This window comes from Zingiber officinale, chromosome 1A (genome assembly GCF_018446385.1).
Source record: "Zingiber officinale cultivar Zhangliang chromosome 1A, Zo_v1.1, whole genome shotgun sequence".
NCBI lineage: Eukaryota > Viridiplantae > Streptophyta > Magnoliopsida > Zingiberales > Zingiberaceae > Zingiber > Zingiber officinale.
Genome location: NC_055987.1, coordinates 179,047,516 through 179,119,604, shown reverse-complemented (window position 1 = coordinate 179,119,604; position 72,089 = coordinate 179,047,516). Strand labels below are relative to the sequence as shown.

At 38.7% G+C, this 72,089-nt stretch overlaps 1 protein-coding gene, 1 long non-coding RNA gene and 1 pseudogene across 2 annotated transcripts; 1 reads left to right on the top strand and 2 right to left on the bottom strand.

Moving 5' to 3' along the window:
- Window positions 1-32,720: 32,720 nt before the first annotated feature.
- LOC122038527 lies at window positions 32,721-35,136 on the bottom strand. Its single transcript, XR_006127883.1, has 2 exons — window positions 34,768-35,136; window positions 32,721-32,930 (listed from the first exon to the last, which is right to left on the bottom strand). It is a non-coding gene; the product is annotated as an uncharacterized LOC122038527 (long non-coding RNA).
- Window positions 35,137-52,436: 17,300 nt separating this feature from the next.
- LOC122007364 lies at window positions 52,437-52,970 on the top strand (annotated as a pseudogene).
- Window positions 52,971-53,950: 980 nt separating this feature from the next.
- Window positions 53,951-54,504, bottom strand: LOC122007350 (flavanone 3-dioxygenase 2-like). The gene is made up of 2 exons (XM_042563212.1): window positions 54,270-54,504; window positions 53,951-54,202 (listed from the first exon to the last, which is right to left on the bottom strand). The coding sequence occupies exons 1-2, from the start codon at window positions 54,462-54,464 to the stop codon at window positions 53,951-53,953; spliced, it is 447 nt and encodes a 148-aa protein (XP_042419146.1). The 5' UTR covers window positions 54,465-54,504.
- Window positions 54,505-72,089: the final 17,585 nt, after the last annotated feature.

The following is a 72,089-nucleotide window of genomic DNA, read 5'->3' as shown; positions in this document are numbered from 1 at the left end:
GTCGCCTGAGGAGGAAGCCGCGAGCGTGCGTCGATGACAGAGGTCTCCGATCAAGAAGGGGAAACCTAGCCCTAGTCTTGACCCTTCCTCTTCATCACCGGCTTGGATTTACCGAGCCGTGCCACCCGATCGCCGGCGTGAAAGGGGCAGTTAGGGCTCCGAAGGTAAGCGACTAAATCCTTCCCTTGATTTGTCCTCCGACTTGTGCCCTAGCACAGTCTCTTTCTGGTTGTTGCCGATCTTGGAGGTTAGGGCTCTATTTCGGGGTTGATCTTCCTTGTTGGATTCGTGATCGTCTTCCAGTTCTGGGCTAGGAGAAAGCATCGGATTTCTGTGGATTGTCCTTGTGGCCGATCATTGCGTTCTCCTTGGTGATTCGATTGAATCCATTGAGGTGAGGTTCTGTCCTATTCTGTGGTGTTGATTCTTGATTGCTTTGAGATGCTTATTGCATCATATCAGTAGGAAGAATTGAATCCAGTGAGGACCTGCTCTGTGGATTTCAATTTGAGTGTTGTGGATTGCTCTTTGATCCAGCAACATCTTGTTTCAACAGCAACTTGAGCAAAGCAGTGAGGTTCTGTTGCTGTGGTGTTGGAAGTGGGATCGTGAGGTGATCCCTAACAGCAACCTTTGATCCAACAGTCAATAGGTGCTGTGAATCCAGGTATGTGAAGGGATGTTGATACTTGATGTAAATGCATGGAATTGGGTTTATGTGTAGGTTTAATTAGAGGTTGTAGTAGATGTGATTGTATCTAATCAAATGGATAAACCCTAATCAGTTGTTAGATTAGTTTAGGAAGGATAATGGTGACGTGATTAGGGTTTTGCCCTAATTTAGTTTTTAAAATTTTATTTAGCTATTTCATTTGAATTTAGCTAAATAAAACATATATGTTGTTTGATTGACACAGGACTCTGATTCGAGACAGGCGTCTCGACCTTGGATTGCTTGATCGTACCTTCTATTTGAGGCGAGTACCCTTTGACTTATCTTTTGATACTGTCTTATGATATGTATAGTTTATATATAGTTACTAGTGATAGGTGGTAGATTTATTTCTTCCCTGGTCTTAGCTTAGTTGATACCTATCACATGCTTCTACTGTTAGATGCCTTACATTAGTCTGGTTTACTTTTATCTCTTACCATGTGTATATGTGTTCGTGGTTATGATTACTTATAGTGCTTATCTACCCATGATTAGATACTGGAGATACTTGTTATATATTGTTGGATTCATGTTGTTTATATCTCTGTTATATATCTGCGTTTACCTTTTTGGCACCTACGTATATGGAGGGGGATACGTTCAGGTATGACATTCTGTAGCCGCATGCACCATACCGCATGATTGCATGCTGGGCGATGGACGACTCCATTATTGTTGAGCTCGTCGGCCGGCTACATGAGGGCCTGCACACAACGTGTCTACTGCATGGGTAGTGGCACAGCACTCAGGGTGTGTATGGCAGGTTGCTCGGTGGTGCACCGCCGGGGTGCTCATGGGTAGCACGATACAGCGGGGTTGCAGCCGGGATCCCTCCCCGTCATCGCGTACCGGGAGTTGAGAGCATTGCGCTCCCTCACTATGTTTGAGGTAGGAGGATAGGTGTACTCCGACAGCATCCCGTCCACTCGGTCACTCTTCAGGGGTAGTGACGACAGAGTGCACGGTGTCACAGCTGCGGTCTCACCATTGTGTGTGAGATACAGACTGGCGTCAGGGGTGACCATGTCATATTGCATCATATACACAGATTGCATTTATTGTGATTGTTGCATATTGGATGATGCACTTGGGTGACTGCATATGATTGACATGCATACAGGATACATGCGTATTTGTTCTGACTATCTTTATCTGTGTATGTCCATAGTCATTCGCCCAAGCCTCGCAGGTGAGTACAGTTTATTTCAGTTATGCATTTCTTATTATTCTTGCTGTAAACTGTATTACATGCTTCTGGTTACTCATTACTGTTTATTCAGCTATGCATACCTGTTATATTGTTAGGAGACTGTACTGTAGGTTCTATGGTTTAGGAGACTGTACCTTAGGATATTACTGATAGTTATATGTTGCTGTATATATCTATTAGATTACCTGTTGAGTTCTTTGAACTCACCCCGTTGTTACTATTTTTCAGGTTGAGGCCGTCAGGAGAAATTCCAGTCGCTAGCCCCTTTATCGCGAGGATTTGCCTGTTGTCGGGATCTGTTTTGTTTTTGCATCTTATATACTTGTGATGTGGGTTTTGTATTGTGGACTTTATGACGCACATTGGGTTTACTACTTTTGTTTTCCGCTGTGAATATTTCATTACTTCGTGGATTTTCGTTTCTTCGTTGTAGTGGAGTAGGATGTGTACGTATATCTTCGTTGATTTCTATATCATCTTTTCTTTATATAACTGCGTGGATTGTTCATATTATATCTGTGTAGAAATATTGAATATAACTACGTGGATTGTTTTACTATTTGTCTGTATTGTTCTGGCCGAGTGTGGCCGAGGTATTGATATATGTATACTGAGCTTCATATTGTCACCCGTACAGGGGAGATGCTGCCGAAATTTCTTCGGACAGGGACTACCTGGGGCGTGACAACAGCTGACCCTAAATTCTTGAATTTTAGTTTGGTGAACTTCAATCGATCTCCAATCATGTATTTGGAGCATCCACTATGCAACATCCATTGGTCCAAATCATTATATTCCTACACATAAAGAATTTGATTTGAATCTAATTTTGACAGATTATAAGATAGATTGATTGAATTCAACCCCTTAATTTTTCATCTCACCATGTATAAGTTGTGAATCATATTATACCTATGGGTAATCATGAGATGGTTAATTAAATTTAATTTTAGTTTAATTTGATTTAGATTTAATTTGGGTTTGATTTTATTTAGATTTAATTTGGGTTTGATTTGATTTAGGTTTGATTTGATTTGATTAGTTTTAATTTAATTTGATTTGATTTGATTAGTTTTATTTTAATTTGATTTGATTAGTTTTGATTTGATTTGATTTGATTAGTTTTAATTTAATTGTACTAATTTAACTTAACTCCAACTCACCCTTTTCAAGATTATTAATCAGGGAACCTTATGGGTTTTGTGAATTGGTTATTTTAATATTTAATTTAGATTAAAATCTAATGATTGTTTTATATTTGAGTTAGACTAAGATTTAACAGTTAGTCAATTAAATATTTATTTCAATAATTGGCTTTTAAACTGTGATGAGGTACTAGGTTTTCTTGGATATTGGAACAACAACTACTTCTAGACAAAGTCTTTTAAAGAAATTAAATATTTAATGTAACAACCCAAATTTCCTCATTTCGAGCCCTAATAGTAATTAAAAATATTTAGAAATGCTTTAGAAATATTCTAGAGATTTTTAGAAATTTTTAGAGTATTTTTATGTAATTTTCGGAATTCGTTTGGTATTTTTACCAAAAGAAACAAATTGTAAAAATAAAAAGGTTGAGCCGAGGTTCGAACCGGAGGCCTCCGGTTAAGCAAAGCCTTAAGTTGTCTCAGCTGACCAGGAACCCAGCAGGGTTGTGCTGATAAAATAGATAGCGAAATTAATTTAAGTAGTAGTTGATAACAGAAATGTTTAGGTATTAAAAGGGATAAGTTAAGAGAAGAACTTAGGGTTATTTCCGTGACTTAAACTCTTCCTCTCTTCTCCCGACGGCGCGCTGTTCTCTGTTGGGCGAAAACCAAAGAGAAGCTAGGGCTTCTCTCCGGCGATCGGCCTAGGGTGATCTCCGAGGGGTTTCTCCACCATCGCGATCACCTTGTCGAGGAGAACAAGTGGATGTGAAGAAGTTGCCGAGAGCTTGAGTTTCTCCGAAGCCCTAGAATTTCTTCTCGGTTGTGAGTCCAAGAACCAAGGTAAGTTGCTTTCTCACCTACGGTAGGAGTAGTTTCGGACCTTGTTTCTTTTTGATTTCGAAGCATGCTGTAAAGGTTGGTGTTTTGTAGCTTGCTACCGTGAATCTCAAAGAAAGGAAATAGATTTGTTTGTTTAGCATGTGGTTGTTTCTTCAGGCTTTGAATTTAGTATTTCAGTTTTTGAATTAGATTTGTTGTTTGTGACCTTGATGAGCATGATTGATTCATATGAAATCAAGCAATCTTCGATTTTTCTTGTTGCCGTGGCACTGAGCATGAAGAACAATTATGGTTTTAGGTTTCCAGTAGCAATTTTCCTTACTAGTTGCATGTTGGTTTCTTTTGCTTCCTTGCCATGGTACTGCAGATAGCTTCAACAGGATTTGGTTTCTATTATTCTGTAAAAGTATGAGCTTTGAACAGGTTTACATAGATTTTAAGTTTCGGCAGGTTTTAGTTTTGATTGTGCTATGCTTTTGACATGAACGGCCTTAGTTTGGGAGTAATCAGTAGACCTTTTTGGTTACTAGGTTTTTCCCTTGCAGTTTTAGATCTTCTATCCGAGCACTGTAGTCTTGGATTTTATTCAAGCATTTTATTTTTTAAATTTGTTTAAGCGCTGCATGTTTTAGATTTTATTCAAGCATTGCAATTTTAGATTTGTTTCAACACTGCAGATTCAGTTTTGTATGAAGCATTTTTTTTATTAGAGGTATAAATAAGTAACAAGTATTTTACTTGAAGAAGCTAGTACCCGACTTCTGAGGTTGTTGTTAAACAAATCCAGGTGGCTAATTTCGAGGTCTTGGCCCTGGTAAGACCAAGGTCTTTACCCTCGTAGGACTGGTGGTTCGTTACCACAGTTTCTATTAGGGAGCGCGCAATGGTACTAAGCCTGGGCCCAAGAAATTATTATTTTGAAGTATAATAGTTAAGTTTTGGAAACAAATGAAATAAGCTTTACATGGGTTAAAATCAGTAAGTTTGATTTTCTTTTATGATAACATGTTGTTTAGAATTTTTCTTACTGTTATTTGCTATTAGATGAGCAGCTTTACATGTTTAGCCTTTCAGTATGTTTTGTTTCCTTTATTATTAGATGAGCATGAGTAGTAATTCTTTTAAAGCATTCAGTTTCTAGACTCTTTCTTGTACACATGCATATTCGAGTTTTGTGAGTTAGATAGCGCTTACTAAGCATTCTCTTATAGTTGCATTTCCTCTTACTGCAGATAAAGGGAAAGGAAAGGTACGGTGAAGGAAGGCGACAAGGAGGTGTGGATGGATGTGTAATGTCTGGACTATGGAAGCCTTGGGATTTTGCTTAAGAATTCATTAAGATTTTGTATTCAGACTGTTGGGATTATTCTTTCATGTTGCTGGATTTGTTCATTGAATATTTTAAGTTTTAGAATTCTTCCTTTTATTTGCTATGCATATTAGTTCCGCTATCTGAGTTGTATTATTGTTGCATGCATGTTCAGATTAATATATAGTTTTAGCATGTTCAGATTAATATATCTAGTTTTAGTTGAGAACAAATAATTGAGTAGAATGTATTAGATGAGTTATTTATGTTTCTTGCTGTTACTTATTACATGTTTTGAGTTTTAAAGAGTTATAAGTATAACTATCAACATGTGAGCAACACTAGTTAAGAAAAGTTAATAGTACAGTAACGTCCCACCCTCACAGACTAGTAGAGAGTGGAGGGTGGGGTGTTACAAGTTGGTATCAGAGCAGTCCCATTCTCCAGCATCACTCACACATCAGCATCAGTCTTGCCGTCTTCAAGTAAGAAAGTACTTAAATTCCTTTTAGTATGCCTTTCATTTTTGCAATAAAGAGAAATCTTTAGAAGTATTTGTTTAGATGTGCTTAAGCTAGATAAAAGTTCTTGTTTGTCTTTTTATGTTTTATATATAAGTCAAGAGAGTATAGAGACAATTTCAGGTTTTCTCTCTCTACATGACTAGATGTCAAGAAGAGGATGTCCCCGTACCGCTCGTACTGAGGACCAAGCACAGGGGAACGAAGAGCCCAGAGCAACTAAACCAAATCTCTCTGAAGTTGTTGCTCAACTCCAGAGACAAGTGGCAGAGCAGCAACAAGTGATCGTCAATCTGATGGCTAATCGGCAGCCAGTCCCTCCCACTCCCCCAACTATCAATGTGGAGACCCCAGTGGTGACTGAAGTTCCACCAGCTGCCCTGGAAGTCGCCACAGCACCTAAAAGACAAGAAGCATATCTGATACAGTGGCTGAAACTGAAGCCAGAAAGCTTCTCAGGCACGACTAAGCCCTGGGATGCTCAGGCTTGGTTCAAGATACTGGAGAGCACAATGGAGCTTCTTGACTAGCCAGAAGTCGAGAAGGTCAAGTGTGCCTCTTTCTACCTATCTGGAGATGCCCGTATGTGGTGGGAAAGAGTGAAGAGTAAGAGGGCAGCAACCAGATGAGCTGGGCTAACTTCGAGACAGAGTTTTACAAAGAATTCTTCCGTCAACGGATCACCAATAAACATTATGAGGAGTTTATAGAATTCAGACAGGGTGACCTGCCAGTAGAAGAAGAAGTCAAGAGATTCAACAGACTAGCTCATCTCTGCCCAGAGCTAGTAAGTACAGAGAAAGAACGAGTCTGATTGATGCTCCGGATGCTGAGGCCAGAAATAGCACTTAACGTGAGTAGTGTAACTCACCGACCACAAACTAGTGAAGAGCTGGTCAACAGGACAATAGTCGCTGAGCACTATCTGAATAGCATCAAGGCACAACAAACGTAACTCAAGCCGGTCAAAATAGAGGACATGACAGCAAGGAGTCAGAAACCCCAGGCAAGCAAGCAGAACTAGAAGGGCAAAGATTGTTAGTTAGAGCCCTAGAGCCAATCATTTGATGATTGTATTATAGACTTGTTGTATCATATTCTTATATAAATAAAGGCATTTGTTTTGGTTATTATACTTACTTGTATTGGTGCCAAATAAACTAAGTATAATAGCGTCCTTGAGTAGAAGGTTCTCACCTATATCAATCGATTAATTGAACCGATAGTGAGATATAGGGAACACTACTCTTAATCATTCCTACTCGAGTATTAACATTCTGGGACAATGTTAATGCAATAAGACTAGCATGTAGGTCAACTCGATGACTTGATCTCACAAGTCATGGATATAGAGATATCAAGTTGACACATGGGTATGCATTGGAGAATGTATACTGAATGACCCGCCATGAGAAAGTATCATGGATCGTTATATGAGTGTCATATACTTTCTCATGTGGTTATTAGTATGACTACTAGTCCTTAGACCTGAAGTCTCCATGGATCCCTACATAAGGAGTTATGTACTTTGGTTTCGTCAAACGTCACCCGTAACTGGGTGGACTATAAAGGCGATTACTGGGTATGTAACGAATTATGCAGAGGGATGTGAGTGATGTAGATGAGATCTATCCCTCCTATATGATGGGAGTGGCATCGATATTCTTGATAGAGTGAGACCACGAAGTGCATGGTCATGCCCAAATGAGTCAATATGAGATATTGAGCTCATTTGATTTAGTGAGTCTACTTGGAGTTCAAGATTTAGATTGATTAGAGGATGACACGGTCTATGCCTCACATTGATCAATCTAGATGTCTAGGATAGAAGGACACTTGTCATTGATGAGATGAATCTGTCACATCCGCTAATCAAATTATACAAATATATTATTCACTGAACCCCTTAAGTTCGCAATAATGTTGTAGTAACGAGCCCAGGATCGATCCGAGGAACCAACGGTAGAATGTAATTTAGGATTGTCTTTTATTCCTATTTTTTGGGGTTTTTGATATAAAAATGGAGTTAGGGGTTTAAGCTTTAAATCTAAATCTAACAGAGGAAAAACACAGCAATTAAGAAATTAATCTAAAGCAAGAGTGAAACATAACTATGTGCCAATGAACAAATCATTACGCATTGTCACACTACGTTGTGATAAATCCATCAAGACACATCAAACTAAGGATGAAATTACGAGACTCAAATAAATCTGATCTAAAGCAAGATGTAAACCTAATTTAGCACTTAAACACTAAACAATTAACCAAGCACAAATAAAACTTAAACTAAGCTTCAACAAGGAAAGAAATGCTAACTACTTGCATAAAATTATAACGAACATTAAAAGAAATCTGTCTAAGCTATAAAACAGTAAGAAAAAGAACTAAAATGAAATAAAATGGTAAACCAATCCATTCTCACAATCAATTCCATAAGTTTCACACTCAAGCCGTCACACAAGAGTGCCAAAGTCGAAACCACCCAACTTTGGACCTCAATGGATCGTCTCAGCTGCGTATCAGCTCAAGGAAGGTTCAACAACACCGACGGACCACCCCCGACGAGCTGAAACAACCCTAAACCCAAGAAAATGCTGAAAATCTGGAAATCTGCCATCCTTGACCTCTGAATCTGGAATGGGAGCTATGGATTGCGAATTGTGGTCGGATGAAGCTCAACAACGCCGAAGGACCACCGCCTAGCGTTTCTGATGGGAATCGGAGCTCAGATTTGGAAGAACACCTCCAAATATGAGGTGAACAGAGGTATCGAAGAAATTGAGATTGCGCCGGAGGGAACACCCAAATCGGTTCCAGAGAATCGGGATGAAGCTGCTGGGACGTCCTTCACCGAGGTTGAAGCTCGGGAGAATGATTGGAGAAGAGAAAGGGGCCAAAATCCGAAGAAAACCGTGCCGGGACGAAGCTACTGTGCGTGGAGGAATCGACGAAGAAGAAAGGGAACTGTAGCTTCTGTTTTAAATCTGATCCAGATTTGAACGGACGGCTAGGAGCAATTTGGAGCTAAATCAATGGTAAAAGCTTGCCCAAAATCCTATCCGAAGGTACTGATCTTGATCTAGAGTCTGGATCTACCCTCCCTTAGGTCGGATGGATCAGATCATCACTGGATGGCCCAGATCTGCCGATCTTCAATGAACGATCCAGATTAATCCGGATGGATCAATGGCTGGATGAACTCAGATCTGGATCAAAACTTCTGGATCTTCATCAATGGCTTAGATCTGCTCCCCATTAGGTTGGATCGGCCAGATCTTCAACGGATGGTCCAGAACTGTCCTATTCTTGATGAACGGCCATAATACTCCAAAGCTTGATCTTCTTGTTTGAACTCCGATTCGAGCCCAATTTCGGTCCAAATCGATCCAAATCCAAGATCCTTTGATGCCTACAAAATAAGAATCAAATATTAGCATCAAATAACACAAAAATAAAGTAATTTGCAATTAAGTCCAAAAATACACACAATGCACAAAATGTGATGTAACCATGATTTAAACTATGAAACCAACATCAAAACCATGCATAAATGAATCAAAATAATGCAGTAAAATCATGATTATCAAATCCCCCACACTTAGTCTTCAACGTCCCGTGCAAGTAAAGAAAACTCAAAATCATCTCCATAGAAAATTCCCTAACAATACCTAGAAGATAGTAAAAAGAATTTAACTAAGACCATCTAAAGATCACAAATAATCATGAATACAATTCAAACAATAATCAGTAGGTATGGTAGTTTCAATCCAATTGAAAAATTAAGCAAGTTGCAATCTCACAAGGGATTTACCTATTCTAGCTCTCACACTTAAACATGTGTATAAGTGGAGCTCACTCAATGCAACTCACAACATTTCACTACCATAAGCTTGCTTATTTTCTAATTCTCCACCACTATAAACATAGCATACATGAATAAAAAGGAATTTATCATGAAGAATTTAAAATGGAGCAATAAGAACAATTTAAGTGAATGAAGTGGCAAAGGAAAAGGCTTAAATGAAGAAAATGAGAGAATGAGAGTATTGGAGGAATATACTTGATGAGTTGACCATTTTGATGTGAAAAGAGATGAATACCATTTGTTTTTATCAATTCAAAAGACAAAGCTAACCTCCCCTTCAATTTAATAACCAACATAGAGTCTTGATACATTGTCTCCCTTTTGACACTCTCTTGAATGTGCCAATTTTCAAAAAAATTTCTTTCACTGTTTTTCCACTTCAATTTCAGCAATTTGAAACAAAAACAAACTCAAATCACCTTATAGAAAATAGCTCCCTCCCCCACACTTAAAATTTGGCCGTCTCGGACAATAAAACACCACATGTATCCAATGTCTTGATATTCTTTAGCCACTGTTTTCTCCTTTAATTTGCAAGTTTTTGACAATTCAACTAGGCTCAGTTGCGAGCACTCCACTTTGCACCCAAAAATCATTTTCAGAACTAGCACTAAATTCTGCATTTCTGGTTTTACTGGACTGGTACTATTCAGAATTCAAATGACCAAGCAATTTGATTCAAAACATCAATTCCAATAAGAGCTCAGATCATTACAACAAAGTAGTTCAACAATCAAATTCATTCGGAACTAAACATCTTGACAATTTCTACACTGTAGTTTCAGAAACCAACTCACTGGAGTATTATGCTCTGGACAATAGCAGGCTTGCTAGATTCCCAACTTATCAACAGCTTCAACAGCAAATTCCAAGTTGACTCATCAATTTCAGTATGTCAATTTGCTAATTTGTTTCTCCAGCAGCAACAAGGTAAAGAACAGAATTTCAGAAACTCAGCTTTCTGGATTTCCATTTCAGAAATCAGATTATCAATCACTTGCTGTCACTTGTTTCCTAAACCCTTTGAGAGGAGCATCAATTGAGTTTTTTATTGCTAGCAAACTTCTTTCCAGATTCTGGTTCACAATTTCAACAATTCAACTTCTGCACTTGAATCTTTGTGCTCTGGTTTCTTCATACAAATCATTGCACATGATTGCAGAAACTAATTACACAACTAGCAACTGTAATGCAGCTGGCCAAATCAGTAATTTCAACAATCTGCAGTTCCTGTAAACTTAAGAAACTGATTTAAGTTTCAGATTTAAAGCAATGACAAACTCTTCACAAATGCACCAAATCAGTAACTCCTAACAGTTACAAAATTCCAACTCCTTAAACCTCCACAATTCAGAAATAAGAATTCCTTTCTGCATTCAATTTCAGCATTTCAAATTCTGTGTTCTGCACTTCTGTTTCCTGCACTTTCTGCATTTCATAACTGAGTTGAGGAAGACAATCACTATACATCTATTCCATTCAGATTCTTAATGATCAATAACTTGTTACAAGCATTTCATAATCAGCACACAATCTTAACCTCTTCTCTTGCAATTACACAAAATTTCAGCTCCAATTTTAACTTTCTCATGCTGCAATACAGTCCAAAAACCATAGCTGCAGATTTGGTTCGTTTCCAGTTTTGTTTTCCTGTTAAGTATCAAACATGAAAACCCTGGAGAAGAAAGTTATCCATTTATCACCACTCAAATAATAGCTGTTTTTCAAAATTTTCCAGGAACTAGTAGCCCTTGAATCACAATCTGCTGTGGCAATTATTTCCTGCAAAACATGACCTGGATTCTATTTCAATTCTTTTCATTCTTATAAATCAGAAACTAAGCTTAAAATAGGCATCCAGTCCAAGAGATTGCACACTAGTGAACACCAAAAGCAGTCTCAAACAATTCAGTTTCCAGATTCCAGTTCAAACATTAACAATTTTCAGTTTCTGAATTTCAGAACTTAGATGTGCAGATTTTCAGATTTTCAACTATTGAAACTTGAATACCATTCATGAATGAGGAATAAAGGTTTTCATTTGCAGCATTTACTGATCAGAGGGTTACAAGAAGAACTTGGCACACAATTGATACTTCAATTTCAGGATCCCTTGTTTCTGCAACCTTCCATTCTCTGCAGATTTATGTTTCTGCAGCAAAGATCTCCTTTCGTTTTCAATTGATCTTCAGCCAGACTTAACCACATCTTCCTACAATGGCACACAAATTCAGCTCTGAAATGTAGCTGGCTAATTTCCAGGAATGCTGCAGATTTTTTTTTTCTTTTCTCTGTTTTCTGCAGCAACTATTTCTGTAGATTTCTGCAAGTTTCTAATTTTTCAGCCTTCCAACTCACTATTTTGAGTATCAAGTACCACCCTTCCCATTCTTCATTTCCTAGCTTCTGCATCCACTTTGTTCACCAAAATTCCAGCCCAAACAGTTACCAACGTAAACCCCATCACAGCATCAGCAAGAAAAATGCACAAGAAGAATGTAGTGTGGTGTTGCATCTTCCTCTTGCTACTGCTTCATTTCATGTTATACCTCTAGCTTTTAACTATTTCCCACTGCTCATATCTAATTCTACACATCTTAGCATAATCTTCCAATTCCAGTTTTTATTCTTAACTTGGAAAGAAGTTTCTCCATTTCATTGGCTTCCTTCTTTTGTTTCAACTTTTCACTACCACCTTCTATTCAAACAGTACAAGATCAAAACCGAAAACAGAACTAAGGCTGGATCTGAACCTTAGTTTCAGAATTTTGAATTCAAGGAAATCTTGGCTGGCTTCATGAAAAGTTACTTGGAAGTGGACACCTTTTAGCACTACACTAATAGCAATTGAATTCACCCGTATTCCTGATCAGAAGATGGGTTGAAAAGTTGACAACATTGCACTACTGCCCTTATCAATTCCTGAAATCAGCTTTGTGTATGGCTGTTGTCACTGCCCTCCTTGCTTATGAATGAACTCAAGCTCTGGAAATTTGTAAGCACTGTAAAAGTCAAAGGTAAAGTTATAACAATAGGTCTGGGAGCAAAAGAGACCCACAATATGGAGATTGATACAAAATTGGCACTTAGCACAGATTTTCTAGACAACAACAACAACTCTCAAAGGAAGTCTGATTTTTGGTCTCCTCCTGTATCAGATCATATATGTCTAGCTTTCCTTGAACTTTTCATTGCCTAGAGAATTTCGGTTGCAGCAATTCAGAAGTAGAATAAAATTCAGCAACTTCCTGCTTATAAATTCAGTTTATAGATATCAGATTGCTACTGTAGGAAATTAAAAATCAGATTCTTGTTGTTTTTAGGTGGCAGCGGTTCTAGCTCATTCAAATTCAATTCCCAATTTGGCACAGAAATGCCAAATTCATCATTTTGCAGCATTCTGCATTTCTGCATTCTGCACTGTTTCCATTTTAGATCTCACTTAAGAATTCGGCTTACAATGGTCATGCAACAATTTTCCTTTCTGCAGAATTCAGCACCATAATTAATTCATCTTGCATGTTGCATCTTCTCATTTTCTTCTTCATGATTCTAATGTATATTTTTCAATCGGTTTATCCATTGGCTGATATTGGTACAGAACAACCAAAGCTTGGCACTAAACTTTGAACATCTGACTCATAAAAATTCCAGCAAGTTCAAAATTCTAGTACTCAATCTCCTATCACCCAAATGTTTCAGATTAAAGCAAACAAGTTGTTTCTGATTTCAAATTCAACAGCAGATTTGTTCCTTTTCCTGTTAGAAAATCAGAATTCCCTTGATTGAGAAGTTTTGAAACTGAATTCTGGTTTTCCAGATTCCAGTTCCAGCAATTGGACAATTTCATAATATAAGTTCCATTGACTTTGCATGCATCCATTTATCTACACATTACATGGTAATCCTTGCTCACGAAATTCAACAACAATCAGTAACACAGCTGAGAAATTCCAGGTTCTACATCTTTCTCTATTACTACAGGTTTCAATTGAATTCATAACTAATTTGAAGGCCACAACTAATGCAGATTTTGCGAATTTGATTTGGGCACTGTTTGTGCCAATTTCAATTTGTAGAATGACAACTTCTTTGTACAGCTTTCTGAAATTAATGCAGAATTTAAGTTTACACAATCAATTTTGACACTGAATTATCTGGCATTCCAATTCAAAGTGTTGATGATCATAAACAACATTAAGAGTTGGCACAAGAAATCTGTCCTAACAATTTTTGTAACTGAACTTTCAAATCAGCTGGTATTTGTTTCAAACAACCATCCCAAGCCACAAGTAATTGTCTCTTCAAGTTCTCTAAACAAACGAAGAACAATTTCCACAATTTCAAATTTCTATTCAATTCCAGCAACCTCTGAAATCTGCATCATTGAGAAATTCCTACTCAACAGCTCAAATTTCTTTTCATGTTCATAGCTACTCCACACCAACTGAGAATGAAGTGGATTTCAATAAATGCAGAATTACAGCAATAAATTTGAATTTCTGGACTGAATTTCAGAATCCACTTCTGGAAAATCTCAATGAAAATTCTGTCGTAAAAGCTTTCCAACAAAAATGACTCTTGAATTGATTTCCCATTTCAAAATTTCCAATCAATTTAAAGTATGGAATCTCCATGAATTCAACATATGCTTCTTAAATCTTAACACAATTGCAAACCCTCCCCCACACTTGAACTTTTATCCATCTCGGTCAAGCTAACTCATCAAGCAATTAATCCAAAACTATCAACGAAATAGAGCAAGCAAAGGTAATCAAAGGTTAAAATGCTAGATGAGAATGTTTCAAGAAAATTGTGGAGAAAGAAATTAGAATTTATGATGAAACAAGAATGACAAACATCCTTCCTTTTCATGCATACATATGTTATTGTGATTTTAAAAAGAAACAAAGCAAGTTCTAGAGTTCAATTGCTATGAGTACATGCCACACAAAAGATATAATAGTGATTAGGCTTAAAGTGGTCCTCTCGTATTTTTTTATACAATCAAGCTCAATCAATCAAAATTGGAATCCACTACCATTTTAACCAATATCATGTAAGAAAAGCATCCAATCATGCCAAGTGACCTAAAATTGATGATCAAATTTAAGAAGCTTTTACCATCTTAAAAATATCACTAAAAAATTCATAGAGACTTTTATTCAAATGACATGCTATGTATACCAAACTAAATGCAAAGTATAGAAATAAAATTGCAAAATGTATAAACAAAGTGCAAATGCAAAGTATGAAACTAAAATGCAAATGAAAAGTATTAAACTAAAGACACGTATAAAGAATTTATTAAACTCAAAGCTTGAATTAAAATGCAAGAGCAAGCAAAATTGGAACTAACTCCCCTTTAATTCCCGGTGGTTGAAGAAGATTTAGAAAAAGAAGCCACCCCGAAAGTGGAGTAATCAAAGTCCCACTCAAATTCTTTTTATTCATCCTTTTTCCTTTCACCATTCTTTCTGGAGGTCTTAATCGGTTCAGTTTTAGCACCCACTCCGGGAGCTTGTGTTCTCCTACAACATCAATAAAAGAAAATACCTCCCACACGCATGTGGGGTAAAAAGAAAATAGAAGAATATTAGTGTAGGTAAAATATATATCAAGAATTGCATCACAACTAATAAAATCAACAATTGGTATCTCAATAAAATTCTCTGAAAAATTACATAAAATACTCACCTTGTCATCTTGAGAGGTACCTGGAGTGGTGTTTGTTACCTCTTTCTCCTCAAATAAATGCTCAAACTCCAGTTCTGGTAAATGTACATCTTTATGTAGTGATTCCTGGGTGCTTGGCTCCATAGCACAAGTCCCTATACTTACATCTTCAATTCTTGGTGATTCTTGAGGTAATGCTTCCAATAAGCATTCCCCTACACTTAAATCATCTTCAAAAACAATACCTTCATCATTCACAACATCTAGAGCAACACTATTAGTAGAATCAAAAATTTTAACAACTACACCATCACAACAACAAAAAGTACTTAAAGAATCTAGTGAAGTAGTAGATGCAGTGTCAGGCCTGACAAGATCTCCACAATCCACCTCTTCACTGGCTCTTTGTGCTTGTAACTGATTAATAGATATGCTATCTGATCTAACTGACTCTGTATATTCTGTATCCTTACAAATTGTTGCTCATGATGCTCTCTCATTTGTTGCATAACTTCATTGCATTTCCACATTGATTCTTCAATTTGTTCTTGTGCATCCTCATACTAATATTCAAGCGCATAAATCTCAGTCTGAGGTTGATAATAATAACTCTGACTCCAATTTCCAAAATTCTAATAATATGGATCCATGGTAAAAAGAATTTCCTGTTCTTACACTGAAAAATAGCAAATAAATTCAGAAGACTCAGGAACAAATAAAATCAAACACATGGATATATAATCATGAAAGCATTCAAAACAATCCTAAAAATTACTAAACACTGCATATAACGTGTTCCCCGGCAATGGCGCCAAAATTTGATGAGACGAATATCTGTCACATCCGCTAATCAAATTGTACAAATGTATTATTCACTGAACCCCTTAATTTCGCAATAATGTTGTAGTAACGAGCCCAGGATCGATCTGAGGAACCAACGGTAGAATGTAATTTAGGATTGTCTTTTATTCCTATTTTTTGGGGTTTTCGATATAAAAATGGAGTTGGGGGTTTAAGCTTTAAATCTAAATCTAACAGAGGAAAAACACAGCAATTAAGAAATTAATCTAAAGCAAGAGTGAAACATAACTATGTGCCAATGAACAAATCATTACGCATTGTCACACTACGTTGTGATAAATCCATCAACACACATCAAACTAAGGATGAAATTACGAGACTCAAATAAATCTGATCTAAAGCAAGATGTAAACCTAATTTAGCACTTAAACACTAAACAATTAACCAAGCACAAATAAAACTTAAACTAAGCTTCAATAAGGAAAGAAATGCTAACTACTTGCATAAAAATATAACGAACATTAAAAGAAATCTGTCTAAGCTATAAAACAGTAAGAAAAAGAACTAAAATGAAATAAAATGGTAAACCAATCCATTCTCACAATCAATTCCACAAGTTTCACACTAAAGCCGTCACACAAGAGTGCCAAAGTTGAAACCACCCAACTTTGGACCTCAATGGATCGTCTCAGTTGCGTATCAGCTCAAGGAAGGTTCAACAACACCGACGGACCACCCCCGACGAGCTGAAACAACCCTAAACCCAAGAAAATGTTGAAAATCTGGAAATCTGCCATCCTTGACCTCTGAATCTGGAATGGGAGCTATGGATTGCGAATTGTGGTCGAATGAAGCTCAACAACGACGGAGGACCATCGCCTAGCGTTTCTGATGGGAATCGGAGCTCAGATTTGGAAGAACACCTCCAAATCAGAGGTGAACAGAGGTATCGAAGAAATGGAGATTGCGCCGGAGGGAACACCTAAATCGATTCCAGAGAATCGGGACGAAGCTACTGTGCGTGTAGGAATCGACGAAGAAGAAAGGGAACTGTAGCTTCTGTTTTAAATCTGATCCAGATTTGAACGGACGGCTAGGAGCAATTTGGAGCTAAATCAACGGTAAAAGCTTGCCCAAAATCCTATCCGAAGGTACTGAGCTTGATCTAGAGTCTGGATCTACCCTCCCTTAGGTCGGATAGATCAGATCATTACTGGATGGCCCAGATCTGCCGATCTTCAATGAACGGTCCAGATTAATCCGGATGGATCAATGGCTGGATGAACTCAGATCTGGATCAAAACTTCTGGATCTTCATCAATGGCTTAGATCTACTCCCCATTAGGTTGGATCGGCCAGATCTTCAACGGATGGTCCAGAACTGTCCTATTCTTGATGAACGGCCTTAATGCTCCAAAGCTTGATCTTCTTGTTTGAACTCCGATTCGAGCCCAATTTCGGTCCAAATCGATCCAAATCCAAGATCCTTTGATGCCTACAAAATAAGAATCAAATATTAGCATCAAATAACACAAAAATAAAGTAATTTGCAATTAAGTCCAAAAATACACACAATGCACAAAATGTGATGTAACCATGATTTAAACTATGAAACCAACATCAAAACCATGCATAAATGAATCAAAATAATGCAGTAAAATCATGGTTATCAGTCATATATTGTGAGAAGTCACAATTAGTAGTCATAAGGTGATGTTGGATCTCAACATTCTTGTAACATTGGGTAGTAATGATGTGTTGCTAGATACCGCTCATTACTTATGCTCCTAAATGGGTTTTAGGGCATTGCCAACGTTACAAGAACCTATTGGGTCACACACTAAGGAAATTAGATGGAGATTAGGTTCATATGATGAACCAAGAGGATTAGATTCATTTGATGAATCAAATTGGATTAAGAATAATCCTAATTGAGTTGGACTCAAGTTCATTCATGTGTTCAATGAGTCTAATTTAGATTATGACTCATTGAATCAATTTAATTAAATGAATTAGATTCATTATATTAAATTGGCTTGAATTAAATGGTTGGATTAGATCAACCATGAGAGAGATTAAGTCAAGTTTGACTTGACTTGGGAGGAAGATGAAGAGTCAAGTTTGACTTGACTTTATGCCACCTCATTGGTGAGTTGGCATTGAGTGGGCCAATGATGATGCTCCACATCATCATGGTTGCTTAAGTGGGATGTCACCTCATGGGAGTTACCAAGAGTTGTGACTCTTGGCATTCCATGGGAGTTACACATGCTCTTAATGTGGCCGGCCACATGAATGGGATGAATAAGTTTCATTTTGTGAATTATTCTCATTCATTCCATCATCTTCTTCCTTGCTCCATTTTCTTCTCTCCCTCTCCTCATCTTGCCGAACCTAACTAAGGTGCTAGCACACTTTAGTTTGGTGATCTCCTTCTTGTGTTCGTGTGGATACTTCTAGAGGGTTGTCTACTTTGACAACCTTGAGATCCGGCACCATTGGGCGAGCGGGATTCGTGTAGGGCGCGCATCAAGGGTATATTCTTTGTTTCCCTTTGTAGATCTACTGTACATCAAGGTTTAGAAACTCGTACTCGTATTTTATTTTATTTTTCTTTGCACGGATCCGGTGGCTGGGGCTTTCGGGGTTTTCGCGGCTCGAAAAACCTAACAGTGGTATCAGAGCCACGTGCAAAGACTTGTACGAGTTTATTTTTGATTTTTATGAAAAATATAGCTTCTGTGATTTTCTGTAAATTTAGGTTTTTTATAGTTTTTATGGGTAATTTTCTCGTAGAAGCGAAGCACAAGTGTTTCGGCACTTGTAGGCTTGCGCTACCGGGAAGATTTTTCCAAAACGGCTTGGTTTCACCCCAAATCCTTTTGGGACAGCGGGCTAAGGCGCTGTAGGATCGCTAAGGAACCCTCGCTATGGTTAGATCGCGGGTAGGGGCGCTTCCCCTGGCCCCGCAAGGGGATTCGTTCCGCGATTGCGCCCGAAAACCGCTAAACGAGACCACCGGGAATTTTTACTCGTAAAAATTATAAAAATTGGTATTAAAATTGCAGAAAATTATAGAAAATACATAATTTAGAATTATGTATAATTTGTGATAGTCATGGCCCAAAAGACCCAATTGGATTGGAATAAATGTGTTGTAATTCATAATACGGCCTGCGTGCCGTGATGTGATGTGCGTGTTGTATTTTATTTTTTTTCGCGACCTGCACGTCGTGCCTTTCTCTTTTATTCTTGTTGTAAATTAGTTTAGACTCGAATGTAACTCGAGTTTCAAAATTGTAATGTACAAAATTGGAACTGTGGAAGGTCCACACGAGACGGAGTTACGAGGAGGGCGCGAGCAACACAAGGTGGTCAAAGGGAGAAGCTTGAGAAGTTGTTGACCTTAGGTTGACCATCCGATCTTCTCATTGGCTTGAGAAGATCGTAGTAGGGCCATGACTAAATTACAAATTAATTTAATTAATTGCTTGTGTATATGTGATGCATGATTAAGTAATTAATTAGTGTCTAACGATTAGATTAGATCTAAGTCGTACACATGATGCACCCCACGATTAGATTAGATCTATATCAAGTATATGATACGCATCATCGTTTAGATTAGATCTAAATCAACGTCAACTCTAATGCCTACCATGCCGTGATACCTATCACTACCTCGATCACATGTGTTGTTGAATCTGCCAAAGTAGAGCAACACATATTATCTTGGTAGGGTACGGAGGGACAATCTTGGTCCCGCTTATCAACGCATGGGCGAATACAAACTCAATTAGATTGAGTATTCCTAGTTAACTCGGTTGGATCGAGTATAACTATAGGCATTCTTCCAATGGTTGGAAAGATAGGACATAAATCATATTTATATTAATTCTTGGGCGTATTAGCCAAAGCTAACTCAAGTTTTAATATAACTGCGGATAATGATCTATAAACAAGAGTTGCATAGAGATGTAATTGGTAAATCGTTACCTACCGATCATACTAAGTCTTGGGCGTATTAGCCAAAGCTAACTCAAGGGTTAGTATGATGCGGATCTTGTCCCACATGAATTATAGAATTCAGTGGGAGCATCATTTAGTTAAAGGCCTAATTAAATGATTTAAAGAATATGATATTTATTTTCTGTATTTTTCTGTTGTAGAATTGCCATGACGTCGAATACGAACACCTTCTCTCTGCGATCTGTCCTTGAGAAGGACAAGCTCAACGGAGCAAATTTCCTGGACTGGTACAGGAACTTGAGAATAGTTCTCACCCAAGAACGTAAACTGTACGTTCTGGAGCAGCCCATTCCGGAGGCACCTCCTGCCACTGCCACGCGAGTTGACCAAGATGCTTATAAGAAGCATCAAGAAGACGCATTAGATGTATCTTGTCTCATGCTCGCGAGCATGAACTCTGAGCTTCAGAAGCAACATTAGTTAATGACTGCTTACGATATGGTTAAACATCTTCGTCAACTGTATCAAGGACAAGCATGGTACGAGAGATTTGAGATCTCTAAAGCACTATTTCAATGCAAAATGCAAGCTGGGACTCCTGTAGGTCCACATGTGCTCAAGATGCTTGGGTACATAGAGAACCTACAGAGATTGGGATTCCCATTTGATCAAGAGCTGACCACTGACTTGATTTTGCACTCCTTGCCCGAAAGTTATAGTCAACTGCGTTCATTTGGTAAGGGAAATTCCCAAGACAAAGGCAAAGGCAAGGCATTGAAGCATAAAGGAGGGGTCGCCAAGGATGCTACCTGCTTCCACTGCGGTCAGACCGGGGACTGGAAGAGGAACTGCAAGGTGTACCTGGAAGATCTTAAGAAGAAGCGAAGTGAGACTTCCACTTCAGGTATATATGTTATAGAAGTCAATATATCTATTTCTTCATCATGGGTATTAGATACCGGATGTGCATCTCACATTTGTACTAATGTGCAGGCGCTGAGAAATAGCAGGGCATTGGCGAAGGGCGAGGTGGACCTACACGTAGATAATGGAGCACGGGTTGCTGTTGTTGCTGTAGGGACTTATCATCTTTCTCTGCCCTCTGGGCTTGTATTAGAATTAGATGAATGTTGTTATGTGCCTGCATTAACTAAGAACATAATTTCTGTTTCTTGTTTGGACAAGAAAGGTTTCTCTTTTATTATAAAGGACAAATGTTGTTCTGTTTATTTAAAAGATATGTTCTATTATAGTGCACCTCTGATGAACGGACTCTACATTCTAGACCTTGAAAGTCATATCTATAACATAAATACCAAGAGGTTCAAGTCAAATGACCTGAACCAAACCTATCTCTGGCACTGTCGCTTAGGTCATATAAATGACAAGCGCTTATCCCAGCTCCATAAGGATGGTTTGCTGGACTCATTTGATTTTGAATCTTATGAGACGTGCGAGTCATGCCTACTAGGCAAGATGACCAAGACTCCCTTTAGTGGGCACAGCGAAAGAGCGACTGATTTGTTAGGACTCATACATAGTGATGTATGTGGCCCTTTCAATGTCGCTGCTAGAGGCGGTTATAGGTACTTCATCACATTTACTGATAACTTCAGTAGATATGGTTATGTGTACTTGATGACACATAAGTCAGAATCCTTTGAAAAGTTCAAAGAATTCAAGAATGAAGTACAGAACCAGCTTCGCAAGAGTATTAAGGTACTTCGATCAGATCGAGGTGGAGAATACCTTAGCCATGAGTTTCGTGACTACCTAGCTGAGTGTGGGATTCTATCCCAACTCACTCCTCCTGGAACACCACAGTGGAATGGTGTATCCGAAAGGAGGAATCGTACCCTATTAGATATGGTACGATCTATGATGAGTCACACAGATCTTCCGACATACCTTTGGGGCTATGCTCTAGACACGGCAATTTTTAGACTCAACCGAGTTCCATCCAAGGTCGTAGTAAAGACACCATATAGGATATGGACTGGGAGAGATGCCCAGGTGTCTTTCATGAGGATTTAGGGTTGTGAGGCTTACGTTCGACGTCAAGTCTCAGACAAGTTAGGACCCAAATCCGACAAGTGCTACTTTATTGGATATCCCAAGGAAACTAAGGGATATTATTTCTACATTCCCAGTCAGCACAAGGTAGTTGTAGCAAAGACTGGGGTCTTTCTAGAAAGGGACTTTGTTTCTAAAAAGACTAGTGGGAGCACGTACGATCTTGAAGAAGTTCAAGATGTGAACAATAGCACTGAAGCCTCGATGGAAGTTGAACTGGAACCACAAAGTGTTGTGGATGAGGTTGTTCCACAAAGAGTTGAGGAACAACAATCAGTTCAAGTAGACATACCTCTTCGCAGGTCTGATAGGATACGTCATCAGCCTGAGAGATACTCATTTCTCTTGTCTGATCATGATGACGTTGTGCTCATAGATGATGAGCCTACCACCTATCAGGAAGCTGTGATGAGATCATATTCCGAGAAATGGTTAGAGGCCATGAGATCCGAAATGGAATCCATGTACACCAACCAAGTATGGACTTTGGTTGATCCACCTGAAGGGGTAAAACCCATTGGATGTAAGTGGGTCTTTAAGAGAAAGACTGACATGGATGGACTTATCTATAAGGGTCGCTTGGTAGCTAAAGGTTTCAAGCAGATTCATGGTATTGACTATGATGAAACCTTTTCTCCAGTAGCGATGTTTAAGTCCATTCGGATCATGCTTGCTATTGCAACATTCCATGACTATGAGATATGGCAGATGGATGTCAAAACCGCATTTCTGAATGGAAACCTGCTCGAGGATGTGTACATGACACAACCTGAGGGTTTTGTACATCCACAGCATACTAGCAGAGTATGCAAGCTGCATAGGTCCATTTATGGACTAAAGCAAGCTTCTCAGAGCTGGAATCTTCGATTCGATGATGCAATCAAACAGTTTGGTTTCATCAAGAACGAAGATGAGCCTTGTGTCTACAAGAAGGTTGTAGGGGATATAGTTGTCTTCCTCATATTGTATGTGGATGACATACTATTAATTGGGAATGACATCCCTATGCTTCAGTCTGTCAAGACCTGGCTAAGGAGTTGCTTCTCAATGAAAGACTTAGGTGAGGCATCCCGCATTCTAGGGATACAGATCTATAGAGATAGATCTAAGAGATTGTTTGTCCTAAGTCAGAGTACATATATTGACAAGGTACTCCTTCGGTTTGCCATGCAGAACTCCAAGAAGGAATTTCTGCCGATGTCACATGGCGTAAGTCTTTCGAAGACTCAAGGTCCCTCTTCTAGAGAGGAGAGAGACCGCATGGATCAGATCCCTTATGCCTCAGCCATAGGATCTATCATGTATGCCATGCTATGTACTCGACCTGATGTCTCGTATACTTTGAGCATGATGAGCAGATACCAGTCAGATCCAGGTGAAAGTCACTGGATAGCGGTCAAGAATATTCTTAAGTACTTAAGAAGGACTAAAGAATATTTCTTGATATATGGAGGCAATGATGAGCTAGCTGTAAAAGGTTACAGTGATGCCAGCTTCCAGACCGATCAGGATGATTATCAATCGCAGTCAGGGTTTGTATTTTACATTAATGGTGGTGCTGTGAGCTAGAAGAGTTCAAACAGACACGATGTCGATTCTACGACGAGGTGAGTACATTCTCGCATCGGAGGCGTGAAAGGAGGCAGTTTGGATCCGCAAGTTCATCACTGAACTTGGGGTGGTTCCTAGTATCGCTGACCCTATTGAACTCTATTGTGACAACAATGGAGCTATAGCACAGGCGAAGGAACCTCACTCACACCAGCAGACCAAACACATACTACGGCGCTTCCATCTCATTCGAGAGATTATCGAGAGAGGAGATGTGAAGATATGCAGAGTACCTACAGAGGCTAACATTGTAGATCCCTTGACCAAGGCTTTGGCACAGAGGAAGCATGATGGTCACACTAGGTCATTGGGGCTTAGAGCCTACACTGATTGACACTAGTGCTAGTGGGAGATTATTAGTTAGAGCCCTAGAGCCAATCATTTGATGATTGTATTACGGACTTGTTGTATCATATTCTTATATAAATAAAGACATTTGTTTTGGTTATTATACTTACTTGTATTGGTGCCAAAAAAACTAAGTATAATAGCGTCCTTAAGTAGAAGGTTCTCGCCTATATCAATCGGTTAGTTGAATCGATAGTGAGATGATATAGGGAACACTACTCTTAATCATTCCTAGTCGAGTATTAACATTCAGGGTCAATGTTAATGCGATAAGACTAGCATGTAGGTCAACTCAATGACTTGATCTCACAAGTCATGGATATAGAGATATCAAGTTGACACATGGGTATGCATTGGAGAATGTATACTGAATGACCCTCCATGAGAAAGTATCATGGATCGTTATATGAGTGTCATATACTTTCTCATGTGGCTATTAGTATGACTACTAGTCCTTAGACCTGAAGTCACCATGGATCCCTACATAAGAAGTTATGTACTTTGGTTTCGTCAAACGTCACCCGTAACTGGGTGGACTATAAAGGCGATTACTGGGTATGTAACGAATTATGCAGAGTGATGTAGATGAGATCTATCCCTCCTATATGACGGGAGTGACATCGATATTCTTGATAGAATGAGACCACGAAGTGCATGGCCATGCCCAAATGAGTCAATATGAGATATTAAGCTCATTTGATTTAGTGAGTCTACTTGGAGTTCAAGATTTAGATTGATTAGAGGATGACACGGTCTATGCCTCACATTGATCAATCTAGATGTCTAGGATAGAAGGACACTTGTCATATATTGTGAGGAGTCACAATTAGTAGTCACAAGGTGATGTTGGATCTCAACATTCTTGTAACATTGGGTAGTAATGATGTGTTGCTAGATACCGTTTATTACTTATGCTCCTAAATGGGTTTAGGGGCATTGCCAACGTTAGAAGAACCTATAGGGTCACACACTAAGGACAATTAGATGGAGATTAGGTTCATATGATGAACCAAGAGGATTAGATTCATTTGATGAATCAAATTGGATTAAGAGTAATCCTAATTGGGCTAATTGAGTTGGACTCAAGTTGATTCATGTGTTCAATGAGTCTAATTTAGATTATGACTCATTGAATCAATTTAATTAAATGAATTAGATTCATTATATTAAATTGGCTTGAATTAAATGGTTGGATTAGATCAACCATGAGAGAGATTAAGTCAAGTTTGACTTGACTTGGGAGGAAGATGAAGAGTCAAGTTTGACTTGACTTTATGCCACCTCATTGGTGAGTTGGCATTGAGTGGGCCAATGATGATGCTCCACATCATCATGGTTGCTTAAGTGGGATGCCACCTCATGGGAGTTACCAAGAGTTGTGACACTTGGCATTCCATAGGAGTTACACATGCTCTTAATGTGGCCGGCCACATGAATGGGATGAATAAGTTTCATTTTGTGAATTATTCTCATTCATTCCATCATCTTCTTCCTTGCTCCATTTTCTTCTCTCCCTCTCCTCATCTTGCCAAACCTAACTAAGGTGCTAGCACACTTTAGTTTGGTGATCTCCTTCTTGTGTTCGTGTGGATACTTCTAGAGGGTTGTCTACTTTGACAACCTTGAGATCCGGCACCATTGGACGAGCGGGATTCGCGTAGGGCGCGCATCAAGGGTATATTCTTTGTTTCCCTTTGTAGATCTACTGTAGATCATGGTTTAGAAACTCGTACTCATATTTTATTTTATTTTTCTTTGCACGGATCCAGTGGCTGGGGCTTTCGGGGTTTCCGCGACGCGAAAACGAGGTTTTCGTGGCTCGAAAAACCCCACAAAGATAACAAAAGAAAACGATGGAATACAAGAGGCAACCATAAGGGAGGTTCAACAAACAAGCAGGCCAAGTTCCCTCCCTGTCCTAAATGTGGGAGAGTACATCCAGGAGCCTATCTTTTGGGTATGACTGGATGTTATTCGTGTGGTCAAGAAGGGCATCTAGCTAAGGCATGTCCTAACAAGCTCAAAGCATCACAGCAACAGGCAGCGCAATACGGGAACAAACCTCAGTTACACTACATGCCTGCAACTCTGGACGGACCTCAGCTCAATCAAGGAAGGTTGGAAGCCCCACCAGTTTCAGCCAGTGCCAAAGTATTCTCCTTCACTAAAGAGGAAGCTGCTAGTGCATCCACGGTCGTAATAGGTCAAGTAGTTATTTTTCAGCATGTAGCTACTGTACTATTTGATACTGGGGTGACCCATTCTTTTATATCAGTACTCTTTGCCAAAGAATTTCAGATGCTTACAAAGAGCATGAACTCTAAGTTTTTAACGACCCTACCTTCTGGGGAAGTCATGGAGTCCAACCAGTGGCTTCGAGCTGTACCAGTCAGAATTTCAGACCGAGAGCTATATGTTGATCTAGTAGTCCTTGCGATGCAAGATTTCAATGTTATTCTGGGTATAGATTTCCTCAGCAAGTACAGTGCTTCGGTGGACTGCCGCAGAAGGAAAGTGATTTTCATCCCAGAAGGTGAACCATCCTTTGAGTTCACGGGAGTGCCGAAGAGGAAGACCCAGAAATTCCTCTCTTCCCTCACAGCTCACCAGATGTTAGCTAAAGGGTGTACTAGTTTTCTTGCGTACATTGTAAATGCAGAAGAACAAGAAAGACCCAAGCAGGAAGATGTTCGGGTAGTCTGTGAGTATCCAAAGGTATTCCCAGAAGAGCTACCTGGACTACCTCCCAACAGAGAAGTGGAGTTTGAAATTGAGTTGGTTCCTGGTACCGGTCCAATTTCAAAAGCTCCATACCGGATGTCTCCAGCAGAGCTGAAAGAGCTACAAGAACAACTCCAGGAGCTGCTTGACAAGGGTTTCATTCGCCCTAGTCATTCACCATGGGGAGCTCCGGTGTTGTTCGTTAAGAAGAAAGACGGATCTATGCGGATGTGCATTGATTATAGAGCGCTGAACAAAGTGATCATTAAGAACAAGTACCCTCTTCCCAGAATAGATGATCAATTTAATCAGTTAAAGGGGGCAACAGTGTTATCTAAGATAGATCTGCGCTCTGGGTACCATCAGTTGAAGGTGAAAGAAAGTGATATACCCAGAACAGCTTTCAGGACCAGATATGGACACTACGAGTTTGTAGTCATGTCTTTTGGAGTGACTAATGCACTTGCGGTCTTCATGGACTTAATGAACAGAGTGTTCAGAGAATTCCTTGACAAGTTTGTCATCGTGTTCATCGACGACATTCTGATCTATTCAAGAACTCCAGAGGAGCATGACACGCACTTGAGAATAGTACTGCAGACCCTTCAGCAAAAGCAGTTTTATGCCAAATTCTCAAAGTACGAGTTTTGGTTAGAGCAGGTGGCGTTTCTAGGTCACATCATTTCTAAAGAAGGTATCCAGGTGGATCCTGCCAAAATAGAAGCGGTTAACAACTGGTGTAGACCCAAGAATGCCAGGGAGATCAGAAGCTTCCTTGGTTTAGTTGGATATTACAGAAAATTTGTGGAAGACTTTTCCAGGATGGCCTCTCCACTAACAGCCCTAACTAGGAAGAACAAGAAGTTTGAATGGTCAGACAAATGTGAGCAAAGTTTCCAAGCACTGAAGAAAAGACTGACCAGTGCTCCCATCCTGACTGTTCCAGAGAGTGACAAGAGTTTCGACATATACAGTGATGCTTCCAAGATGGGCCTCGGAGCTATTCTCATGCAAGAAGGGAAGGTTATAGCTTATGCTTCCAGACAACTCAAAGACTATGAGAAGAACTACCCCACTAATGATCTTGAGCTGGCAGCTGTGGTCTTTGCACTAAAACTCTGGCGACATTATCTGTATAGAGTTCAGTGCAGAATCTTCACCAACCATCAGAGCTTGAAGTATTTCTTTACCTAGAAAGATTTAAACATGAGACAACGCAAGTGGCTAGAGTTGGTTAAAGATTATGACTGTGAAATCCTCTACCACCCAGGTAAAGCTAACAAAGTGGCGGATGCACTAAGTCGAAAGTCCAGTGCAGCTCTGATGCACTTGTCATCATTAGCACTGCCACTGTAGAAGGAACTGTTAGATTTTAGAGTCGAAATTATTTATGGGCAACTCTCTGCATTGACCTTAGAGTCAACCTTGCATGAGGATATACAGAGAAAGCAAAGTGAAGATCCAGATATCCAGAAGATCAAGCGAGGGATACAAGAAGAAGAAAATTCAGAGTTTCGTGTATCAGACAGTGGAATCCTTTATCAGGGGAGCCGCCTTTATGTCCCTAATGATGAGGAATTGGGAAAGAAGATTCTAGAAGAAGCTCATACTACACCGTACTCCATGCATCCTGGTTCCACCAAGATGTATCAAGATTTGAAACAAAGATTCTGGTGGTTTGGACTCAAGAGAGATGTCGTAAAATATGTCAGTACCTGCCTGACATGCCAGAGAGTCAAAGTAGAGCACCAGAGACCAGGAGGAGTTCTACAGCCTCTCCCAATACCAGAGTGAAAGTGGGAAGAAATACCCATGGACTTTATAACAGGTCTTCCAAGAACTACTAATGGATATGATGTGATATGGGTGATAGTGGATAGATTGACCAAGTCTGCCCATTTTCTAGCCATCAAGGTGTCCCACTCAATAGAGCAATTGACACAACTATATGTTAAGGAAGTGATCAGACTTCATGGAGTTCCGAAGTCGATTGTTTCCGATAGGGATGAGCGCTTCACCTCTCATTTTTGGGAGTGTGTCCAGTATGCATTAGGCACCAACCTCAAGTTTAGCACAACCTTCCATCCCCAGACTGATGGACAGACAGAACGAGTAAATCAGAGTTTAGAAGACATGCTCAGGGCTTGTGCATTAGATTTTAAAGACAGTTGGTGCAAGTATCTGAAATTAGCTGAATTCGCCTACAACAATAGCTACCAGGCCACTATCAAGATAACACCTTATGAGGCATTGTATGGCCGGAAGTGCAGATCACCCATATGCTGGCTGGAGACTAGAGAAAGAAAAGAGATAGAATCAGAACTAGGCAGGCAGACTGAAATGATAGATGAAACCACTTAGGCTATTCAGAAGATCAGACAGAGAATTAAGACTGCCCAGAGTAGGCAGAAAAGTTATGCTGACACATGTCGTAGGCCACTTGAATTCCAAGTGGGGGATTCAGTTTTTCTCAAAGTTGCACCTATGAAGGGAGTGATGAGATTTGGCAAAAAGGACAAGTTAAGTCCCCGCTACGTAGGACCCTATCCGATCACAGAGAGGATTGGGAAAGTAGCTTACAAGCTGAACTTACCACAGGATATGTCAGCAATACACAATGTATTTCATGTCTCCATGCTAAAGAAGTGTCTCGATGACCCTAATCAGGTGATTCAGCCTCAGTCAGTGCAGATCCAGGAGGATCTTAGCTATGAGAGCAGACCTACACAGATAGTGGACAGAGAAGTTAAGAGACTAAGGAACAAACAAGTACCACTAGTGAAGGTCATTTGGCAGAATCAGAAGCACGAGAAAGTTACTTGGGAGCGTGAGGACAGTATGAGACAAAAATATCCAGAATTATTCTAAGTTCGAGGACGAACTTTTTATAAGGTATGGGGAATTGTAACAACCCAAATTTCCTCATTTTGAGTCCTAATAGTAATTAAAAATATTTATAAATGCTTTATAAATATTCTAGAGATTTTTAAAAAATTTTAGAGTATTTTTATGTAATTTTCGAAGTTCGTTTGATATTTTTACAAAAAGAAACAAGTTGCAAAAATAAAGAGGTTGAGCCGAGGTTCAAACCAGAGACCTCCGGTTAAGCAAAGCCTTAAGTTGTCACGGGTGACCAGAAACCTAGCAGGGTTGTGCTGATAAAATAGATAGAGAAATTAATTTAAGTAGTAGTTGATAATAGAAATGTTTAGGTATTAAAAGGGATAAGTTAAGAGAAGAACTTAGGGTTATTTCCGTGACTTAAACTCTTCCTCTCTTCCTCTCTTCTCCCGACGGCGCGCTGTTCTCTATTGGGCGAAAACCAAAGAGAAGCTAGGGCTTCTCTCCGGCGACCGGCCTAGGGTGATCTCCGAGAGGTTTCTCCACCATCGCGATCACCTTGTCGAGGAGAAAAAGTGGATGTGAAGAAGTTGCCGAGAGCTTGAGTTTCTCCGAAGCCCTAGAAGCGATTTCAGTTGTAAGTCCAAGAACAAAGTAAGTTGCTTTCTCACCTGTGGTAGGAGTAGTTTCAGACCTTGTTTCTTTTTGATTTCGAAGCATACTGTAAAGGTTGGTGTTTTGTAGCTTGCTGCCGTGAATCTCAAAGAAAGCAAATAGATTTGTTTGTTTAGCATGTGGTTGTTTCTTCAGGCTTTGAATTTAGTATTTCAGTTTTTGAATTAGATTTGCTATTTGTGACCTTGATGAGCATGATCGGTTCATATGAAATCTAGCAATCTTTGGTTTTTCTTGTTGCCGTGGCACTGAGCATGAAGAACAATTATGGTTTTAGGTTTCCAGTAGCAATTTTCCTTACTAGTTGCATTTTGGTTTCTTTTGCTTCCTTGCCTTGGTACTACAGATAGCTTCAACAGGATTTGGTTTCTGTTGTTCTGTAAAAGTATGAGCTTTAAACAGGTTTACATAGATTTTAAGTTTCAGCAGGTTTTAGTTTTGATTGTGCTATGCTTTTGACATGAACGACCTTAGTTTGGGAGTAATCAGTAGACCTTTTTGGTTACTAGGTTTTTCCCTTGCAGTTTTAGATCTTCTATCCGAGCACTGCAGTCTTGGATTTTATTCAAGCATTTTAGTTTATAAATTTGTTTAAGCGCTGCATGTTTTAGATTTTATTCAAGCATTGCAGTTTTAGATTTGTTTCAGCACTGTAGATTCAGTTTTGTATGTAGCATTTTTTTTATTAGAGGTATAAACAAGTAACAAGTATTTACTTGAAGAAGCTAGTACCCGACTTCCGAGGTTGTCGTTAAACAAATTCAGGTGACCAATTTCGAGGTCTTGGCCCTGGTAAGACCAACGTCTTTACCCTCGTAGGACTGGTGGTTCGTTACCACAGTTTCTATTAGGGAGCGCGCAATGGTACTAAGCCTGGGCCCAAGAAATTATTATTTTGAAGTATAATAGTTAAGTTTTGGAAACAAATGAAATAAGCTTTACATGGGTTAAAATCAGTAAGTTTGATTTTCTTTTATGATAGCATGTTGTTTAGAATTTTTCTTACTGTTATTTGCTATTAGATGAGCAGCTTTACATGTTTAGCCTTTCAGTATGTTTTGTTTCCTTTATTATTAGATGAGCATGAGTAGTAATTCTTTTAAAGCATTCAGTTTCTAGACTCTTTCTTGTACACATGCATATTCGAGTTTTGTGAGTTAGATAGCGCTTACTAAGCATTCTCTTATAGTTGCATTTCCTCTTACTGCAGATAAAGGGAAAGGAAAGGTACGGTGAAGGAAGGCGACAAGGAGGTGTGGATGGATGTGTAATGTCTGGACTATGGAAGCCTTGGGATTTTGCTTAAGAATTCATTAAGATTTTGTATTCAGACTGTTGGGATTATTCTTTCATGTTGCTGGATTTGTTCATTGAATATTTTAAGTTTTAGAATTCTTCCTTTTATTTGCTATGCATATTAGTTCCGCTATCTGAGTTGTATTATTGTTGCATGCATGTTCAGATTAATATATAGTTTTAGCATGTTCAGATTAATATATCTAGTTTTAGTTGAGAACAAATAATTGAGTAGAATATATTAGATGAGTTATTTATGTTTCTTGCTGTTACTTATTACATGTTTTGAGTTTTAAAGAGTTATAAGTATAACTATCAACATGTGAGCAACACTAGTTAAAAAAAGTTAATAGTACAGTAATGTCCCACCCTCACAAACTAGTAGAGAGCGGAGGGTGGGGTGTTACATTTAATTTTCTTTTTGAGAATCCTTTGTCTAACTAAACAAGTGTCGATCAATCTTGAGTCCTTATACCCTAATCTAGTCAAGTATAAGGAAAGAAATAAATCAAAAATTAAACAAATTTATTTAATAAATATGATCTTTCTATTGGCTCCCCCTGGATCATAGTTTCGATAAGATCTATCAAGGTAATAAATTTGATCCTTAGGGATCCAATACTGATCAAGTCCAACTTGATTAATCAGGTTAGACTTGTGGACCCATCTATTTGTTCGATTAACAAGAGACAAGTAGGATTAAATTTTTGTTTGGCTTTATACCTAAGTCTGGATCGGTTGTATACGACCCTTTGTTTTCCAAGAATTAGGTCAAGGTTCTTGGAACCTAAAGTGAATCATTCCAACGAGTCCATAAGTTTCTTGATGTCACGCCCCAGAGGAGTCCCTGTCTGAAGAAATTTCGACAACATCTCCCCTGTACGGGTGACAATCTGAAGCATTACTACATACAAAATATACCTCAGCCACACTCGGCTGGAATATATATATACAAAATAAAAACAACAGAACACACAGTTTAATATACTCAGCCTACCCGGCTGGACAAAAATAAATACAACCACCTAATTATTAATAAGCCTACACGGCTGAACATAAACACACAACAGCGGAAGACATAAAACGATACGAACATAAAACCAACAACGACACTAACAAAAATATCTGTCATCACAAACTTGACCCAAAATTCACATCGACTTGTTGAAAAATAGAATACACAAAATCATTATACCACCCCAAACGATAACAAAACCAAAACGAAAACTATCCTCGAGTGTGACGTAGGACCCAGGACTGGCAGCCGGCATCTCTCCAAGCATCCATGACTCATCTACCTACTACCTGGCGAAAAAAAACCATTTTGTGGGGTGGTGAGTATTGGAACTTAGCGGGTATAGAAAAGATAGTGCATGAACATAATCAATCAATAGAGAATACCCAAAAGGAATACAGTCTCATAAGAGAATAGCAGATACAAAAATAAAACCATGATAAAGGTTCATACCTGGAACCATATCCTAGGCTAGATATAGAAAGTCAGAAATGGTACTAATCTGTTAATTACAGTACTGCTCATAACTACAGAGGTAACGTGTAAGGTATATAAACATTTCCAATTAATAAACCAAGGTTTAACCACCTACAACGTGAGCATATCTCAACTTAAGACAACATATCAGCATAAGTGAACAACAGCAAGAAGCAACGACAACATAATTATACCACAACAGCATAAGTAAGCAATAACAACATAAGTAAACAGCAACAACCAAAGCAGGTATAATAACAGCGTATACACAGATGGTCACCCCGCCCACCTCTCTGCACCATGACCCCTGTATGGTCGAAAGGCCGGATCAATGACAACTGTATAGTAGCTAACTAGCTACACAGCGAAGGGAGTCCCTGCTGCTCGTACTCCAGCTACCACTCACACGAGTGGCCGAGTGTGGCACGACAGGACAAGCGGCATCAACTCCAGCTACCACTCTCTCGAGTGGCTGAGGATGCGGCATGCATGCAATGACATGATGCGAACAATGCAACAGTCATCATATATATATAAGCAGAAACGGATATGCTATATGAAGCCAACATGCTCAATATCGTATATACATAAGCAACAGTCAAAGCATACAAACATGGTATCTAGTATCTGCTACTGATCATGGACAACAAAAGAGACTGTATAGATATGGAAACGAATTTCTCAAAGATTGCGTGGAAGTATCAAGCGCATGAAAGTAAGAGTGGAGTCAAGGTAAACAGTCCTTATCCAAAATAATTCATACACTAAGATCAAAGTACTAAAAGAAAACAAAGCAAGAAGTACCCGCCTTTATACGTAAATCGAGCTAAGCAATTCCTGCATCACAAATTGTATTTAGCTAATTACATATGTCACAACTAGCTAAACCACATCCCAACTAATTAGTAAATACCCTAATCGAAACGATTATTAATTAACCTTAATTAATAATCTACCTCAATTGATCCTAATTTCTTCCATAGCAAATCTAATACTTGATCAAACTCACATCATTAACAATGAAATCCGAAAAATATTTCCCAAAACTTTCAGATGCACAAGAACAAGCTTAACACCATCGCGGCTAGGCAAGGCTACCAAAGACTGGATACCTAAACTCAAATTGTCACGAAGAAATCGATCAAAGAAAATAAAATCTCAACAGAGTTCAATCCAACAACACCATCACGACTTCAAGGAGAAACTTGAATCAACAACTCTAAATCTGATTAGTAATATCAGCAACTGAACCTGTCCAACCCTATAGAGCCCACGAAAAGAAGCAAACAAATTATAACTCCAAAAGAAAAGTACTATCATCCTATCCTACATCCTTCGGCTGTACATGGAGGAAGTCCACACCAACACAACAAATCGAGGCTTTCAAAACATGAACTCTACTCAAATCAGCAAGAAGAACCCGACAGAGCTAAACCATCTTGCAAAAAACCCAAATCCATTGAGGAAATCCGAGAGAAAAACAAGCGATGAGTCAAGAACACGCAAGGTCACCCAGGGACATCATCGTAATCCTTGAAACACAGCTCATCAAGGTGGACAAACATCATAAGAAACCCTAGCAAATCTTCCTAGCACCTCATCCTTACCTTATGAATCTCATACCCACATAATCGGAAAGTACTTGCTCACCAGTCAGGGCACGACACGAAGAGAAGAGGATCAACGGCTGTGGTCCATAGTGCTCGTGCGAGGGAGAGGAATCGCCGCTGTGCTGCTCGCGTGAGGAGGAAAGATCGGCGGCTGGGGCTCGTCGTGACCGGCGGTGGTGTGACGTCTCGAGTGCTGGCGTGAGGAGGAGAGGCGGCAGTGTCTTGGTGCTCGCATGAGGAGAGCCGGCGGCGTCGCAAGAGGCACGAGGAGGAGAAGATCGGCGACGCTAAGTGAGAGCTCGAGAAGAGAGGAGGCTGGCGGCTGTGAGGTGCTCGGGCGAGGGAGAGGGAAGGGCGACGGCGAGGCAAGGGTTTGGCGCCGAGGGCTCAAGGGAAAATCCATCTTTTATAACTTAGGCTTTTAAAAATTTAACCCTAGATAAGTCTCTCAATCAATTCCCACTTCCAGGTATTCCAAAGAGAGTTTTTCTCACCCATAAGTATATCCCCTCTAAATACGTCACACGAGCTCCGATTAAATCCCAGAAAATTTCTAAAAAATTTTAAAAATTCCATTAAGATTTTTCGTCCATTAAATCTTATTATTTAATTATTATTTGGTTGCAGTATTTTACACTTGACTTGTCTTTTCAAGTTAGAATTTTCTTCCTCAAGTTGTTGGACTTGAGTTGAAGTTCCATCTTGAACTGATTCAGTCAAGGAGCTTGGGTTAGTTACTTCCATGAGGGCTTTGACCTCCTCTTGGAATGACTTGACCGGAGGTTAGACTTAGCTAACTTACTCGACAAGTAGGAAAATAAGTTATATGATCTAATTAAAGATATACTTACATTGGTTTGGGAACCTTCTGAATTGGATATGGATTTGTGGCTTCGCTCGGACTCAGCTTTCGATTCTATCTCGGACTAAATTCGACAACTTGCTCTCGGGCCGGAAGTGTGAGGAAGCTTGTCTGTTCAAGATCTTCATCGAAGTCTTCCAATGATGAATCATCCCATGTTTCTTGTAGTGCCTTCTTTTTTCGTTGCTTCTTCGCTTCCTTCTAGTTTGGATAATTCGCCTTGATGTGTCCCTTCTTATTGCAGCTATAACAGGTGACTTTAAACTTTGTTTTCGAGTTTGGGCTTGGTTGTGTCATCTTTGACTGGATCACCTTTTTTATCTCACGTTTTGTGAAGCCCTTCTTTTTCTTGTACAATTTTCATACAAGGTTAACGAGCTCGGTGGTAATCTCGTCATCGTCTTCTGAGTCTGATTCGTCTTCGAGCTCAAGTTCGGTTCGGCGCTTAATTTTTTGTTCCCGTATTTTTCTTGTACCTGCAACCAAAGTAATATCTTTCTCTACCAGCAGTGCATTAGTCTGATCATGAAGTTTAAATTTTGAAAATATCTTGTCTAATTTAATTAATGAAAGATCCTTAGATACTTTGTAAGAATCTACCATGAATCCCCACAAAGTATTCCTTGGAAAGGCATTAAGTGCGTACTTGATAATGTCTCGATTTTCTATTTTCTATCCGATCGCGTGGAGGTCGTTGAGTAGATCTTGGATTCAGGTATGTAGTTGACTTGCCGATTCACCATCCTCCATTTTTAATGTTATACAATTTATTAAGAATTAAATCTCTCTTACTTTCCTTAGTGTCGGAGGTGCTCTCATGCAACTCAATTATCTTTTGCTATAACTCCTTAGAGCTGCTAAAGGAGCCCACTCGGTTCTGTTGGTATAGCGGGGCCGGCAAGAAGAGGGTGAATTATCTGAAAAATAAAGTATACCCTCCCAAAGACTTTCAACTCAAAAATGCAACACTAATAAAATAAAAAGCAGAAATAAAAGAGGAGACAGAATTTTGACTTCGTTACAACCAAGACGGTTGTTAATCCAAGGCGGTCGAACAACTCTACTAGAATATCTCCTTTACTGTAGGCGGAGAAGCCTTCTTTATACACTTAGAATGCTCAGAGGTTGCTAAAAACTTAATACAGAGTTGAATTATTATTTCCTAGCTCCAGGGGCCTTTATGTAGCTCTTGGAAAGTCTATCTCGAGTGTTGAAGGCGTCTCCAAAAGAGTTCAAGGTTGGTATAGCGGGACCGGCAAGAGGGAGTGAATTGTCTAAAAAATAAAGTATACCCTGTTGGTGCAACCTTAGGTCAAGGTTGACCTGGTTGACCGGACTCGAGTTGACCTGACTCGAGGTATATTTTGATGTTTGACAAGAATAGAGAAGTTGTATTTTGATGTTTGACAAGAATAGGAACTTGGGAGTGTGGGTGCAACCTTTGGTCAAGGTTGACCTGGTTGACCCGACTTGAGTTGACCTGATTCGGGAAAAGTCCAAGTATGGAAACTTGGCACGGGAAAAGTCCAAGTATGGAGACTTGGCACGGAAAAGTCCAAGTATGGAGACTTGGCACGGAAAAGTCCAAGCAGGGAGCTTGGCACGGGAAAAGCCCAAGTATGGAGACTTGGCACGGAAAAGCCCAAGTATGGAGACTTGGCACGTAAAAGTCCAAGTATGGAGACTTGGCACGGAAAAGTCCAAGCAGGGAGCTTGGCACGAGAAAAGACCAAGCAGGGAGCTTGGCACGGGGAAAAGTCCAAGTATGGAAGCTTAGCATGGGAAGTCAGAGAGGGCTCGGTAGCTCGTTCTCTGAACTGGACGAAGTCGGAGAGGGCTCGGTAGCTCGTTCTCCGGCTCAGGAGCTCGTTCTCTGGACCGGACGAAGTCGGAGAGGGCTCGGTAGCTCATTCTCCGGACTAGGTCAGAGAGGGCTCGGGAGCTCGTTCTCTGGACCGGATGTGGAAGTCGGAGAGAGCTCGGAAGCTCGTTCTCCGGACTAGGTCAGAGAGGGCTCGGTAGCTCGTTCTCTGGACCGGATGAGGAAGTCGGAGAGGGCTCGGTAGCTCGTTCTCTAGACCGGGAAGGCTTTAGGTTTAAGGCTGGGAAATTGGATCGGTCTGCAGACCGATCCAGTGATACTATGGGTTATCTGATCGGTCTGGTGACCGATCAGTAACCAAACAGTGGCTCACTGTAAGGTATCTGATCGGTCACCAGACCGATCAGGAAACGATCAGGAGGCAGAAAAAGGTAGGGGGATCGGTCTGTGGACCGATCCACCTATAGCCTGATCGGTCCACAGACCGATCAGGCTTCGAAGCCAACTCTCACAGAGAGTTGGTTGATCGGTCTGGGGACCGATCAGCCTAGGGCCTGATCGGTCCACAGACCGATCAGGTTGGAGCCTGATCGGTCCAGGCCTAGCCGTTGCGACACAACGGCTAGATTTCTATGTTGCTCTTTGTCTTCTTCACAGGTGCAGCAGGTGCAGGATATATATCGAGGTCGAGGGCCTCTACAGTAACTCTTCTTCTTCTTGTTCCTCACTCTTGCGATCTGAGCTTTGCTGAGCTCTGTGTTTCTGAAGTTTCGTGTGAGCTTCCCTTGGCTGGTTTGCTGATCAGTTGCTGCTGGCATCGTGAAGTTGTTGCTTCATCGAACTCCAGTCGACAAGAAGGCAAGCAAAGTGTTGTTACATTTATATTCTTCTTGTTTTCTTGCTCTATCTTGTACTCCTTTATTGCTGTTGCAAAAGAGTTTGTGGCGAGGTTTCTCCACCCAGAAGGAGTTGTTGTTAGCCGGTTTTCCGGAGTCTCATCCACCGACGGATTGATAGGCTTCGTCCACCTTACGGACACGCCGAGGAGTAGGAGTATCATCTCCGAACCTCGTTACATCATCGTGTTTGAGGTTTGATCTTCTCCACTTTCGTTTCTACATTGTATTTCCGCTGCGCTAACCTAAATTGTAGGAAGAAACGATAATTTGAGGTCGACTATTCACACCCCCCCCCTCTCTAGCCGCTATCCGAAGGTCCTAACATACCCTCCTCAAGACTTTCAACTCAAAAATGCAACACTAATACAATAAAAAGCAAAAATAAAAGAGGAGACCGAATTTTGACTTGGTTACAACCAAGACAGTTGTTAATCCAAGGAGGTCGAACAGCTCTACTAGAATATCTCTTTTACTGTAGGCGGAGAAGCCTTCTTTACACACTCAGAATGCTCAGAGGTTGCTAGAAACTTAATACAGAGTTCAATTATTATTTCCTAGCTCTAGAGGCCTTTATATAGCTCCTGGAAAGTCTATCTTAAGTGTTGAAGATGCCTCCAAAAGGGTTCAAGGCGCCTCCAATGGTTTGACCGGATAAAACTCTATCCGATAGCAAACGACCACTTTGGCTGGATCTGAGGCACCTCAAACAGCCTTGGAGGTGCCTCGGACTGTCAGAGGTGCCTTCAAGGTGATGGAGGTGCCTTAGACTGGGCAGGCAGCATAGGCACCTTCAGCACTTCGTTGAAGGCGCCTCCAGCTAGCTTTCCAGCTCCTTTTGACTTCATTTTGGCTTCCGATGCTCCGATAGCTTGGGTGATTGCGGCCAACCGGAATAGGGCTCACTCGAACCCAATTCCCAATCTTTTCCTTGAGCAGGCTTCCGTCCCGGCTTCTCGTCCCTCAAACACCGTGCACGTTCTTCTCGTCCACCGGAGTACTCTTCCATAGCTCTCTTGTTCTTCGGATGCACCGAGCTCGTCGGCTCCCTTCCCATGCTGTCCTTCTCGCTAGCTGTGTCTTATGCTCAACTTCCTGCGCTCCTAAGTTCCTGTACACTTAGACACAGGGATCAAATAACAAAGCAGGACCTAACTAACTTGGTTGATCACATCAAAATACCTACGGGGTCCAACAATCTCCCCTTTTTTGATGTGCATCAACCCAAATTCAAGTTAGGGTAAATAGGCAAGTAGTAATTTTGAAGAAATTACTAAACAAACTTTTTTAAGCATAAATTTGCAATTAAAATAAATTGCAACATAAGATTTAGCTCAGATCTAATACCAATTTTTGAACAGAATATCATTTTACAAAAATTCAAAACAGAATTTTAAAATATTTCTAACTCCCCCTTAACTTGTGTCTATCTCTCCCCTTTGATCACAGCAAAAATGGGGTCTAAAACATGTTCAAAACTCTAAGTCTTTTGAAAACATATTTTAAAAGATTTCTTTAAAAAGAAATTCTAACTTAGGCACCTTTAAAAAGAGTTAAAAAAGTTTCCGAAGTAAAAAAAATTTTAAAACAAAATTTTAACTTAGGCCTATCTCTCCCTCTTTGAAACAAGATTTTGACATATTCTAAAAGATTTTTTAAGGAATTTCCAAAATATTTTTAAAAGAAACTTTCTAAAGCATTATTTAATCTTAATTTTAATGCTTTATCAGAAAGTTAATTAAACATTTTTATTCCAATATTTTGGCTTCCAGATCGTGGCGAGACACTAGGCCTTCTTGGTTATTGGAGCAATAACCACTTCCTTAGACAAAGCCTCATAAAGAAATTTTAATATTTAATTTTCTCGCTGAAAGCTTTTAAAAAATTTTATTTGAAAAAATTTAGTCTAGAAAAAATTTTGGAACCCAGTAACGGTTCCTTCCTACTGGATTAATTATGAACTTAGGGGGTACATAGTTTCTAGGAACTTTTTTAAGTTATCCCTGATGCTTTTTAATATACCAATTTAATTTTCCATAAACTCTAAGTTTTGATTTTGGAAATTTAATTAAGCATGCATGATTATTTTTTAATTTTTCAATTTCAATTTTCAGTTTCTCATTTTCTAATTTTAAAATATCATACATTTCTAGTGGGCATGCTTTTACTAATTGTAATTTCAATTCAACATTTTCTTTTTCTAATTTCGCTAGATCTTTTCTAAGCACTTTGATAAATTTAAAAAACTGAGTAGGGGTGAGATCACGTACCTTACTTTCCTCACTTGGTGATGCTCCCTCTTCGTCGCAGCTTTCTTCTTCTTCTGATGATCGTCCCTCTTCATCTACGCTCATCTCCGAGCTGGTTTCTTCGAAAAGATGGTTGACCATTAGTGCTACTCTCGAAAAGGCTTCGACTTCTGTTTCGAAAGATGAAGAATCATCCCAAGTGGCCTTCAAACTCTTGCATTTAGTGGATGTTGGTCTCTGAGACTTGTCCTTTTTCTTTAATTTAGGGCAGTCATCCTTGATGTGCCCTTCCTCATTATAGTTTTAGCATCGAACCATCCTTTTGTTGCGTTGATTCTTCCTTGACTGCGATCAAAATTTATTAGTTTTAAGAAATTTATTGAAACGTCTTACCAGTAGCGCCGCTTCGGTTTCGTCGATCGACTCTTCGGACTCGGGATCGTCCTTTTCTTCTTGTAGGGCAATGTTAAGGTTCAACTTCTCTACTTTTTTAGGCTCTGTGATTCGAGACTCGTGAAGTTCAAATGTAGAGAATAAATTTTCTAAAATACTTACCTCAAGGTCCTTAGAGATGTAGTAAGCATCTACTAAGGACACCCACTCTGGAGTTCTTGGGAAGGCGTTGAGCGCATACCGGATGGAATCTCGATTTGTTACCGATTCACCGAGATTTGTCAGTTGCGTTATCAGCTCCTTGATTCTCGCTTGGAGTTGTGCTACCTTCTCGCCGGTGTTCATCCGAAGATTCATCAGTTGAGTCCGGAGGATGTCACGTCTCGCTAGCTTCGCTTCTGAGGTGCATTCGTGGAGCTCCAGGAATTTATCCCAGAGGTCTTTGGCGGAGTCGTAGCTTCCGATCGACTTACCTCCTGGGGTGGCAGAACACTGTGTTAGAGTGTATACTAAAAGTCTAGCTTTTTGTATAAAATATTTATTTAGAAATAAAGAATCTCATTGGTCAAATGTCTACATTTATATGCTAAGTGTAATTGTTCAATTAATTTATATTGTAGAAAACATGGTGTGTGGTATCACACATAGAAGATCATGTATTCAGTTCTTTATAAATTATAAACAGTTGCTCACGACTAAGATGGATAGGAATAAACCATTGCAATAGTCGTAGTGTAATTTGGTATTAGTTTATCTTAACTATAAAATTACACTAGTGCACTCTGAGTGTATTGAGCAGGACCATTTAAGGTAAGTTCTTTTTATACTGACTTAATAAAAGAACAAGACCTTTGTTATTATGGAAGTGTGTGTTCTTAATCCCGATATAATAACAAGCACGTGTACTTAGTATTTATTTCTTTGACTTATCAAAAGGTGAGATTTAGCTCGATAAATCAAGAGACCCGATAAGTTGAGAAATGATATTATTTATAATATGTGTTGTTGATTATAGAAGGAAACTGTGTCCTAGTAATCTAGGTTGATAATGTCCCCAAGGGGAGCTCATAAGGATTTTCATGTTAAACCCTGCAGGTGGACTTAGTCCGACATGACAATAAGGTTGAGTGGTACTACTCTTTGACTAAGATATTAATTAAAGAGAGTTGTCAGTAACTCATTTATTTAGTGGACATTCAATATCTTAAACACAAGGAGATTAATACACTCATGATAAGAAGGAGTCCATATAGTAACATGGAATTGGTGTGGTAGTTCAATAATAACTCTTTAGTGGTATGAGTTATTATTGATGAACTCGAGTTGTGTGTTCGGGGTGAACATGGGAAGCTCAAGTTCATCGGGAGATCAAAATTAATTCCTCCTCTCGGTCCATGTCGTACCCTCTTATTATAAAGTGTTATACCCACCCATACCTACCTTCTTACCCACCTTAAAGTGGTCGGCTAAGCCTAGCTTGGAGCCCAAGCTAGGGCCGGCCAAACCAAGGTGAGAGGTGGCCAACCCTAGCTTGAACCCAAGCTTGGTGTGGCCGGCCATAATAAATTAAAAGGATTTTTTAAATCTTTCTTATATGGAAGCCATGGTTTTAAAAGATAGTTTAAAATTTATATCTTTCCTTTTATAGCTTTTTACAAAAGATTAAGAAAAAGGTTTGATATCTTTCCTTATTTGTAGTTAAAAGGAAGATTTTAATTTTCGATAAAACTTTCCTTTTATGAAACCATCCTCATGATTTTAAAAGAGAGTTTTAAAATTAAATCTTTCCTTTTATAGTTTCTACAAAAGATTAAAAAAAAAATTGATATCTTTCCTTATTTGTAGATTGAAAGAAAGATTTTAATTTTAGATAAAGCTTTCCTTTTTGTAAATCATCCACATGTTTTAATAGAGAGATTTTAATTTATAAAAGTTTCCTTTTATGACCAACCATGAAGGGAATTTTTGAAAGAGAAATTTTTATTTAAAAATTTTCGGAAACAAATTAGGAAGTTTTAATTTTGTGTTTAAAACTTTCCTTCCTTGGAGGATTAGATATGTCCGACCACATTGATAGAGGAAAGGAAATTATTTTAATCAATTAAATTTTTCTTTCTATGGCAAAGAAAATAAAGAAGTTTTTATTAAAACTTTCCTTATTTGCCAAGACCAAGGAATATAAAAGAGAGGGTAGAGGTGCCTCACCTCATAGCACACAATCTAGTATTCCTCTCTTCTATTCATTGTGGTGGTCGACCCTCATCTTCTTCCTCTCCTCCTTTTCTTCTTCATTGGTGGCCGGCGGCATCAACTCTCAAGGAGCTTGTTGGTGGTCGGATTTTGCTTGGAGAAGAAGTAGAGAAAGGAGGCTTTGTTTCTAGCATCCCTTGGAGCTTGGTGGTGGTGGCCAAACCTCATCTTTTCTGGGAGATTTTGTGGTGGCCGAAACTTGCTTGGAGAAGAAGGAAGCTTTGGTAGATTCTCGTCTCAGTAGATCATCGCCCACATGACGTCTGAGATAAGAAGAGGAATACGGCAGAAGATCGTGAGGTCTATATGCTATAAAAGGTATAACTAGTTATTAGTTTCCGCATCATAACTAGTTCATCCTTTTATTTAGATCTTAAAATACCAAACACAAGAGGCTAGCGATTCTAGATTTTCGGATTTATGATTCAAAGTTGTGTTTCTTTGTTTTTCGATCTTGTGATTCGATTGTTCTTTTTGGTTAAACCTAGGGTTACTATAAGGAGATTAAATATTGAATTTCTTTCAAAGGCTTTGTCGAGGCAGTGGTGGATGTTCCTATACCCAAGAAGGCCAAGTGCCTCGCCATGTTTGACCTGGGAGCCGATCTCTAAAATAGATAGTTAATCGAATTTGTAACATGGGTGGGATTGGATCAATATTGTTAAGTATCATTTACGATCCAAATCTAAACTTCTAAGAACAGATAAGTTAAATTTTGAATCAATAATGTTAAGTTCTGTTTGCGATTACATATTTAATTTCTAAAGAACACAATAGGTTGTTAGGATAGGTTCAGGACTTGTACAAATTTTTTATACAGGGGAACCAGTACGACATTCCGAGTAGCAACCAACATACTGAGCAGGTGAAATTCTGCCTTTCCGTTGGCCACGAAATCGGCCTGCTCCTTCTTCGTCCAGTTGTATTCTTCTTTGTCTTTTGGCGCTGTATATCCATATTTTATTATTAAAAGCATATCGAATTCAGTCTTGAAAAATATCTCCATTTTTCGCTTCCATGTAGCAAAGTCTCCATCGAACTTCGGGGGATGAATGTTCACTCCGGCCATCGTCTTGATCTTTGTGCTTCAGTTGGCGGTTAGTCCTTCTGAGGCGGTCGGGCTCTGATACCACTTGTTGGTACAGTGGGCCCGGCAAGAGGGGGTGAATTGTCTAAAAAATAAAGTATACGCTCCTCAAGACTTTCAACTCAAAAATACAACACTAATAAAATAAAAAGCAGAAATAAAAGAGGAGACAGAATTTTGACTTGGTTACAACCAAGACGATTGTTAATCCAAGGCGGTCAAATAGCTCTACTAGAATATCTCTTTTACTGTAGGCGGAGAGGCCTTATTTACATACTTAGAATGCTCAGAGGTTGCTAGAAACTTAATACAGAGTTCAATTATTATTTCTTAGCTCCAAGGGCCTTTATATAGCTCTTGAAATGTCTATCTCGAGTGTTGAAGGTGCCTCCAAAAGAGTTCAAGGTGCCTCCAATAGTTTGACCGGATAAAACTCTATCTTATAGCAAACGACCACTTTAGCTGGGTCTGAGGCGCCTCAAACAGCCTTGGAGGCGCCTCGGACTGTCGGAGGCACCTTCATGGTGATGGAGGTGCCTCAAACTGGGCAGGCAACACAGGCGCCTTCAGCACTTCGTTGAAGGCACCTCCAGCTAGCTTTCCAGCTTCTTTTGACTTCATTTTGGCTTCCGATGCTCCGATAACTTGGGTGATTGCGACCAATAGGAATATGGCTCATCCGAACCCAATTCCAGGCCTTTTACTCGAGCAGGCTTCCGTCCTGACTTCTCGTCCCTCGAACGCCACGCACGTTCTTCTCATCCACCAGAGTATTCTTCCGCAGCTCTCTTGTCCTTAGGACGCACCGAGCCCGTTGGCTCCCTTCCAGTGACGTCCTTCTCGCTAGCTGCGTCTTCCGCTTGACTTCCTGCGCTCCTAAGTTCCTGCACACTTAGACACATGGATCAAATAACAAAGCATGACCTGACTAACTTGGTTGATCATATCAAAATACCCACGGGGTCCAACAAAACTCGGGTTGATGCATATCAAAAAGGGGGAGATTGTTGGACCCTATGGGTATTTTGATGTGATCAACCAAGTTAGTTAGGTCCTGCTTTGTTATTTGATCCATATGTCTAAGTGTGCAGGAACTTAGGAGCACAGGAAGTCGAGCGGAAGATGCAGCTAGCGAGAAGGATGACATGGGAAGGGAGTCGACGGGCTCGGTGCGTCCGAAGGACGAGAGAGCTACGGAAGAGTACTCCGGTGGACGAGAAGAACGTGTGCGGCGTTCAAGGGACGAGAAGTCGGGACAGAAGCCTGCTCGAGTAAAAGGCCAAGAATTGGGTTCGGGTGAGCCCTATTCCGACTGGCCGCAATCACCCAAGCTATCGAAGCATCGGAAGCCAAAATGAAGTCAAAAGGAGCTAGAAAGCTAGCTGAAGGCACCTTCAACGAAGTGCTGAAGGCACCTGTGTTGCCTGCCCAGTCTGAGGCACCTCCATCACCTTGAAGGCACCTCCGACAGTCTGAGGCACCTCCAAGAGTGTTTGAGGCGCCTCGGACCCAGCCAAAGTGGTCGTTTGCTATCGAATAGAGTTTTATCTGGTCAAACCATTGGAGGCGCCTTGAACCCTTTTGGAGGTGCCTTCAACACTCGAGATAGACTTTCCAGGAGCTATATAAAGGCCCCTGGAGCTACGAAATAATAATTGAACTCTGTATTAAGTTCCTAGCAACCTCTGAGCATTCTAAGTGTGTAAAGAAGGCCTCTCCGCCTTCAGTAAAGGAGATATTCTAGTAGAGTTGTTCGACCGCCTTGGATTAACGACCGTCTTGGTTGTAACCAAGTCAAAATTCTGTCTCCTCTTTTATTTTTGCTTTTTATTTTATTAATGTTGCATTTTTGAGTTGAAAGTCTTGAGGAGGGTATAATTTATTTTTCAGACAATTCACCCCCCTCTTGCCGACCCCGCTGTATCAACAACGACGAAGACTTCGCTACATGGAAGCAAAAAATGGAGGTATTTTTCATGACCGAATTTGATATCCTTTTAATAATGAAATATGGATATACAGCGCCAAAAGACAAAGAAGAATACAAACTGGTCGAAGAAGGAGCAGGCCGATTTTGTGGCTAACGGAAAGACGAAATTTCACCTGCTCAGTGTTCTGCCACCCCAGGAGGTAAGTTGGATCGAAAGCTACGACTCCGCCAAAGACCTCTGGGATAAATTCCTATAGCTCCACGAAGGCACCACAGAAGCGAAGCTAGTGAGGCGTGACAGCCTCCGGACTCAATTGACGAATCTCCGGATAAACACCGGCGAGAAGGTAGCGCAACTCCAAGCGAGAATCAAGGAGCTGATAACACAACTGACAAATCTCGGTGAATCGGTAACAAATCAAGATTTCATCCGGTATGCACTCAACGTCTTCCTAAGAACTCCAGAGTGGGCGTCCTTAGTAGATGCTTACTAAATCTCTAAGGACCTTGAGATAAGTAGTTTAGAAAATTTATTCTCTACATTTGAACTTCACGAGTCTCGAATCACAGAGCCTAAACAAGGAGAGAAGTCGAACCTCAACATTGCCCTACAAGCCAAAAAGGATGATTCTGATTCTGAAGTGTCGATCAACGAAATCGAAGCGGCGCTACTGGTAAGACATTTCAATAAATTTCTTAAAACTAATAAATTTCGATTGCAGTCAAGGAAGAATCAACGCAACAAAAGGACGATCCGATGCTACAACTACAACGAGGAAGGGCACATCAAGGATGACTGCCCCAAATTAAAGAAAAATGACAAGTCTCAGAGACCAACGTCCACTAAACGCAAGAGTCTGAAGGATACTTGGGATGATTCTTCATCCTCCGAATATGAAGTCGAAGCCTGCTCGGGAGTAGTACTGATGGCCAACCATCTTTTCGAAGAAACCATCTCAGGGATGAGCATAGATGAAGGGGGAGGATCATCAGAAGAAGAAGAAAGCTGCGACGAAGGGGGAGTATCACCAAGTGAGGTAAGTAAGGTACGTGATCTCACCCCTACCTAGTCTTTTGAATTTATCAAAGTGCTTACAAAAGATCTAGCGAAATTAGAAAAATAAAATGTTGAATTAAAATTACAATTAGCAAAAGCATGTCCACTAGAAATGTATGATATTTTAAAATTAGAAAATAAGAAACTGAAAATTGAAATTGAAAAATTTAAAAATAATCATGCATGCTTTATTAAATTTCTAAAATCAAAACTTAGAGTTTATGGAAAATTAAATTGGTATATTAGAAAGCATCAGGGACAACTTAGAAAAGTTCCTAGAAACTATGCACCCCCTAAGTTCTTAATTAATCCAGTAGGAAGGAACCTTTACTGGGTTCCAAAATCTTTTCTAGACTAAATTTTTTCAAATAAATTTTTTTTTAAAAGCTTTCAGCGAGAAAATTAAACATTAAAATTTCTTTATGAGGCTTTGTCTAAGGAAGTGATTGTTGCTCCAATAACCAAGAAGGCCTAGTGCCTCACCACGACCTGAAAGTCAAAATATTGGAATAAAAATGTTTAATTAACTTTCTGATAAAGCATTAAAATTAAGATTAAATAATGCTTTAGAAAATTTCTTTTAAAAACATTTTGGAAATTACTTAAAAAGTCTTTTAGAATATGTCAAAATCTTGTTTCAAAGGGGGAGAGATAGGTCTAAGTTAAAATTTTGTTTTAATTTTTTTTTTACTTCGAAAACTCTTTTAACTCTTTTTAAAGTGCCTAAGTTAGAATTTCTTTTTAAAGAAATCTTTTAGAATATGTTTTCAAAAGACTTAGAAACTATTTCAAAAGACTTAGAGTTTTGAACATGTTTTAGACCCCGTTTTTTGTTGTGATCAAAGGGGGAGAGATAGGCACAAGTTAAGGGGGAGTTAGAAATATTTTAAAATTCTGTTTTGAATTTTTGTAAAATGATATTCTGTTCAAAAATTGGCATTAGATCTGAGCTAAATCTTATGTTGCAATTTATTTTAATTGCAAATTTATGCTTAAAAAAGTTAGTTTAGTAATTTCTTCAAAACTACTACTTGCCTATTTAACCCTAACTTGAACTTGGGTTGATGCATATCAAAATACCCATGGGGTCCAACAGGTTCAACTCTTCTTTGGTCAATCCACATTGGAGGGTCTGGTTGCTTTGGCGTCAGCCTCAATCTTCTTCATTAGACTTAAGTCCCAATTTTTGTACGATGCTGGTTTTCCATTGCCATTGAGTGGAAGCGCGAAGTTTGTTTGGATGATGATCCACATTTTGACTTATGTTTTGAGGTGATACTCCATTCAATTCTTCCCGTAGCCAAAATCCTCATCGGAGAATAGTGGTGGCTGTGTAGTGCTGTAACCTTCTTGGTGGACCATTTAGAAAAAGACTCTGACAAAAATGATGAAACTTATTTCAAGACTTAGTCTTAGATTAGTAGTGTGGTAGAAAAATAAGGTAATAAATCGGTTCAAATGGTATTGCACCAATTTCAAGAAAAAATTCGACGAATTGACAAATTTGTTAGGAGAGATTATTTCACCAATCCTGACTTTAAAATAGAAAAAAGGCATAAGAATTTATTTTTATAAAAATTGGGAAAAAAAGCGATGAAAAATGCTTGAACAATAGTTGTACCGATTCACAGCGGCCCCGCTCTGATACCAATTATAGGATCGAGATGTGCTAGAGGAGGTGAATAGCGCTCGTGACTTTTTCACACTTTTCAGAAAACAGAGAATAATGCAGCAGAAATGGAAGAAAAGAAAAAGCAAACAAATGTTGACACTTTTAGTTTACTTGGTTTGGAGCCTTTGACGATTCCTACTCCAAGGCTCACGATCGTCGATTGCTTTCGTTGGGCAATCCACTATCATTTCAATTATTACAAGTATATTGAATTACAGCTTTGCATTAAGTAAAATATACCGACAATTATGGATCCGGAAAGTCGTGCTTTCAGTCGTCAGAGTCGCGTCGCAGAGTCATAGGATCGTCCTTGAAGCAGTACACAAGTGAAGGATTGCGAGAAGTTGTATTCATCCCTCTGCTCAAACCAGCCTTCTATGGGTTGTTGAAGGCGCCTTCAACCCCTTGAAGGTGCCTTCAACCCCTTGAAGGTGCCTCCAGCGATGCAGCTTATCCCCGCAGCGTCGGAGATGATAACTTCCGTAATCTGCGAAAGTTATCCCTTTAAAGGCGCCTTCAAGCGCAAGAAAGGCGTCTTCCATCCCTGCTCCAAGGCGCCTTCAGGTGCCTAGAAGGCGCTTGGCTCCTCTCTGCACGAAGCTTCGGCCAAAGCAATTGAGACGCCTCCAATAGCCTTGGAGGCACCTCGAACACTGTTCATTCGAGCTTTTCTTTGTGCATCTTACTTTTTGCAAGACATATTAATTCAATTACAAAGTATACTCTGTAAGACAAAGTTAGCACAATAAAATATGAATAATAATTATTTGAGTCTCTGGACTATCTGGTTCTAACTTTCAGATTTTCCAGAAACCCTAGGTCAAACCGACGCATACTGTTCCCTTAACGAGGAATGCGTCCTCATCAACGTCTCTCAGGAGAAATTATCTTTTGTCAGACCAGTCCTCCAGACCGATTAGACTTTTGCTCAACGTCTAAGATGTTAGGACTTTATGCAGAGCGTCCGATCTCTGACCCGTTCAGTCTTTCACCGGGTGTCGATGACCCCTAGGATTTTCACCTAGTGTCCTCCACACTAGGATTTCACCCAACAACCTCAACCTGCCAAGGCTTTGCCCAGTCCCCCAGACCAAGGGTTCATCGTCGCCTAACCGCAAATAGAACTTTCCACCTGCCTAGCCTCAACTTGGACTTTCCCTTGCCTAAGATCACTTAGAACTTTCTTGTACACTCATTTCAACTTGTTAGACAATAAGAAACCTTAACTTTGAGCCCTTTGCCATAATCAAAACTTAAGTTTGATCATCTGGTGCTCCCTACACAAATAGCATCCACTCTCATTTGAGCATCAACTACCTTGATTATTGTGTGATCGATGATTTGTTTGTGCGTATTTTGTTTGTATGTGTGATGGTAAAAATTAATCTTTTCTCATATTTTCCTTTTTCGTCAATTGGATGAATTTTTGATGTGTGGTATAGGATACCCAGTTTTTCTTCGTGTCATGTAGTGTTATCTTGGCGATATTTTCTTACTTTCAAGTTACAAGCGTGGAGAGTGAAAAGGAGAAACAGAAAGTATATTTAGGAAAAGTCCAATCGTGCTTCGTTTTTGTGCAATTAGTCCGTCTTGTTTCCTACTTTCTTTTGATTCCTTTGCCTTTTCTGCTGAAGTTTTGGGTTGTAGAGAATATATCGAAATCTGAGCTAGAAAAGAAGTTTTGGGGTGTAGAGAATATATAGAAATCTAAATTATATTGTTCCCTCATCTGTTCTCCGCCTCTTTTGAGCTTCTATCGAGCTTTACATACAAGTATCAACGAGTGAAAGCCGCCACCTTAGTCTTCCATATTTGAATCGAGAGAGCCTCAAGCTACATCTTTCTCCTTTTCCACGTCCTATTTTTATTTGTAATGACTATCTGTTCGACTATTATAATAGATACAACCACAAGTCGTTATTTGCTTGACGCAAAAGTCTTGTAAAAGTAGTTTATCGCCTTCCTATAATTCGTTGCACTTTATTATTGGTAATGTGGTTGTTTATGTTGTTAAAGTTGACGACATGTGTTTTAACTCATTGCTATAATAGTGAATCGAATGTGGAGCGATGTCTATCATATTGGTAATAATGAATCTTAGATTTTTTTTTTTTTCTGTAAAAGACTATAGAAAATATATCACAAATGCTTAATATTTTTTTATTATCTGGACATTTGATATTAATATTGTATTGATTAATTAATTATTTATGTTTAATTAAAAATTTGATTTCCATAAATTGAATATCATTTGTATCTCTTGATGTTGCCAAAAGAATATTAAAATGTGTGAAATCAACAAGAAAAGAACAAAAATGATCATGGAAAATTTCTACTTTTATTTTTTAAAAATATTTTTTTATAATTTTAAAATTAAAAAATATATAAAAATAATTTTTTTCTTCTTGGTAACCATATTTGAGGGAGTATTGCGTAATGACTTATAAGATATTATTACATTATGAAATTCATAAGTTTTTATAAAAAAATTTATAAATATATGTAAAAATCTTTGAAAACAGTTTATAAAATTCTATGAAATTCTATTCATAACTTTGTACAATTCTATAAAAATTAATAAAAATCTATCAACTTCATAAAAATTTTATCACTAAAAAAAATCAATGAAAATAATTAAAACTCTTGATTGAATATGCCCCTTATATACCGACATAATCAATTGCTAACAGCTTACGTCAACCAATCAGTCGACTATGATAAATACATACTCGTCTTATGAGATGTCCAATTTTTTTTTTTTTATTAACCAGGCTGGGTAACGCCGAGCCTGGGTGATCGGTCCGGCCCGACTCCACGGAAGTTTCCTACCGGCCATCAGGGTAAATCGAGAAACGGTCACAGCGGGCAACCCAGAAGCCCAGCATCCTTTAATTGCATGTCCTATTTGAAGAGAAAATTCCTATAAATTATCATAGCTAGGGTTCAAACCATGGGTACCTAAATGAAAATCTGAATTAATTTTTGATAAATCTTAATGGTTGCCTGCTAGTAAATGAATATAAGGTGTTTAATTAATATATATTATTTTTAAAATATAATTAATCATTAATATAGGAAGAGATAATTTTTAAAAATTAAATATAAAAATAGATGGAGAAAAATATAATTAAATTATAAAATATGATATTATTTATATATTTTTAATAATAATTTTACAAATTAGAAAAGAGTCCATTCTAGTTGGCATAACCATTTAGTATTGTCCTAAATTTTTTATAATGGATAGTATTAATTTTCAACCGATATATGTTTCTGAAAAAAAATTTATACGGCTAAAATATTGAGTGTTATTAATTTTGAATTAAAATTTGATATGTTCTAATAAAAAAATTTTATAGATCAGACCAATCATATGTTGAACGTCAGTTTAATCTGTTTTGGATGGGATATGAATGTAAATACATAAATGCCCCCTGAGTCCTGATTCATCTCCAATTTCACTCCTCGCCTCTTCTCGTTCACTTCTCCGTTCCCTTCGCTGCCTGCCATGGCGGATATGCTTCTTTCGACCGGGGTCCACGACACCATCTCCAGCAACTACGTGAGGCCGGAGAACGAACGACCCCACCTCGACCACGTCATCGCCGACGCAAACATCCCCGTCGTCGATTTCGGTGCCTCCGACAAGTCCCAAATCATCTCCCAAATCGAGAAGGCTTGTCGACTATACGGCTTCTTTCAGGTACTCGATCGTTACTTGCCATCTCTTCTGCTTAAGCGGCTGGCTATTCCTTGACTGCCCTCCCGCTGCAGGTCGTCAATCATGGAATCGACGCCGAAGTGGTCAAGAAGGTGCTGGCCATCACCTGGAGTTCTTTCGCCTCCCGCCGGAGGAGAAAGCGAAGCTCTACTCCGACGATCCCGCCAAGAAAATTCGCCTGTCCACGAGCTTTAATGTGAGGAAAGAGACGGTCCACAACTGGAGAGACTATCTCCGCCTTCATTGCTACCCGCTCGAGGAATTCGTCCCCGACTGGCCTTCCTATACATCCTCTTTTAAGTGAGTCCTCTTTCTTTCCTTTCTCATTTTTATAGAATTCGAAATGAACTTTGAGTTTCTTTCAGTTTTTAATCGAGTTCAATTATTAATATTAATATTTTTTATTTATAAAATTATTATTATTATTATTATTAACTAAATTCAAAAAAAATAAAAAATTGATAAAAATATTCATGAATATTTTCATATATATTAGAGAATTAAATTTTATATAAATTAATAAATAAATTATTCATGAATAGGACCACAAATTATTCACTAATATTATTTATAAATATTAATAAATTAAATTCATTAGTATTTAAATTTATTCGAATCTAACATCAAATATATTCGTCGATGTTAAAACATGCGTGCCGAATCTGGTCAAAACGTATCAGTCGTCTGCCATGTTACATCAATTCATTGCTACGGCCTGCCATGGGACGTGGTCACGCGGTTAGAAGCCGTAGCAATGAATTGATGTAACAGGACAGACGACTGATACGTTTTGATCAGATTCGGCGCGCATGTTTTAACATCGATGAATATATTTGATGTTAGATTCGAATAAATTTAAATACTAATGAATTCAATTTATTATTATGTATAAATAATATTAGTGAATGATTTGTGATCATATTCATGAATAAATTTATTTATTAATTTATATACAATTTAATTCTCTAATATATATGAAAATATTCATAAATATTTTTATCAAATTTTATATTCTTTTTGAATCTAGTTAAAAATAAAAAATAAAATAAATTTTATAAAGTAATAATATTATATTAATATTAATAATTGAGCTGGATTAAAAATTTAAAAAAACTCAAGTTCAATTCGAAGTTCAGAAAATTTTTAATAAACAAATTTGAACGAACTTGATAAATAAACAAATAAATTTAAAAACTTGGCAGTTAATCTTGACTGTGATTCGACTCATTTGCACCCTTAGTTTTAACAGATGAGAAAGGAAAGAAAGGGAAGGAGGAAGAAGACTTACTTAAAAGAGGAAGGATTGGAAGGCCAGTCAGGGACGAATTCCTCGAGCGGGTAGCAATGAAGGCGGGGGTAGCCTCTCCAGTTGTGGACCTTCTCTTTCCTCACATTAAAGCTCGTGGACAGGCGAATTTTCTTGGCGGGATAATCGGAGTAGAGCTTCGCTTTCTCCTCCGGCGGGAGGCAAAAGAACTCCAGGGTGATGGCCAGCACCTTCTTGACCAATTCGGCGGCGATTCCATGATTGACGACCTGCAGCGGGAGGGCTGTCAAGGAACAGCCGCTTAAGCAGAGGAGACGGCAAGTAACGATCGAGTACCTGAAAGAAGCCGTATAGTCGACAAGCCTTCTCAATTTGGGAGATGATTTGGGACTTGTCGGAGACGCCGAAATCGACGACGGGGATGTTCGCGTCGGCGATGACGTGGTCGAGGTGGGGTCGTTCGTTCTCCGGACTCACGTAGTTGCTGGGCATGGTGTCGTGGACCCCGATCGAGAGAAGCATATCCGCCATGGCTGGCAGCGAAGGGAACAGAGAAGTGAACGAGAAGAGGCGAGGAGACGAGTGAAATGAAGATGAATTAGGAGGATTTATGTATAATTTGCGATGTCGCTGAGTCCGTTGACGCAAGAAGTTATCACGTGACTCACGTCATCATATAGACAGCATATAAACGACGTCATCGATGGGGCCCAGTCACGTGCCGGCTACGTCGATATGCGTGGATATGAGCGTATCCAAGCTCCATGTGACGCGGATGCTCTGAAAGGGGAGGACGGATCCGTTATCCGTAAATTACGGATATTCTAATGATCCATTATTTTAGTTCTTTAATTTAGATGAATTTTATTTATTTAAAAATAAAATCTATTTAAATCAAGACTCTTATATAATGAATCATATGTGATTGATAATTTATCGATTAGAGGATCTCTATTGTTAAAAGGGTGGGAGCGATGTTCGAACTGTTTCTTTATTTTTTTTAATTATTAAAATAATTTTTATTTTTTAATATTTATGAAAACAATAAGAATGGATGCTGTAAAAAAAAAGTTATTTAGAGATTTTTTTATTATAATATAATAAAGAGATATATAAATTTTTTTTTTTTTTACATAGTATGAATGTTGTTTTAAAAAGTATCTACGACTGTGAGCTTGCTCCACTGTAGAACACGTGTCACAGTCTCCGCATTGAAATTAGATGCAACATATTAAATATAATGCTTTTTTCCCTAGGACTCAGTCAAGATATATCATAATTTATATTAACGTATTTAATTTTAATATTGTCCCTTTACCCTCCGCGCTCGATTTCTTAGTTTACTCGTATGAGATGCTCAGGGACAGGATCTTTCATTAAAATAATTATAAAATAAATTTATTTTTTAAAATATTCAAGCTAAAAAATAGTTTTAAACTTTCAAAATCATCCCAACCTATTTAAGTGAGGTTGAACCATCAAAATACTTTGATTTCTCTAATCCAAATTTTGAAAATCAATATTAAACTTTGCTAAACCTTTAAAATCAATATTATAGTATTTTGATTTCTCGAGCTAAGTAAAAGATGTAGGGATTTAGCGTACTAAATACGCGAAAAGTGTTGGAATCCCAAGGTATTTTGATGTGATCAAACAAGTTAAATTAGGTTATGTTTTGTTAACCTTTGTATCTAAATGTACAGGAGCTTAGGAACACAGGAAGTCGAGCGGAAGACGCGACTAGCGAGAAGGACGGCACGGGAGAGAGTCGACGGGCTCGATGCGTCCGAGGGGCGAGGTGACCGCGGAAGAGTACACTGGCGGACGAGAAGAACGTACGCGACATTCGAGGGAAGAGAAACCGGGAAGGAATGCTGCTCGAGGAGAAGGCCGGAACTTGGGTTCGGGTGAACCCTATTCCGGATGGCCGAGATCACCCAAGCTAGCGGAGCCGGAACAGAAGACCCCGACCGAAACGAGCTGAAGCGGAGCAGTGGAACCAGACCACAAAAAGTCAACTGGGTTGACTTAAGTGGTCTAGGCGCCCGGATTCATTCCGGGCGCTCGGACCGTCCGGGCGCCCGGAAGTGGATTTTGACCAGATCGAGTTTTGACTCGATCTGAACGTTGGGAGATAAAATTTTATCCCCCTAAGGATGCCCAGACCCTTTAGGGCGCCCCGATCAGTGCTATAAATATAGCACTGATTTGCACAGATTATTCAATAAACTTGTAATTCATTTAGTCTGTGCTCTTCTATTCTTTTGTGCTGTCAATGCTGTAAAGAGACTACTCCGCCCAGAGGAGATCGTTAGATATTGAGTTATATTTTCCTTGGATTAGCAATCCTCTGATTGCAAACCAAGTAACTCTTTTGTGTATGCTTTTAATTAGTCTCTGTTTTTTTTATTACAAGTTTTATTATTAGTTGAAAATCCGAGAAAGGTGTGATTTAGTTTTTCAGGACAATTCACCTCTCCCCTCTTGTCGGCCTCTAAAGAGACCAATAAGTGGTAGCAAAGCAAGGCGCTTCAGGAGGACTAGCCGCCGATCAAAGCAACGAAATGGCCGGACCAAGCATTGTTCCACCAAAATTCAAGGGGGACTTCGCACACTGGAAGCGTCGTATGGAGGTATTCCTGAAAATTGATTTTGAAATTCGGTTAATTATAAAGTATGGCTTTGTAGCTCTAACGAATCAGAATGGAGAAGAAAAAGAAGAGAATCAGTGGATAAAGAAGGAGCATAGTGATTCTGTAGCGAACAACCGTGCAGAATATCACCTGCTGAGCGTGTTACCTCCTCAAGAAGTCAACCGCATCGAAAGCTACTCGTCGGCCAAAGAACTCTGGGAGAAGTTCCTGGAACTCCATGAAGGGACATCCGAAGAAAAACTGGTTAGAAGAGACATCCTCCGGAACAAACTGACAAACATTCGTCTGAAAAAAGGTGAGACGGTAGCCGATCTACACGTGAAGGTAAAGGAATTGATTATTGGTCTCGAGAACCTTGGTGAAACGGTAACAAACCAGGACACCATACGCTACGCACTTAATGCGTTTCCTAGAACTCCAGAATGGATGTCAATCATCGACGCCTATTACATTTCAAAGGACCTAGAGGTAAGTACCTTAGAAGAATTGTTTTCTACTCTTGAATTACATGAAACCAGGTGTGCAGGGATAACTAAGGAATCAAGTCAAATAATGGCATTAAACGCAACCAAGAAGGATGAACCCGAGTCAGACTCAGAAGAGGATCAGGATGCGTATATGGTAAGAAATTTCAAAAAGTTCTTTAGATCTAATAAGTTTAAAGAAATGCAGAATAAGAAAAATCAAAGAAATAGAAGAAGGGTTCGTTGCTACCAGTGTCAAAAAGAAGGACACTTAAAAGAAGATTGCCCATAACTCAAGAAGGACAAGGTCAAGATACCCAAAAAGCACAAGAACCTAAAAGCTACTTGGGACGACACTTCATCATCTGAGTTCGAGAATCAAGAATATGTCGAGATAGCACTGATGGCAATCTATGAAGGGCAAAGTACATCAAAACCCAGCATCGATGAAGGGGGAGCGACCTCAGATAAATGCAGTGAAGCAGGGGGAGAATCAGGCTTCAAGTCCAATATGGTAAGTGAGGTATGCCTCTTACCTCCTGATCAGCTTTACTTTGGTATTAAGGCTATGGCAAAATCCATGTATAAATTAGAAAATAAAAATACCAAATTTAAAAAATGAAATTTTAGAAAAATTTTTTTTTTTGGTAAAATCATGTCTAATAGAGGACTTTGATAAATTGAAACTTGAAAATGAAAAATTAAAACAAGAAATAGAAAATTTGAAAAAGTCTACCTGTTCAAATATTTTTGCTTTTAAAAATTATAGAGGACTAAACTGGTACTATAGGTTTCACTAAAGTCAAATTAGAAAAATATCAAAAGCCTATGTACCTAAGAAATACTTAATTAACCCTATAGGTAGGAACTTCTGTTGGGTTCCGAAAACATGTTTAACTTGAATTTAAAATTAAACTTAGCATTTTCAACGAGAAAGTTAAACAGATAGTTTTTTTATGAGCCTTTGTCTAAGGAAGTGGTTGTTAGTCTAATAACCAAGAATGCCTAGTGTCTCACCACACTTGGAAGCCAAAATATTGAAATCAAATGTTTAATTAACTTTCTGGAAAAAGTATTAAAGTTAGAATTAAATTATGCTTAAAAGTTTTTAAACATTTGTTTTGAAAATTTTGTTTAACTTAGAAAATGTTTCTGTTGCAAATTTAAAAAAAAAATAAAAAAATTAGGAAATTATTATTTTGGAAATTAGTTTTTTTTTTCTATGTTGTTAACTTAGAAATTTTAAAAGTTACTTATTACATTGTATAAAAATTATTTTTAAGTTTTTGCTTAGAAATTTTTAAAAAAAATTTCTACTTAATTTTTTTTTAAGTTAGAATTTACCTTAGACTTGTTAAAAAGAACCTCATTTTTTTATGTGATCAAAGAGGGAGAATAATGTTAAGTATAGAGGAAGGTGGTATAGCATAAACTGAAATTATTTTTGGACTTATTTTTGGACTTATTTGCAAAATGAATTGTTTTTATTGCATTTGTTTACCCTATCTTAACTTGGGTTGCTCACATCAAAAAGGGGGAGATTGTTGGAACCCCAAGGTGTTTTGATATGATCAAACAAGTTAAGTTAGGTCTTGTTTTGTCTAACCCTTGTGTCTAAATGTACATGAACTTAGGAGCACAGGAAGTCGAGCGGAAGACGCGACTAGCGAGAAGGACGGCACGGGAGAGAGCCGACGGGCTCGGTGCGTTCGAGGGACGAGGTGACCATGGAAGAGTGCATCGGCGGACGAGAAGAGCGTATGCGATGTTCGAGGGATGAGAAATCGAGAAGGAAGACTGCTCGAGGAGAAGGCCGAAACTTGGGTTCAGGTGAGCCCTATTCCGGATGGCCGAGATCACCCAAGCTAGCGGAGCTAGAACAGAAGACCCGGACCGAGATGAGCTGAACCGAAGCAGTGGAATCGAACCACAAAAAGTCAACTGGGTTGACTTAAGTGGTCTGGGCGCCCAGACCGTCCGGGCGCCTAGAACCATTCAGGGCGCCCAGAAGTGGATTTTGACCAGATCAAGTTTTGACTCGATCTGAACGTTGGGGGATAAAATTTTATCCCCCCCAAGGACGCCCGAACCCTTCAGGGCGCCCCGATCAGTGCTATAAATATAACACTGATTTGCACAGATTATTCAATAAACTTGTAATTCATTTATTCTGTGCTCTTCTATTCTTTTATGCTGTCAACGCTGTAAAGAGGCTACTCCGCCCAAAGGAGATCGTCAAATATTGAGCTATACTTTCCTTGGATTAGAGATCTCCTGATTGTAAACCAAGTAACTCTTTTGTGTCTTCTTTTAATTAGTCTCTGTTTTTTTTATTACAAGTTTTATTATTAGTTGAAAATCCGAGAAAGGTGTGATTTAGTTTTTCAGGGCAATTCACCCCTCCCCTCTTGCCGGCCTCCAAAGGAACCAACAAAAAGCGTAGTAAAAATTTACTACATCATCTCCAGAAGATCCATGCGAAGGGAAAATTATCATATACGAAGATTGATTAGAGAGTTATACCTTTGATACGTGCACTCGATCTCCCGACAGCTAGGATCTCAGCACAATCACACGTTCGCATCTCTAACGATTTCCACATGAACAAGCTTCTCGTCAGTCTCACAGACTCAAGGATTAGAGAAGAAAACCACCTAAGGTTATGCTAGCAACCAAGAAAGGAGGTTCGGCCAAGAGAAGGAAGAAGGTGGAAGAAAAAGACTAAAAAATTTTCATCTAATGAAAATTTTATCCATAAATCACATTTATATCCATATCATGAATACCAAAGGATTTTGCCCTTTGGTCTTCCAATCCAATGGTTCAAAATTGACCATTAAATCTAATAGTTCAAAATTAACCATTCATCTTCCTTGGTGAATTCAAGTTCATCCAATGAGTCTAACTCATTGATTCTCATGCAATTTTGAATTCAATGAATCACCATTTCATTCATTTGAATTGACTCAATAAGTTTAGTTTGGATTAGACTCAATCCAATAATTGGATCCAATTGAGTCTAATTCAATAAGTCCAATGATCCATCATATAAATTCATCTCCAAATCTACTTGTTTTTTGTGTGTGACCCAATAGGTTCTTGTAATATTGACAATGTATCCAAATCGACATTTAGATACATAAGCAACGAGTGACATCTAGCAAGGCATCATTGCTATCCAAGTAACGAGAAAGTTGAGATCCGACTTAATCTTTTTGTGGCTATTATCTTGTATGACATGGTTCTTCTATCCTTGATATCTAGATTGATCAATGAGGCATAGATCGTGTCATCCTCTTATCAATCTTTATGTTTCTTGATCTCTAAGTAGACACACTCAATCAAATAAACTCAATATCTCATATTGACTCATTTGAGCATGACCATGCTTTCTTGTATCCTACTAATCAAGGGGACCATAGATATCACTTCCGTCATATTGAAGGGATAGATCTCATCTATATCATTCACATCTCTCCTCATAACTCATTGCATACTCAGTGATCGACTTTATAATCTGCCCTGTTATAGGTGGCGTTTGATGATACCAAAGTATACAACTCCTTATGAAGGAACCATAGTAACTTCAGGTCTAAGGACTATTCATACCAATAGTCATATGAGAATGTTTATGACACTCATATAACGATCCATGAAACATTATCATGGTGGGTCATTCAGTACATATTCTCTAATATATACCCATTTGTCAACTTGATATCTCATATCCATGACTTGTGAGATTAAGTCATCTGTTGACCTACATGATAGTCTCAACGCATTAATATTATTCTTGCATATTAATACTTGATTAGGAATAGTTAAGAATAGTGTTCTATCTATATCTACAATATCTCACTATCAATTCGACTAATTGATATGTTGTAGATTAGAACCTCATATACTAGGACATTATTATACTTATTCATTCGGTACTGAATTGAAGTAAATATAATAACCAACTTTGCCTTTTATTAATAATAAAATATGATACAAAAGGAGCCCTTTACAATCATCTCATAATTGGTACTGGGGCTAATACTAACAATCTCTCACTAGTACTAGTGTCAATCATTGAAATATCTAATACCCAATGACCTAGTATGACCATCATGCTTCCTTTGTGCCAAAGCCTTGGTCAAGAGATCGACAATGTTAACATCGGTCGGTACTCTGCATATCCTCACATCTCCTCTATCGATGGTCTCTTAAATAAGATGGAATCACCATAGTATATGTTTGGATCTGTAACCATCCTTGTCAATTTGAAGCTAGCATCGGTGTAACCCTTTACAGCAAGCTCTTCATCGTCTCCAAAGGTCAAGAAATAATCTTGAGTTCTTCTCAAGTACATAAGAATATTCTTGACTGCTGTCCAGTGACCTTCACCTGGATCAAACTGGTATTTGCTCGTCATTCTTAACGCATATGAGATATCTAGGCGAGTACAAAGCATTGCGTACATGATAGACTCTATAGCAGATGCATAAGGAATCTAATCCATGCAGTCCCTTTCTTCCTTAGAAGAGGGGCATTGAGTCTTCGAAAGACTCACACCATGTGACATTGGCAGGAATCCCTTCTTGGAATCCTGCATGGAAAAACATTTAAGCACTTTGTCAATATATGTACTCTGACTTAGACTAAACAATCGCTTAGATCTATCTCTATATATTTTGATGCCTAAAATATAAGCTGGTTCACCTAAGTCCTTCATTGAGAAATAATTCTCAAGCTAAGTCTTTACTGACTGAAGAGTAGGGATATCATTTTCAATGAGAAGTATGTCATCTACATATAATATAAGAAAGATGACTGTGCTCCCACTAACCTTCTTGTAGACACAAGATTCATCTTCATACTTAATGAAACCAAATACTTTGATCACATTATTGAATCAAAGATTCTAGCTTCTAGAAGTTTGCTTTAATCCACATATGGATCATTGCAACTTACGTACCTTTCCAGCATGCTCTGGATCTACAAACCCTTAGGTTATGTCATGTACACGTTCTCGAGGATATTTTTATTAAAAAATACGGTTTTGACATCCATATGCCAGATCTCATAATCATAATAAGCTGCAATAGCAAGCACGATATGAATGGACTTTAGCATCACAACTGGTGAAAAGGTTTCATCATAGTCTATACCATGAATCTGCTTGAATCCTTTAGCCATCAAGCTACCTTTATAGGTATGCATATGACCATCCATGTCAGTATTCACTTTGAAGACCCACTTACACCCAATGGGCTTGATCCCTTCAGGTGGATCAACCAAAGTCCATACTTGATTAGTGTACATGAATTCATCTTGGATCGCATGACCTCTAGCCATTTCTCATAATCTAGGCCTTATACAGCTTCCTGATAAGATATAGGCTCGTTGAGACCAACTAGCACTACTTCACTGTTGTCAAATAAGAGAAAAGAATATCTCTCAGGTTGACAATGAGTCCTATCAGATTTGCGTAGAGCTTGTGCTACTTGCACAAATTTTGCTCTACAACTTTTTATGGTGTAACAAAATCATGATCCACGACATCTTGTGGTTCCTGTTCAGTTTCCATCAAGGTGTCAGTGCTAGTTTGTATATCTTGAATTTCTTCAAGATCGACTTTACTCCCACTAGTTTTTCTAGAAACAAATTTCCTTTCTAGAAAGACACCAGTTCTAGCAACAAACACTTTGTCTGGTGTGTGATTATAAAAGTAATATCCCTTTATTTCCTTGGGATGTCCTACAAAATAATACTTGTCTGATTTAGGTCCTAGTTTATCTGAGACTTGCCGTCGAACATAAGCTTCACAACCCTAAATCTTCATGAAAGACATCTTGGGACTCTTCCTAGCCTATATCGTATATGGTGTCTTTATGATGACTTTAGATGGAATGCAGTTAAGTGTGAAAGCGGATGTCTTTACATGTCCCCAGAAGGAAGTAGGAAGATCTATTTCACACATCCACTCATCATTGATCGTACCATATCTAATAAAGTACGATTTCTTCTTTTTGATACACCATTTCATTGTGGTGTTCCAGGTGGAGTGAGTTAAGATATGATCCCACACTCAATGAGATGGTCATGAAACTCTTGGCTAAGGTATTCCCCACCTTGATCTGATCGAAGCATCTTAATACTCATACCAAGTTAGTTTTATACTTCATTCTTGAATTCTTTGAACTTTTCAAAGGATTCTGACTTGTGTCTCATCAGATACATATAGTCGTACCTACTGAAATCATCAGTGAAAGTACTGAAATCATGATAACCTCCTTTAGCCACTATTCTGAAAGGGCTACATACATCAATATGTATGAATCCTAACAGATCATTAGTTCTTTCGCAGTGTCCACTAAATGAAGTCTTAGTCATGTTTCATTGAAGATAAGATTCGCATTCCTCATATGATTCAAAATCAAATGAGTCCAGAAGTACATCCTTATAGAATCGGGATATGCGACTCTTATTTATGTGACCCAAGTGACAATGCCAGAGATATATTTGGTTCAAATCATTAGGCTTGAACTGATTAGTATTTATGTTAAAGATTGGATTTTCAAAGTCTAGAACATAAAGTCCTTTCATTAAAGGTGCACTAAAATAGAACATGTCATTTAAATAAATGGAACAATATTTATCCTTTATTACAAATGAAAACTCCTTCTTGTCTAAACAAGAAATAAAGATTGTAGAACCGTTGCGGCCGGCTAGGAGGGGGTTGTTGGATAGTCCTGTAAACACAAAAGAAACAACCCTTCTCAAACTCTTTAAGCTAACACTTGCATAATAAAATTAAGCAGTAAATCAAAAACATAAAGGAAGAGGCACGAGTATTTACTTGGTTACAACCGATGTGGTTGTTAATCCAAGAAAGATTAAGCACTAAAAACTCCTTCAGGCGGAGAAGCCTCTTACAACGTTGAAGCGCAGAAACAGAAGCTTAACTATAACTCTAAAGCATACAAGCATTGGAAATGATTACTTGGAGTTTTTTGAAAAGCTTCTGGACCGAGGCTATATTTATAGCCTTGGTCGGGGCGCCCCGAAGGGTTCCGGGCGCCCTGCGGAGTAAAGTTTATCCACCAACGATCAGATTGAGTCAAATCTCGATCCTGGTCAAAAGTCGGATCCGGGCGCCTTGGACTGCTCCGGGCGCCCCGGACTGCTCCGGGCGCCCTGGAGCAAAAAGTCAACAATTGTTGACTTTTTGTCCGGGACCTCTTCTCTAGTTCAGTCCTGCCTCGGCTCGGGTCTTCTGCTCCGGATCCGCTCGCTTGGGTGATCTCTGTCATCCGGAATAGGGCTCACCCGAACCCAACTTCCAGTCCTCTCGAGCAGCCTTTCGCTCCGGCTTCTCGTCCCTCGGAATCGCCGCGTGTTTCCTTCTCGTCCACCAGCGTACTCATCCGCAGTCTTCGTCCCTCGATCGCACCCCGTGCCGACCTTCTCGCTAGCTGTGTCTCTTGCTCCCCGAGTAATCTTCTGCTCTGGCTTTCGCCCCTCGGAACCATCGCACACTTCCTTCTCGTCCACCAGGGTACTCTTCCGTAGCACCTCATCCCTCGGAAGCACCGCGTGCCGTCCTTCTCACTAGCTGTGTCTTCCGCTCGAGTACCTGTGCTCCTAAGCTCCTGCACACTTAGACACAAGGTTAAAACAACACAGGACCTAACTTAACTTGTTGATCACACCAAAATAACCTTGGGGTTCCAACAATCTCCCCCTTTTTGATGTGATCAACCCAAGTTAAGCTAGGGTCAATAATAGATATGAAAATTAAACAGTTTATTTTGCACGTAAACAGTTTATTTTGCACTAACGTGCAACAAGATAAAAGCATTAAATTTCAAGATAGAAACATTAAATTTCAAATTTTTTAAATTTTTACCTCCCCCTAGACTTATACTTTTTCTTCTCCCCCTTTGATCACATAAAAAATTGGGGTTGCAAGAAAAATCTAAGGGTTGACACTTAGAAAATTTATAAAGATCTATTTCAAAGATTTTCTGGAAAGTATTTCTAAGTCAAGAAAATTTTCTAAGGCAAAAATAACTTTTGAAAAAATTTCTAAGTATTCGTCATCAATAGTTAAAAACTTTCTATGTCGAAAAATTTATGCAAGAAAATTTAAGAGAATTGATAACATTAAAAGAAATTTTTTATGCATTTATTTATTTATATATTTTATTCTAATGCTTTTATCAGAGAGTTTTAAATTTCCATTTTAACTTATTACAATTTCTCAAATTTGAAGTAATAAAATTTGAACATGCGAAGAATTGTATTATGTTAATTTTGGTTAATAGTTTGTCGAGATATTTTAATCGACAGGTTATTTCTCTCAGCTTTAAAGCAACAAATGTTAAACATGCAAGAAATTGTATTGACAAGATAATTGACAATTTTTCTAATTTGCAAGATTCATTCAACAAAATATTTTGTAACTTGTAAGAATCTTTTGGCAATATTTCTAATTTGCAAAATTCTTTTGACAAAATAATTTGTAATTCGCAAGAATCTTTCGTCAAAACATTTTGTAATTCGAGAAACTCTTTCGATAATATTTCTAATTTGCAATAAGAGTTCGGCAGTTGATTTTCTAATCCGAAAAATTCTTTCGATGATTCAATTTTTAATTCACAAAAATCTTCAGGTAATTTTTTGATTAATTGAACCAATTGTTCAGAGGGTAGAGGCCATACATTACTTACCTTGTCGGTCGTTTGTTCTCCCCCTGTTGAATTGTTTTCTTCCGAAGATTCTCCCCTTCATCAATACTTAGTGAAGAAAGGTTTTCTGTGTTCTCGAGATGTACTTCGGCTGTTAGTTCTGTCGGTGGTTCGGTGTCTATTGAGTTGTTGGCTTCCAAAGGTTCTTCGTAGAGCTTTAAGAACTTTTCCCAAAGTTCTTTTGCACTTTTGTATTCGCCGATTCTGTCTAGATCTTCATTTGGTATTACGGTTAGAAGATGAAATTATGCTCGTCTGTTTGCCATCGATTCGTCACGTTGCTTCTTGCTCCAGAGGCGTAGATCGAGAACTTCTCCATTTGTTGTCTTTGGTTCTTCATAGCCACATTTCAATATTAAAGAAATACCAAAATCAGAACTAAGATATACCTCCATTTGTTTCTTCCATGAAGAAAACTCCCCCTCGAATGCTGGTGGATATTCGCCAGCTCCGGCCATCGTTTTGTTGCTTCAGACGGCGATTAGTCCTTCTGAGGTGTCTCGGCTCTGATACCACTTGTAGGACCATTGCAACCGGCTAGGAGGGGGTTGTTGGATAGTCCTGTAAACACAAAAGCAAACAACCCTTTTCGAACTCTTTAAGCTAACACTTGCATAATAAAATTAAAGCAGTAAATCAAAAACATAAAAGAAGAGGCACGAGTATTTACTTGGTTACAACCGATGTGGTTGTTAATCCAAGGAAGATTAAGCACTAAAAACTCTTTCAGGCGGAGAAGCCTCTTACAACGTTGAAGCGCAGAAACAGAAGCTTAACTGCAACTCTAAAGCATACAAGCGTTGGAAATAATTACTTGGAGTTTTTTGAAAAGCTTCTGGACGAAGGCTATATTTATAGCCTTGGTCGGGGCGCCCCGAAAGGTTCTGGGCGCCCTGGGGGGATAAACTTTATACCCCAACGATCAGATCGAGTCAAATCTCGATCCTGGTTAGAAGTCGGGTCCGGGCGCCCCGGAGCAAAAAGTCAACAATTGTTGACTTTTTGTCCGGGACCTTTTCTCTGGTTCAGTCCTGCCTCGATCCGGGTCTTCTGCTCTGGATCCACTCGCTTGGGTGATCTCTGTTGTAATACCCATAAAGTCTAAGTAATTTTATGTAAATTTTTGCATGATTAGAATGGGCTTTATGTGGACTCTTTCAAAAAAAAAAAAAAGGAAAGAAAATAGAACCAAAAAGAAGCATGGCCAAGGTTCGAACCTTGAACCTTTTAGTAAGTGACAAAGCTTTATGTGGTATGGGAGAACCATTAGCTCCAGAAGGAATGTTGTTAGGAAGAAAAGGGAAATTGTAGTTAAGGGTAGGGAGAGTGAAGGGACACCTTTCTCCCTTCACTTAGAAGGAAAAGTTTATCTTTCCTTTCTCCTTTCACTTAGAATGAAAAGTTCATTTTCCTTTCTCCTTTCATTTAGGGAAAAATAAAGTAAGGGAAGGAAAAGGTGGTTTTCCCTTTCTCCCTTCATTTAAAATAAAAAGAAGAAAGAGGAAGAAAAGTTATTCTTTTTCTTCTTCCTCCTTTTTCCTCCCTCCACCGAAACCCTAAAACCTCTTCTCTCCCATTGCCGAATTCAAGCTAAAGGTTTCTTCCTAGGAAAACTTCACAAAGAGAGGTCTTTAAAACACACTTCTTCTTACAAGAAAAATAAGGAAAAGGGAGTTCTAGAAGCGAAAAGGGCTTGTTCTTCTTCTCCACCAAGGGTATTTTCTTAGTAAACCAAGTAAGAGGATGTAAGTATTCCCCTCACCTACAGTACAAGTAGTTTTCTTTGTTGTTGCTTTTTTTTTTATCTTGCTTAACAAAAAAACCTAGGAGCCTACTCTTGAAGTTTCGGCCAAGAAGAATTAAAAGGCCTAGAGAAGTTCAAACTCCAATTAGACTAGCTTATGTTTTCTCTCATGATACCTAATATGTTATGTGATGTTATTAAGATGCTATTCATGATTTATGTAGCTTAAAAACCTAGAAACATGCCTTGAAGTTTTGGCCAAGAAGAAATAAAAGGCTTAGGGAAGTTTAAACTCAAATTTGTCTAGCTTATGCTTTCTCTCATGATACCTAATACGTGATGTGATATTATTAAGATGTTATTCATGATTTATGTAGCTTAAAAACCTAGAAACATGCCTTGAAGTTTCGGCCAAGAAGAAATAAAAGGCTTAGGGAAGTTTAAACTCAAATTTGTCTAGCTTATGTTTTCTCTCATGATACCTAATATGTGATGTGATATTATTAAGATGTTATTCATGATTTATGTAGCTTAAAAACCTAGAAACATGCCTTGAAGATGTTATTCATTATGTAGCTCCACCAAGGGTAGTTTCTTAGTAAACCAAGCAAGAGGATGTATGTATTCCCCTCACCTGCAGTACAAGTAGTTTTCTTTGTTGTTGTTTTTTTTATGTTGCTTGACAAAAAAAAAACCTAGGAACCTACTCTTGAAGTTTCGGCCAAGAAGAATTAAAAGGCCTAGAGAAGTTCAAACTCCAATTAGACTAGCTTATGCTTTCTCTCATGATACCTAATATGTTATGTGATGTTATTAAGATGTTATTCATGATTTATGTAGCTTAAAAACCTAGAAACATGCCTTGAAGTTTTGGACAAGAAAAAATAAAAGGCTTAGGGAAGTTTAAACTCAAATTTGGCTAGCTTATGTTTTCTCTCATGATACCTAATATGTGATGTGATGTTATTAAGATGTTATTCATGATTTATGTAGCTTAAAAACCTAGAACCATGCCTTGAAGTTTCTGCCAAGAAGAAATAAAAGGCTTAGGGATGTTTAAACTCAAATCTAGCTTATGCTTTCTCTCATGATACCTAATATGTAATGTGATATTATTAAGATGTTATTCATGATTTATGTAGCTTAAAAACCTAGAAACATGCCTTGAAGTTTCGGCAATGAAGAAATAAAAGGCTTAGAGAAGTTTAAACTCAAATTTGTCTAGCTTATGTTTTCTCTCATGATACCTAATATGTGATGTGATATTATTAAGATGTTATTCATGATTTATGTAGCCTAAAAACCTAGAAACATGCCTTGAAGTTTCGGCCAAGAAGAAATAAAAGGCTTAGGGAAGTTTAAACTCAAATTTGTCTAGCTTATGTTTTCTCTCATGATACCTAATATGTGATGTGATGTTATTAAGATGTTATTCATGATTTATGTAGCTTAAAAACCTAGAAACATGCCTTGAAGTTTCGTCCAAGAAGAAATAAAAGGCTTAGGGAAATTTAAACTCAAATTTGTCTAGCTTATGTTTTCTCTCATGATACCTAATATGTGATGTGATGTTATTAAGGTGTTATTTATGATTTATGTAGCTTAAAAACCTAGAAACATGCCTTGAAGTTTTGGCCAAGAAGAAATAAAAGGCTTAGGGAAGTTTAAACTCAATTAGACTAGCTTATGCTTTCTCTCATGATACCTAATATGTTATGTGATGTTATTAAGATGCTATTCATGATTTATGTAGCTTAAAAACCTAGAAACATGCCTTGAAGTTTCGGCCAAGAAGAAATAAAAGGCTTAGGGAAGTTTAAACTCAAATTAGACTTGCTTATGCTTTCTCTCATGATACCTAATATGTTATGTGATGTTATTAAGATTATGCACATGATTTATGTAGCCTAAAATCCTAGGAACATGCCTTTGAAGTTTCGGCCAAGAAGAAATAAAAGGCTTAGGGAAGTTTAAACTCCAATTAGACTTGCTTATGCTCTTTCCCATGATACCTAATATGTTATGTGATATTATTAAGAAGCTATTCATGATTGATGTTGCTTAAAACATAGGAACATGCCCTTGTAAGGTTCAACCAAATATGAATTAGGGTTTGAAGAGAATTCAAACTTTAACCATGCTTGATTATGATTCCTCATGATGTGTAATCTATTAGGTGATGTTAGTTTGATGTCTCTATGTTTTTATGTTGCTTAAAAACCTAGAATCATGCTTTATAGGTTTCGGCCAAGAAAGAAATGAAAAGTGCTTAGGGAAGTTTAATTCCAACTAGACTTGCTTATGTTTTCTTCTATGCTATGCCATGTATCATGTGATATTAGTTTAAAGTTTCATGCTTAAAATTGCTTAAAAGAAACCTAGAATCATGCTTTATAGGTTTCGGCCAAGACATGGAATTAGGGTTTGTAGAAAGTTCAAAACCCCAACTATGCATGATAATGACTCTCTATGATATGCTATGTGATATGTGAACCTTATGTCACCATGTTATGCTTATGCAAGGCTTATGTATAATGAAATGCTTAAGAGTTGCTTCCCTATAAGTTGGGACTAAGAGCACTCTTCAAGATATGACAAGAAACATGATATGCTATTTTACTTTTGTTTGGCTTGTACCGGACCCTAAGAATGGTCCATGGGATGGGCTCCTAAGTTGCCCCTAGGTCGAAGTACGGGCCTAGTTCCTAGTAGGTTCGAGATTAGCTACCTCAGATTTATTTAGGATGCGCACAATTCATGTATGGTGTACAATGTCGGGCCCTCATGTTGAGATTTATGTTTAAGTATTTATATGATATACGTTTTCAAAAGAACATCTTGCATATACTTATTTCATGATATATGATTATGACCTATGTTTTCAAAAGAATATTTTTGCATATACTTATTTCATGCTATTTGATTATTATTCTTCATGAAAATGCTCTCTTGTGATATGTCTATGATGCCTAAATGAACATGCTACTACCTTATGCTTATGCTATGTTTATGATTTGCCAAATGAGTATGACACTACTTTATGCTATCATGAAAAATGTTAAATCTATGTGTTGATTAGATGAACATGTCATTACTTTATATCAACTTCATGATGTATGTTTTTGTGAGTAGGAAAGAAACTTACTAAGCCTATGTGCTTATAGATTTACTTTTCCTTGTACTGCAGAAAAGGGTAAAGAATGGCTAAACTAAAGGGAGCAGCAGGAGGAGCAAAGGATGTGTGTGGCAGTGGCATGGTGGAAGAGATCTGTTTTGTGTTTCCAGCCTTATATATGTTTTAAGCTTTTGCATGTGAACTATTTCTTTTCTTGCTACTTTTGATGATATTAACTTGAACTTGTTTGGATGGTTTATACTTAAGGTGAACTTATATTTTCCCTTGTTTCCATGAAACCTTGAAATGCTAGGTACTTGTTAGTTATCATGAACTCTAGGGAACAATATACATGTTTAGTTTCCTTCTTATTTAGTACGCTCTATGCTCTAGTTAAACAAGCATGTATCATGTTTCAAGTAATAGATAGTAAATAAATTTTATATGCATGAATGCTGGCATGTTCACCTAGTTTGTTTATATGATTAAGTTTTAAAATTTTCTTCTGCTGCAATGATTGCATATGCATGTATGTATGTTCGCGTAGCGCCGCCCTGACCATCAGTAGGGGAAGGGCGGGCGTTACAAGTTTGGTATTAGAGCCAGGTCTACCTTTCCACTACACACACACATCAAGCCTCCATCCTGCCACTCCAAGTAAGAAGTTCTATGGCTACTCTATTTCTTTTATGTATGATAAGGAATGCTTTAGTTTAAGTATGCATGAATGTAGGTTAAAATGATAATAACCTTATGCTAGCCTTGTTGTCATTGATGAAGATAAGCATGGCTAGAAGACGCAATAACAGAGTCGATGAGATAGTAGCCCCACCTGATCTGATGCATGTAGTTACTGAACTTCAACGTCAAGTTATAGAACAACAACAAGTGATTAATGCTCTGATGAATCAGCAAGGGAACCCTACCACCCCACCAGTGAACCAGAATCAGATGCCAGTCGTACCTACAGCTGCACCAGTACCACCGATAGACCCAGCCTCAGTAGTTCGACAAGAGGTGCATCTAATTGAGTGGCAGAGGCTGAAGCCAGAAAATTTCTCTAGCACTTGTGAACCATGGGATGCTCAAGCCTGGTTCAAGACTGTAGAAAGTATAGTAGAGCTACTGGACTGGCCGGAACATGAAAAGGTCAAGTGTGCATCTTTCTGCCTTTCGGGAGATGCCAAAGAGGCAAGTGAACTTAATGAGATGGACGGACTTTGAAGCTGAATTTTTCGAAGAATTCTTCCATATGCGTGTGACAAACATGTTGGGTTTTTCGGACCGCGAAAACCACATTTTCGCGTCGCAGAAACCCCGAATCACCCATGCCACTGGATCTCGTGCGAAGGATAGATTTCAAAATTTAAATACGAGTACGAGTTTCTACTTAGATCTACTCCTAGACCTACATGAAGAAAGATTTATACCTTCGATGCGAAGC

Coding starts and splice junctions, on each gene's coding strand:
- LOC122007350 (XM_042563212.1), bottom strand. CDS start 54,464: ATGGCGGATATGCTTCTCTCGATCGGGGTCCACGACACCATGCCCAGC. Junction 54,203..54,269: donor GACTATACGGCTTCTTTCAG/GTACTCGATCGT, acceptor CTCCCGCTGCAG/GTCGTCAATCATGGAATCGC.